A 72,089-nucleotide genomic window follows, 5' to 3' on the forward strand; every position below is an offset into this window, starting at 1 on the left:
ACACTCGAGTTAAAAAAAGTCAATATTAATTATATAACACAAGCTAATTTTTTTAATAACAACTAAACATATCATAGAAAATAGCCAAAATATTTAGCTAAAAATCACTGTATAAATAGGTGATATTGTGTGTAATTATACAAAGAGAGATCTTTTAAGTCAATGGAAAATACTTGCAAGAAACGTAAAGGATCACATGAAACCTCTCTTCGTCTTGCACACTATAAATATCCTAAATATACAATATTATTAGTGAGTGAAATAGAGATAAGTAGTGGCTAATTAATAAATGTTAAATAAGACAATAATATTATTCGTTGCAATAATTAATGAATACTAAATAAGACAAGTTATGATTGTTTTTGGCTAATTTTTTTTGTTACCAAATATTTTCGATATACGTATATTGTGTAGTGTGTAGTCACAAAAAAAAATTAAAATGTTTAATAACTAAAGAAAATTAGTCAAAAACAGTCATAACTTGCCTTATTGCGATAATTAATGAATGTTACATAAAGTAAGTTTTGGCGGTTTCTTTTGTTTCCTTTACATTATCACAAAAAAAAATATATGTGTAGTATATAGTGTGAGAACACGATTATTTCTGATTAAGGGTGTTAATGAGCCAACATATTTTATGATTTGTTTTTGTTTTAATTAAAAGTGAGATTCAAATTCGAAACTTCTATGTGAGGACGAAAAAATTATACCATTGAAACTATAATTCGTTAGCATATTTTATGATTTATAATAATTAATTAGTCATTATTAATATTTTTAATGATATAAAATTATATTTAAATAATATAAAATTATACACTTTTTTATTTATTAATTAAATACGGATTAAATTTTAATAAAACTGCTAGAAGTCAGAATTTCTCTTTTACATACAGCAAATCAGCGAGGGTCACCATGCAAGATCAATGCTAAATCTCTCTTAATAGTTATTTTGAGTAAATTATATAAAGCAATTAGCCTTGCTTTTTTCCCCAATGAATGGCCAAATAAACAAATCAAATAAATAATTTTTTTTATCTCGGCTTTATATAAAAGAATTTTATATTATTATTCAATAAAACATTATGAAAGGTTCAATAATTCACTTTTACTAATATGTTAACATTATTAAAAATTTATGTAATTTTTTTGTACAATGAAATAAGACCCTGAATAAAATAAAAAAGAAATTGAAGGGACATGAATCTTGAGAAAAAAAAAATTAAAGTTGGATATGCTGGTGCTGGTTGCTTGATAAGAGAGAACTAAATGTTAGTTACTAGAGAAGATTGATATGTGAGCATATCATTGCTCAGCACACTTCCACTCTCTAGGAAAAAATTGACTGATGTTAGCAATGATAAATCATCAATGATATCAAGTGAGCATGAAGATTAAAAAAGGTTCAAGGTATCATGATTTTAAAGGCCCTACACAATTCATGATAGCAAAGCACTTAACTTTTTTTAACCAAAATACAGCCTCTTTTATTTTGACTTAGAAAATATAGAAGTAGAATTAATGATTATATGCGTGAATTCACGCCAAATTCTATCTCTCTTTTGCTTTCCGCTAATGAATTATTGTGGAAGATTTCTGATGATTATTATTGCTTGGCGTGCCTAAAGTGTGTCACATTTGTTATATGTTAATAACTTAATATGGTCTTTTGCAGTTTAATTAAAAAATAGAATGCTAAGAACAAGTACATTCATAAAAGAAAAATTATATTTTTAAAATGATTTGAGAAAGAGTATAATTTTGATATTATAAATAATTTTACACGTTTATCCAATTAAATTATATTTTTAATTTTTAGTATACATAATAAAAGAAAGAAAAAAAAACTTAGAAGATCATAAAGTAAAAAATAAATTCTTAAGCTATGTTTTTTTTGAAGACATTGCAGTCTGCAGAGTTGTTAGAGAATAAATCTAATCTATTGTATCAGCATTGTCGCAGATTTCATCTAATCAAAATATATATTTAGATAATAACTCCCAAAATAATAACATCTAAATAATTCATTTTACAGTGAGTATAATTCGATATCTGTATAAAATTCTTTTATATTTACATAAAAATTAAATTCTAATGATTTCTAAATGTTCATTTTAAATAATGAAAAAGATAAGTTACAAGATGAATGCTGTATTGCGTAAAAAGTGGTGTTTAATTACTAAAAATATTAAAAATCAATATTAATTTAAAAGATATAAAAATAAATAATTTTTAAAAAATCAAAATTTAGGCACCATATAATTGGTGAAATTACAGAGACAAGTGGAACTCATATTAGCATCATCCAATCACTTTGACTTGTTCATGTAGCCAAGTCTCAAATGAAAATGAATAAGGAAACTGTTCGTCATTTTTGTTTCTTCATTTTCCTACACAATCTCTTCTCTAACACCCTTGTAAAGAACCACATTGAGAAAGAAGAAAAATGAAGGGTTAAAAAAAAAAGGAGAAGAAAGCCTCTCTTTTACAAGGAAAAATGGGATTGGTAATTTGCTTTGTCTTCCACTGACACAAGAGATCAATGATCATTGCAACAAATCTGAACTAAAACAAAATTTTTCCAAAGATCATGCGCCTACAAAGGCAAAAACAATGCACATTATTCTTTGCAATGTGACTAGTCCCCCACTTTGTAGTTTTCAACTTTTCTTTAGACAAAAGTTCACATTCAAAATAGCAAATCTAATCCCCACCCTTTTACCAATTCTAAGAGAATCTTAAACTTACACAACACTTTATACTGCAGACAATAAATGTGTAATTAAGGTCAATAACATTTCTTATTTTTTTAGTTAAATATTTGGTCATATAGGAATTTCCTTTGGATAATTCAAAAATGCTTGTTTATAATGCATGCCTTTATTTTTTTAAATCACGCTAATCTAGTGGTGATCAAAGTAATCAAATATATTTCTCAATTGAAAGATTGCTCTCTCAATTGGCTTGATCCTTCAAAAGAATTTTCACATTGGAAATGAATCATACAATATAATTGCAATACTATGATGATGATGATGATAGGTAGTAGTGATTATAGAGTCCATGTCATGATCATGAATATCCCAGTGCGTGTTGTTATATTAATCATAAGAGAGCATGTGGCCATATGGTAAAAGAACAATTGTTGGATGTAAAAGAATACTCACATCAACATCACCGAAAGCCAGGTATCACATCAGGGAATGTGGCTCATCACTGCCCTTATTCATACACTGCTATATACAAATTGGAAAATGGGAAATATATTTATATAATAATAAAAGAATTTAATTTTGATACATTGCATTCAATTATATAATGTCATATCAATGAAAATAACTACTTTTCACATTGACCGCGTGAATGATCATAAAAAAAGATATATTTGTACGACATAGTAAAACATTATACACTATTAATACATTAAAATTACACTCATAATGAAATTATTAATTCAGTATTGTTTAAACTATTTTTATTTTTATTTTCTTAAAAGGGAGATAAATGTTCTAATTCCCATTAAAATAAGCTACAACATTTTATATGAGTGAAAAGTAAATTTAGAATAAACTGGTCCATATAGACTGGAACTTCATATTGAGCAATGAGGCCACTTAGCAACATCTTTGACTGAGTTTTTCTAATATTTTACTCCGCATATTTTGGGGGGGATTTAGAGATTTAAGTTTTGTCCAACAAAGTAACAGTAAGAAAGGAAATCATTACAAGAAAATGACTTTGGCTTCAGCTTCAACAATTCAACCTTGGCTGTAGCAATTCGTTTGACAATGAATTCAAGCTCCACCGAAAGGTTCAATGTGATAGTACCATACTTTGGGGGCATTATCCAAAAGGACTAAGTGCTTCATCCAATTTTTAATTAGTTTTTTTGTTAATTTTCTTATTAAAAGATTACAAAATACTTTTTAAAAATATTTGTTTTGTGTTTAAAATAGTAGAATGAATCGTAGAATGTTCTAAAAACATATATTAAAAAATTGTTGTATTTTCTAAAAAAAATTATTATAAATGATCTAATTAATATTTTTACCTATTATAAAGACTCAATTATATATTTAATATTTTTAAACAGTAAGAATTTAATTATAAATTTAGCAAATTTATAACACGAAAATAAACCTATCTAAGATAGGGCATGTCATGCGTTCATAACATCTCAAAAATTCCAACTCTGCTGGAAAAAAGTAATTTAGATAAGAAGCATTAAAAGAAATTGCCCAAATTAAATTTAATCCTAACTTCTTTTTTGAAGAAAAATTTAGTAATTTACTTAATAGAAGTATTTACAGCTGCGTGAAATCATTAGTAGAATTTTGAGTGGGCCAATCAAGAATTTCACTTTCCCTCATCACACTTACTTTCAACCTACACTCTCACACTCCTTAGTCCACATATTTTCTCTTTGCTTTTCCACTGAGATCACAGTATAAATAGGGTGTGAAACTGAATCCAAAATGCATCAAAACAGAAAGCATTCAGTTCACATACCCTCTCATTCTCACACACTCCCTCACCCTTTTACACAAGGAAGAAAAATGAAGGCATCGCACATTGCCTTGTGCACCATGATGGTGTTGCTTCTTGCTGAAGTTCAAGTTTCAATGGCAGTAACATGCAGCCCTGTACAACTGAGTCCTTGTGTGAGTGCAATCACCACTTCAAACCCTCCATCAAGTCTATGCTGCTCTAAGATCAGGGAACAGAAGCCCTGCCTCTGCCAATATGTTAGGAACCCTAATCTCAAGAAGTTTGTTGACTCTCCTAATGCAAGGAGAGTTGCCAGCACTTGTGGAACTCCATTCCCAAGGTGCTGAAGTGTTTAGACCTTGAAAGAGGTTCATATTTCTCTGCCTGCATGCAGTGTGCATCTTTGATGCTTCATGTTTGTGGTTAGAGAGTTAAGGGGTAAAATACAAGTAGTGTGTTATTTGGTGTGATTGGTCTATCATCATCTATGTATGGTTTTATTAGTAGAGAGTGAAAGCACTAGTAGTAATGGATGTGATGCTGTGGTTTCATGTCATGTTCCTTTGGTGTGTTCTTATCTTTACATTAGTGGTTTCAAAAAAGATATGTATTTATATTTTGAAGCAGTCTCAGATCATGTTTACTTTGTGACACAAACTCTTTCTCTCACTCACTCTCTTGCAGCTTATAGTCCCTCTGGTGAACTTTTGATTTGGTTTCTTTTGGTTAGGCAAAGGATGTTACTTGTGAATACTAGAAATAAATAAATACAAGCCATGTTTGCATGATAACAAATGGATAATTGCTCACCGTTCAGTTTGCCTTATGAGTTGCCACGTCTGTAAAATGACATACTTTGCTGGCTTCTGTTGGGCACTACCACCAAAATCAACAGAGGAAATCAACGCATAAAGTTCAAGTGAAAGTGGTTCGTCTTATACTACGGAAAATTTGAAACAACATCACAATTACTCTGTCATGAAATTCTGCTAATTGAAGATAAGCTGAATTAGTTTCATGGGCCAAAAATAAATCATTAAAACCAAATCATTCATATAGTATGTACAGAACAGATAAAAGGTTTCATATTCAGACGAATTGGATGGTCCTTACAGTTTTTGTGAGAAGTCTCAACGTGTTGGATAAATATAAACACAGAACACATGATACAAATAAAATCAGAACTACTAATATGACATAAATCTCACCAAAGCTGCGATATTCATATCGAAGACATTCTTTATGTAAATAGGAAATCCAGTGGAATTGGATTGGTTTATTGCAGAAAAAATGTCCAAAATAATCAATTGTGATTGAGTAAGGGTACCAAAAATTAATGTCATGTACATTTACAAACTTAGAATATGTTACAGGTTAAGGAGATTTGTTATTTGATTCCAGCCCATCATCCATGGCCTCTTATCAGATGGAAGGACAAAGTTCAGCTCAAACATCTCCTTTGACAAGTTTCCCCCTGTAGAGAAACCCACAAGCTTTGCAACTATCTCAGCACTCTCTTGTACATGCACTTGATCATGAGGATCTGTCCAAAGCTTGCTGACAAATTGCATCTTCCTCTGCTTCCCATCAACTGGGACATCCCATTTAATATACAATGCTTCCCTCTCCTCCAGCGTTAAACGAGTCGTCAATCTCTTGGCGAGGAATTCTCTTTCTCGTCGCAAGGCTCTCATACTGCACATTGTAAAATTATATTAAATATAAAATTCTTATCCATAAGTCATTTGAAAACAGGTTAAATACACAGAGAGAAAGAGGACCTTGATGACAATGAGATTATAGGTTCATCTCCAGCACGAGGAGCTGGGCTTGCATTCCCAAGTTCTGCTAAATGTTGTTGCAACCATGTCAGTCTCCTGAGCTCAACTTCAATGTATATTTGATCAGCTGGGTCTCCTTTGAATAATAAATAAAACTGGGTCCTATGAATAATGGAGACATGACATAAATGCCACAAGTCAAGAATCTGCTGCCGCTGCTCCCTAAAAGTAATTTGCCAGGGAACGTGCGGTTCCTCTGTTTCACATGTGTACTCTTCATTTTCTATGTTGTGGCCATTTGCTTCATTTGCCTCAAGCTCAAGCACCTAAAGAAAATGGATGCAAAGATATGACATGAGTGAAAAAGCTAATAACGTTTTAGCATGTGTATAATGCATGTGTAGATACATACCTGGCAAACAAGTAACTGCTTTTGGTACTGCAGTTTGGCTACACGTTCTTTCAATTCTGTAACATATGCTCTGATACTTCTTACATTCTCCTCTGCTGCATTCTGAAACATTTTCTGCATTTTCTTCATGTTTACTGAACTCGAGCGCCTATAACCCGGAGCATTTTCCTTTGACTCAATACATCCACTTTCTCCACTTTTTGATGGAGTCTCCTTTTCGGACTCTGGCAGAGTCTCAATAGAAACAATATCATCATTCTCAGGGGCTTTATTTTCAATATCAGATTCCAATACTTGCTCAGTAGTTGATAACGGTGAACATGGAGATCTTATGAAGTTTTGGCGATTGGCAGCACTACTTGAAGTCAAAGGAAGCAACTTTTTCTTTTTGTGTTCCTTTTTGTGCTTTGGGGAAGCCTCACTGGTTAACTGTTGAAAATTGTTTGGGAGAGACATCACAAGTTTGTCTATGGACCTTTGAACATTTTCAAGCTGTTGTTCAAGATTTGCAATGGTGCTGCCCTGTGAATGAAGTCGGGTGATCTCTTCCTTGAGATTAGCACTTACACTCTTGTTTACAGAAACCATGTTTCCAACTTCAACCTCCTTGGGTGCAGACCTAACAGCACGCATCTCCCTTATTTCTGCTTGAAGCTTGGCAATTGTCTCAGCTGCATCTTGGTTACCTAGTCTATGGCATGCAACTTCCTTTTGTAATACTTCCAAAGCTCTATTGGCTTCTTCACCAAGCTGCTCCTGAAGGTGCTCAAGTTTTCGAATTTCATGCATAAGGGTAAAAGGAGCAGTAGATGATTGCCTCATGGACTGTCTTAGTGTTGTGCTTCTTCGCTCTGGTTTTGGAGATGATAGTGCTCCAGCGAATGAGAGACACTTCTTGACTGGTAAATGTGGTGATTCAGGTGGGATTGAGACCTGGGATGCAAAAGATGTTAACTCAATTGAAATGAATTAATTGGGGGGGGTGTTTGTGTGTTGTTACATGAGCTGAAGTCTAATTGGGTGTTGTACTGTTGTTACATGTGTGTGTGTGTGTAATTATAGGAATTACCTAACTAATACAGTTACAGCTACAATTAACTAACTATATTTTGCTATTAGACTTCAGCTCATATAACATGTGTGAGGGATAGAGACCTACCTGCTGGTCATCCTGAAGCTTTTTGCGTAACTCTGCAACCTGAGATTGAGCTAGATCTCTCTGGCGCCTCAGCTCTTCGATTTCCATTTCCATCTGGGACATTATTAGCCAACAAGATTCAGTACTACGGTAACACGGTATCTATTTGTTCCTAACATCTTATTTTTTCTCAACTTACCTGTTGAATTTTCCAATCCTTTTCTTTAGCGGGATCAGGAGTGCGCAGCTCTGCCTCCAGCCTTGCCACTTCCTTTTGCAAATGTTTAACAAGTTGTTTGTCTGAAACAACCTAGGTAGAGCATTTGAAAAGAATGACGTCAATCCTTGTTTCACAAAGCTGAAAATTAGATAAAGTAAAAAACCATCAAGGTGATCAAGAATCAGTACTTACCATGTTAACTTGAGCATTGTTTGTTACTTCCTTTGCTCTAGTAGCAAAGTAGAGAGTGTTCCGAGATTGCTCTACGTGGCTTAGTGCTGGACTCAAAGTACATATAATGGCAGTGCGTGCATTCCCACCAAGTGAGTGTTGCAATATACGTGTGAGCTTTGAATCTCTATAAGGTATATGACCACTTCTTTTCCCAACACTGCACACAATCATATGAAATCAGTTTATCATAAGAAGGTGAAATCTGACATTAACATGTTTAATTGTAATTGATCACTTTTCCTACTATCTTATAACAGCCCAATAACATTCCTGTTGATATTGTTCTTACTCCTCACCACTAGAATAATATATATTCCATCATTAAAACAAGAGATAGATTCTGACCTTAGCTTTCTGATTACAGTTGTAAGAGTCATCAAGCTGAGGTTAATATGGCAACCTTCTCTGAGCCTTGTGCCATCAGCATGAGTTTGTGCAGCCCTCTCACTTCCAGCCAGATCAACAAAGTTCTGCACTCATTCACATAAGTTCTAGTCAGTCAATATACGCTTTGACTTTCTCTCGACAATCCGAAAGAAGATATGTGGGAAGTTATGATTACCAGAGTTGCAACAAAGGATCTCACACAATCTGCATTTTCTCGAAGAGTACTTTGAATTGTCTGTAGTGTACAGTAAAATAAAAACATAAATGAGCTAAGCCAAATTAAAGAGGAAAAAAAAATGGTTCTGTGTGTTCAGCAAGTAATTGTGTGACTTACCAGTCTTATTATCTGGTGACTCCGCGAACTGGTATCATTTAGAGCAGTTTCACCAACTTGCCTTTGAGCTGCCAAACAACAGATGTTAATTTATTTGAATAAGAATAAGGAAACAGAGGGCCAAGTTTACCTACGAGAGTCTCCTACCTTCACAAATAGAGATCAAATGTCTCAAATGCTTATCGTCTTTTGCTGTTTCTTCAACTAATTTCTCAACAACAGTACCTTTCTACATCATGTGACGCACATCAAGATGTTATTCAAAATTCTTAAAACAGAAGCTACTGAACTTGCTTATTAAATTAAATAATATTAAAATATGAAACTCCAAATTCAGGAAGAGAAGCTACTGCATTAAATGCTTAAAATAAAAAACTTAGAGGTTACCTCAGGATCATCTAGAAGCTTCAGATTGCGACCAGATTCTGAATTTAACAAGTCCCTAACATTCTCATTGTAAATTTCTAGTCCAGATATTTTTATGGTGAAATCTCTTTCTGTGGTCTGTAATGATGCAGATTGAAAAGATTAGTAATAAATTAGAAATAGACACAAAATGTTTCGCTGAAATAATAAAAAAGCAAATCTACAGACCAATGTATATGGATTAAGTACCAGATTGAATCTTTGGAGAAACTTACACTCATTATGTGCTTATAAATATCATTGACAGCCTTCTCTGTTATTCCTCTCATTGTATACGTCTTTCCACTGCTAGTTTGTCCATAAGCAAAAATAGTTGCTGCAACAAATATGCATGCAATCTATTTGGTCATTCACAGGTCACTAGCAGAGGCACAAGTTACCAGGGTGATCAGGGCATAAAGCTACAAAAATTAAATACATTACCATTAATGCCCATCAATGCAGATAAAGCCACATTCTTTACCCCTTCTTCGTACACTGCCTCGGTTAAACAAGCAGGACCAAAAACTTTGTCTACAAGAACACATTGACGAAAATAAATAATACTAATAAATAAATAAAGTGAAGACATTAAATTATGAAGGAAAGTTTGAATTTGTCTAATACCAAAGGTAAACGATGCTGGTTGAGCAGCACGTTCATTTGCGGGCGGTTTATACACAATCGTAAAATCATCAATGCAATCCCATGCCACCTGATCCTTAGCCAATTGTTCTTTTCTGTTTAAAGGCCTTAGCCTTACAGTAACTACAATCTTCTCCTCTCTGGCTCTAGGCCCTCCTGGGGTTGATACCGGTGTCCTATCTATCTTTGAAGCTGGTGTTCCAGGTGCTTTGATAGTCATCTTCTAGATAAATCATAGTTATGAAATTATCAGAAATATGGACACGATTATTTTGGGCTAAAGTGACCATGATGCACTTTACACTAAAAATCATGAGTAGATAATTTATACACTCTTAGTTGATAACTTTATACACAAGTTCAAGCAATCTTGTCCTATAAATTGTGTCCATATTATAAAACTGTAAGCATAAAATTTCAACTCTACTAAAATTAAAAAACTATTTTACTGAAGTAAAAAACAAACTGAAATCGACAGAACCTAAAATTTCAAATTAAAATATATGATATATGACAATAATATAGGACTGGTTCACTGAAGCATGCTCAAAACTCAAATGCAAATGAGTTTTTAAGCCCTTTTCTAAAAAGATAACTCCATCAACAAGTCGCATAAATTTACTTTTAAAAGAAATTATCTAAAAAAACTTTAAATAAGTAAATAAAAGACAGAAACAAGTAGGAAAATTTCATACTAAGGACTAAACTCGGAAAAGGGAAGATTCTATGATCAGAGTGTTAATTCAACTTTTACATTAATTTAAGCATAAACCAAGCAAAATAGGAAAGTAAAATTATGGAAACAACTCCATCAACAAATAATAAAATCCAGTAATTCAGCAAATAAATAAGGAAACGCGAGCACAACACTCACATCAACCTCTGTTGGATCACAAGTTGAGTAATTTTCTTCAATCGAAAGAGTGCAAAGCCTCGTAGCAGCCAATTAGGGCAAGAATCTAGGTAGAGAAATGGGGAGAATCTTCGAAGAAGAAGAGTGAAAGGGAAATAATTTAGGGGTTTTGAAGCGCAATCGCTGTTTGTGTGGTGAAGATGAGAATGAAAATGATGTGAATGGAAATGGCATTGGAGTGTGTGTTCGACGCGACTACTTCATTTCAATTTGGCGATAACTCTAACGGCTAGTTTCTCACTATATTTGGTTTATTTAAGTATATATTTAATGTTATCAGATTAAAGAATTTAATGTCACCAAAAAAAAGATTAAAGAATTTAATTATTAATTAGTGTTAATTATGCTTTCGTCTAACCTCTAACGTTTTCATTCGCCAGGTAATCAATCAATGACGGTCAGACACAGATGGAGTGGGACCCTGCGGTTTCAAATACTAACGTTTTCGTGTTTCTTTTAGCTCTTACATGATAATTAAATAATTTTTTTATTTCTTTCTCAGATTTAGACAACTTAACTTCTTCCGTGGAAAAATAGGACAAAAAGGAAAGGGAGAGTGTTTGCCACTTTTAATTTTAATATTGGACAAATAATTCTATTTTTCAACGATATTGAGATTTAATATATTATTAATAAATCAGATGGTCAAATTTAACAAAGAGCAGACATGTTTACTACTTTATTAGGGGATAGTGGTTTGTTTGATTTGAAGACTATTGGGAGGCGATTTTCTTGATACGGGAGGGTGAAAAATTATGTTGACGTGGCAAAAAAACTTGATCGAGTCTGTATAAATAGTAGTTGGTTATCTGTCTTTCCAGAGGCTTATGCAGAAGTTTTAAATAGGCTTCAGTCTGATCATTGCCTTATTCTGGTGCGTTGTAAATGTCGTCCTCAGCCTAAAGGGAATCGACCTTTCCGATTTGTTGCTGCTTGGGTTACTCATCCTGGGTATAGGGATATTGTGAACCAGTCATGGTGGTCTAGTAATAGAGGGATTCATGGCAAGCTTTCGGAAGAACAGAAGAATTCACTAGAGTTTAACTCGAAGGTATTTAGTAATATTTTTGTTAAGAAATGTGAATTAGAGCAGCAGATTAATTATTTACAAAAGCGTTTGGAAGTGGTGAATAGTATTTATTTGCGTCAGAAAGAGCAACAGTTGCTTGATGATTATAATAATACTCTAGTGCAAGAAGAGCTTATGTGGTTCCAAAAGTCCAGAGAGCAGTGGGTAAGGTTCGGGGATAGAAATACAAGATTCTTTCATATTCAAACTCTTGCGCGAAGGAAGCATAATAAGATTCATGGCCTTTTTCTCAAGGATGGAGTGTGGGAAACTGATCCAGAGGTTCTGAGTCAAGAAGCAGAGTCTTTCTATAAAAGCTTATTCTGTCATTTGGATGATGTTGATTTGGGTTGCCTTGGTGATGTGCCTCTTCCTTCTCTGAATGAGGAAGCTTGCAATAATCTTACGGCACTAGTTACTATGGAGGGAGTCAGAACAGCTATTTTTCACATGAACTCTTTTAAAGCTCCGGGTCCTGATGGGTTTCAAGCTTTCTTCTTCAAAGAATATTGGGAGATTATTGGTCTTGATGTTTGGAAGATGGTTAAGCAGGCATTCTCCGGTGTTACTCTTAATCCGAGAATGTTGGAGACTTTACTGGTTCTTATTCCAAAGGTTGAATCATCGGTATCTATGAAAGATTTCAGACCGATTAGTCTCTGCAATGTAGTTTACAAGATCATCACGAAAGTCCTTGTTAATAGGTTTCGTCCTTATCTTGCGGAGATTGTTGGCCCGCTTCAAGGAGGATTTATTCCGGGACGAGAAACTCCAGACAACATCATTATTGCTAAAGAAGTCCTCCACTTTATGAAGAAGAATAAATCAAAGAAAGGTATATTGGCCTTTAAGATTGATCTGGAGAAAGCTTATGACAAAGTTGACTGGAGGTTTTTAGCTCATACCCTTAAGAGCTTTGGTTTTTCTATTCCTACACTTAATTTGATTATGAATTATGTCACTGCTTCTTCCTTATCTATTCTTTGGAATGGGAATCGTCTGAATGGCTTTACTCCTAGCCGAGGCCTTAGACAAGGAGACCCTATGTCATCCTATCTTTTTGTGTTGTGTATGGAGCGATTGGCATGCTTTATTAGTCACCAGGTTGATTTGGGCTTGTGGGAGCCGGTTGCTATTTCTAGAGGAGGACCAAGAATATCCAACTTAATGTTTGCGGATGACTTGCTTCTATTCTGTAAAGCTACAAAGAGACAAGTGCAAAATATGATGTTGGTTTTAGAGACTTTTTGCAAAGCATCTGGGATGAAGATTAATGTGGAGAAGTCTAAAGCTCTTTGTTCCAAGAATGTCTCTGCAACAAGGAAAGAGGTTTTCACTGGGGTATCCTCTATCAGATTTGTCCAGAACTTGGGCAAGTATCTTGGAGTTACCCTTAGCCATTCTAGGGTGACTCGTTCAGCTTTCGATGGTGTCCTGGATAAGATTCGGAATAGGCTAGCAAGCTGGAAAGGGAGTTTACTCAATCAGACTGGTAGACTCTGCTTGGTTAATTCTATTGCCGCCGCTATTCCCACGTACCAGATGCAGGTCTCTATTTTTCCCAAAGGAATCATTAGTAAATTGGAGTCTATGATGAGGAATTTTCTTTGGAAAGGACAAGTTGATGGAAGAGGATTGAATCTTGTTAGTTGGAAGGTACTGGTTACTCCAAAAAAATATGGAGGTTTGGGGATTAGAGATACTTATTGTGTAAATATTGCTCTTCTTGGGAAGCTAGTTTGGACTTTTTTCCAACAGCCAAACAAGCTATGGGTCCAATTGTTGGATGCCAAATACCGATCATCTCTATATGACTGTTTTAGTTATCCTAAGAACAAGGACTCTCCCATTTGGAGGTGTCTTTGCAAGGCTTGGGAAGTGTTGAAGGATGGGTTTGCTTGGTGTATTGGAGATTTGAACCAGAATTTTTGGTTTTCTAGCTGGAAGAGAGAAGAACGGTTATCTAATGAGATGAATTATGTTCACATTTCTGATTCGAATCTCCGGATACAGGATATTTGGTCGGTTGGTAGGTGGCATTTGGATACTCTTTATTCTCCTTTATCTCAAAATCTGAAAAGTAATATTCTCTCTTACAATCCAGATGAACAAGCAGGTCCGGAAGTGGGTTGGTATTGGAGTGGGTCTGCTGCCAAAGTCTATGACTCACGCAATGGTTACTTGTGGTTGTGTAAGCAGCTGTTTGGTTGGAAGGAGCGGGAGAATTGGCTTTGGCTTTGGCCTCAGCTTGTTCCAGAAAAGCATAAGTTTTTGGCTTGGTTGTGTCTTAAGGAGGCTCTTCCTACTTCAAGTTTTCGCTTTAGAAGAGGGATGTCATCATCGGATAGGTGTCCAAGATGTAGCCAGGAATCGGTTTTACATTGTATTCGGGATTGTCTAAAAGCTCAGGTTGTCTGGCATAGGTTGGATATTTCTTGTCATCCTTTGGATTTGAAGAGCTGGTTCTTGTATCATAACAGAGAGCATCCGTTCAAGTTCTTTTCGGGATTTTGGTGGATATGGCGAGCAAGGAATAATGACATCTTTAATCCCCATGAAACTTGGCCTTCGAAAAAAGTAATTTGTCTGACATTAACTTCAGAAAAGGAGCTTAGGAATATTTTTGAATTACAACGTATGTCCATTCCCTCTACTCAAAATGGTTTTTGGTGTAATATCCGGTCTAACCGAAATTAGTTAAATAATAAGTTAAATAGGAGCGAATATGGTTGGAAGATTTGGCAATTTGAATTTGATGATTTCAATATGATATTTGGATTCAGTGAATTTTTCCGAGTCGGAAGACATAGTTTTCTGCGTAAAAGCGCGCAGTGGAATTTTGATCGGCAGTACCGGCTGAGACCTGTCTGGTACTGCAGCTGAGAAAATTGATTATGAGTAAATAAGATTAAGAAATGAGGAATTATAATTAGGGGAGGTAGAAATATTTGAAGTGCGATTTAAAGCGCTAATCTTAAATGTTTTGGTCCAAAATTGGGCCAACAGACAAAAATAAGTGAACTGGGCCTAAGTGGGCCCAAGACCCAACATATATAAACATTAGTTATGAGCATTTCAGCTCATTTTACCCTAAAAGAGAGGTTGGGGCGCTGAAATAGAGAAGAGAGAAGAGAAGAGAGAAAACCTAACTCTCTTTGATCTTCAAACCACCATAACTTGAGCTACGGAGCTCCGATTGACGAGCCGTTTATGGCCACGCGTCGCTCTTCTCATCCTCTACATTTCTATCTGAGTTTTGTGGTGAGTATTCCATTCATCTCTACCCAGTTTTTGAAATTCCCCACTGTTACACGTTTTTGAGAATTGAAATCTTGTAATTTTGGGTGTTTAGGGATACTCCAACATGGATTCTAAGTGAGTTCTATCCCTACTTCACATGGGCTGAGGTAAGAAGTGCTCAAACCCTTGTGATTTGTCATTCTTATGAGCCCTAGGTTGATATATGTATGTAATATTGGTTATGTTAGTGCATTTGATAGTTTTGGTGCACAGTTGGGAGATTGGTGTTGCTTGAGTAGCTTTAGTGAGGCTTGGGGCTAAGGTTGGTGGAGACTTCCAAAGAAGAGGCTCAATTGATTTGGCTACAAGAGGTACGGTTTAAGTTTCATTTAAGTACCGTGTGGTGTGATGAGAATTCCTAGGCTAGATGCCCCTAGGATTAAGTTTGGATTGTGTAAATGGTTGATGCTAATATGCATAGTTGGTATGTAATGTGAGTTGATGATTGGATTGAGAATTGTGTGGCCTTGTATGCTTGGTGTATTGAAAATTTGATGTATTGGGTAATGTGTATTAATTTGTGGTTTATGCATTTAAATTGTGAAATTGGGCCGGAGGCCGTAAATTTTGGGCCGGAGGCCGGAAAGAGGTAAGGGAGGTAAGTTGATGTGTGCATTGTAGGATGACACAAGTGATTGGATGAATTTCATATAATGAATATGCGAATGATTGGGTTGATTGTTGGATAATAAGGTTTGAGGAGTTGAAGGGTGAAATTATGTAGATGAGGTATGTTTGGTTTTGGGTTGAGAAATATTATGTGGTCATATATGTGATTATGATTATTGATGTCTTGATGGTATGATGATGCATGAGAGGTATATATATTGTGATATATGCTTAAGGAATGATTAAGGTTGATTTGTGGGTGAAACCACGTGATAGTGATTATGATATTGATTATGTATAATGATGGTTGATTGAAAATAGTATTATTGGAAATTGAGATGAGGAAGGATGTATGACATGTTGATATGTTTGTAATTTAGCCATTTGCTTGAAATGGGTAAAGATGGTTATATGGCGGTTTTGTGAATCGTGGTAAAGTGTTATTGTATGAGTTGAGGAGGCTTGATGTTGATTTTGGTATATTTTGATTGGTTTCAAAAATGGTTGAAATTGGCATGTTTTGGTTGATTTTGAAAAGAGTTTAAAATGGCTTGTTTGGAAATGGCACTTTGTGGTTTTATATGAAAAATATAGTTTTTGGGCATACTTTGACGGGACATAACTTGGACTACGGATCTCTGTTTTGTGCCAAATCTGTTTAGAAATGAGATTGGATCCGGGATGTCCATGCCGTTCGAAGAACGGGTGAAAAACGATTTAAAATGAGAAAGTTATGTCCGTCGGAAGATTGGGGGTTGAATCTGTGATTTCTGCAACTTTTAACTTAGAAATTTTTAGCAGAATGACCCTCCACGCGTAGGCGCACTTGGCGCGTACGCGTCATTCTTCGAGAAGGCACCATCCACGCGTGCGCGTGGGGTGCGCGTGCGCGTCGATGCGCTGCACCCAATGCCCAGCCATTTTCCCGAGAGTTGTGCCAGAGTTGTGCCAGTCTTGTGCCTGGGGCGCAAGTGTACCCACGCGTACGCGTGGCTGACGCGTACGCGTCGTTGTCTATTTTTCAATCTGCGCGTCCGCGTGAATGGCGCGTATGCGCCGATGAGTTTTGTGGCCATCCACGCGTGCGCGTGGAGTACGCGTACGCGTGGCCCTGTTTTCATCCCAAAGTTGATTTTTGAGTATTAAAAGCCAAATCTCATACTTCTAAGCCTCCGATCTCACCCCTTATGTATTAAATCATTATGATATGCCTAGCAATGAGAAAGGAGCTAGGGGATGTGGTAACTTGCGAGTGAAGCAAGGGGAAAAGTTATGATCAATGATGATCAACGATGATTATATGAGATATGGAGGATGACGGTGGGAGTACCGTGTATGCCATGAGCCGAAAGGCTATATTTATTGATAAATGGCTGGTTCTTGATTGGACCATGAGCCGGATGGCTGAGTTATTGCCGGGTCACGGCAAAGCCATTATTGATTATGGCTGAGAATAATTGCATATATGATTAATGAATGAATGTGTTAAATGGATAATAATGGAAGATGTTGAAATGTGATGTGTAACCCCGGGTAGTAGGCAGTGGCGTTGTCCACTTGCTCCAGGTTAATGTTTGAGATTTGATAACAATGAGGATTGATAATATGAATGGAGATTGAATGAATATATGTTTGAGATACCTGGGCAGTAGCAAGGGTTGTGGTTCGTCCCGCTTGCTCCGGGTTAATGTTTAAGATACCTGGGCAGTAGCAAGGGTTGTGGTTCGTCCCACTTGCTCCGGATTAATGCTTAAGATACTTGGGCAGTAGCAAGGGTTGTGGTTCGTCCCACTTGCTCCAGGTCAGAGATTGTGATGCCTGGGTAGTAACCGCAGTAGTGGTTGTTCCACTGGCTCCAGGTTGAGCTTTTAAACACCCGCCTGGGTAGTAGCCGCAGTAGTGGTTGTTCCACTGGCTCTGGGTTGAGCGGGTAGTAGCAAGGGGGTTGTAGCTCAAACCAACTTGCTCCACAAGGGGTGTTTCTGTCCAATGGTTAGCTACCAGGACATGTCGGGTTGGCTATATAACCGACAGATGATATCATTAGCCATAGGACAGGCATACATCATTTGCATATGTTTGAATTGTTTGGGTTTGCCTATTTGTTTTGGATTTCTATATCATATATGCTATGTTACCTGATTACGTGCTACTTGTTCTACTTGTACCTTATTTGTGTATTACTTGTCTGTATTGCTTGTGTTTGTACAACTGAGAGATCCCTCATGTTGGTGTCGGTGGATGTTGGGGGCTATTTTTGATGAGATGAATTGATAATGCGATTGCATGATGATGATAATTTTTGAATGAGATAATTTAAGCCCCCTGGGTAGATGCAGTGATGTGATTTCACTAGCTCCAGGCGAGGGTATGATGTATTGATATAGAGTTGCTGAGGCAGAACAACTGGTGATGGTTTTGCTTATGATTCTGAGTCTGATTTGTGGAAGAATCAGCGAGTTGGGAAACATGTGTAACATGAACTAGATTTAGTATCCCCTTACGACAGATGCCTATTTATGGATTAGTGAGAATCTAGGCTGGATACTTGGTGAAAAGGAGTTTAGGATGCTTAGTGAGTTTTTATTGCAGTGCATTGTATTTATTTGGCACTTTTACCGTACTGGGAACCCATGGGCCCGGGGTTCTCATTCCGTATATATCTCTTGTTTTTCAGATACAGGTCCAGGTACTCAAAAGTGAACTGTGGTTCGTCTGAGAGACGGCGAAGATCTTTATTTTTTCTACTTTGTGTTTTGCTTAGAATCTCTCCATCCTTGTTTTGAAAAGATTATATTATGTATTGAACTCTTTTGAACTTGCCTATAGAGGCTCTTGTGTTTCCTTTGGAAGAGATTAGGACATACTGTTGTCAACTACTTTCATACTGTACCCTAGCCGGCCTAAACTTCGCGGGTCGCGACTAGTGGCTATTACTTATGTTATATATATCTATCTGTTATCTATCTCTTAATCTCCTTTATGCCTTGTCCGTATATCACTTTCGACTTCACAGTTTAACTTTTCGTTGTCGAAATGTGAGTGATACGTCTTCGCGATTTTATTTCTACTCTTTTCAGGCTTCTCGATTAATACTCCTTTCGAAATTACCTATATTTATATATTAAAAATCCACCTGGGAGTCGTACCACCGTAATATCATTGACTTATGACTCGAGCATAAGGATTTGAATATTAGGGTGTTACATTTGGAATCCCCCATGCATTGGTACTTTTAAGATTAATTGTGATGCTAGTTATTTTGGTTCGGATGAGAGTGTTGGTTTTGCTTGTGTTATTAAAGATTGTAAGGGGAGCTGGCAAAGGGGTGTTTGGGAATGATTGAGAGTAATAGTATTCTTCAAGGAGAATTGTTTGCTATTTGGAGAGGATATCTCTTAACTTGGGATGTGGGTCAACGAGATGTTATTTGTGAGACGGATTGTGTGGAAGCATTTAATCTTGTTACTCAAGATGGTTTTGGGTTTATTGATCCATTGGTGCTCAAAATAAGAGATATCATGCGTTGAAATTGGCGTGTTGACTTTCGTTTGATTATGAGAGATGCAAATACGGTGGCAGATACTATGGCAAAGATGGCGATGAAGTTACAACTTTCGCATGTGGAACTTCTTTCACCTTGGGAGGAGTTTAAGAGTAGTCTTAAATGTGACTGTCCCTATATTTAAGCAGTTCCTTATTTTGTTTATTTTGTTTTTCTTTGTTTAATTTATTTCAGTCACCAAAAAAGATAGTCAAATTTAAAGTATACAAACCTAATTTTTAGATTGATGGTTTTTATTTTTATTTTTTTTAAATATGCAAATCTAACCTCAAATTTGTATTCTACTATTCAATTTGTGTTTTATTAAATTTTAAAATTTCAAAATTTATAAAATCTAAGGGTCAGGTTTTTCTAATAATTTTATTATTCTTTAAATTTCATCTTTAGATTTGTTAACATTCATAATTAAATAGCACACCTACGGAAGCTAGCCCTAAAATAGAGAATAAGTCTAAGGTACAATTACAGCATGGTACGACGAGCTCCAGACAAGGAGACCTCGTCTTACGAAAAAATGACATCAGTTCCCCCACTCCCGGAGAAGGGAAGCTCATGCCTGACTGGGAGGTTCCCTCCTGAATCAAGATGGTAATCGAATAAGGATCCTACAAGCTCGAAAGACTAGATGTGACCGAGCTCCTAAAATCCTAGAATGCCACCTTCTTACGGCGCTACTATACGTAGAAACATCCTTCCAAAGCAACAAGATCGAGGTCGTTTAGGACTATTTCTTTACCTTTTATTTTTTGCTTTTTTCTCTTTCATTTATTGTTTAAGTTGTTTAATCACATATTTTCTTATCAGGCACTCTTTCCTACCCACATCGGGAGGTTTTAACGAGGCCCAAATCTAAAATAAAATTTAGTTTTTCAAAAGCATTGCCCCATCTAATGGCACAAACTAAACGCGGCTACCTCCGTGGATTGATCATCCCGAGGCCAACAAAACGGATATCCAAATAAGTAAACGACTACCCGAGAATCGATCACCCCGAGGCCAAGGAAACAGATATCCAAATAACAAAACAGATATCCAAATAAGTAAATAGCTACTCGGAAATTGATCACCCTGAGGCTAACGAAACGAATATCCAAATAAAAAAAACGGAGACCTGGGAATCAATCACCTCGAGGCCAACAAAATTGATATCCAAATAACAAAGCGGATATCCAAGTAAGTAAACGGCTACCTAGGGATCGATCACCTCGAGGCCAACAAAACGAATATCCAAAAAACAAAGCAGATATCCAAATAAGTAAACGACTACCTAGGGATCGATCACACCATGGCTAACAAAACGGATATCCATATAAGTAAACGGCTACCTGAAAATCGATCACTCTGAGGCCAACGAATTGGATATCAAAAAAACAAAACAGATATCCAAATAACAAAAACCGACGACCCGAGGATCAATCACCCCGAGGCCAATAAAATGGATATCCAAATAACAAAGCAGATATCCAAATAAGTAAACTGCTAACCAGGGATCGATCAATCCGAGGCCAACAAAATGGATATCCAAATAACAAAGCGGATATCCAAATATATAATCGGCCACCCGAGAATCAATCACCCCGAGGCCAACAAAACAGATATTCAAATAATAAAAAATGGTGACCCGGGAATTGATCGTCCCGAGGCCAACAAAACGGATATCCAAATAAGTAAACGGCTACTCGGTGATCGATTACCCCGAGGCCAACAATACAGATATCCAAATAACAAAGCAGATATCCAAATAATTAAACGGCTACCCAGGGTCGATCACCCCTAGGCCAACAAAACAAATATCCAAATAATAAAACAGATATCCAAATAACAAAAAAGGCAGCCCAGGGATTAATCACTGTGACGCTAACAAAACGAATATTCAAATAACAAAATAGATATCCAAATAAGTAAAACGGCCACCCGGGAATCAATCACCCCAAGGCCAACAAAACGGATATCCAAATAAGTAAACGGCTACCTAGGGATTGATCACTCAGAGGCCAACAAAACAGATATCCAAATAACAAAACGGATATCCAAATAACAAAAAACGGCGGCTCAGGGATCGATCACCCTGAGGCCAACAGAACAGATATCTAAATAATAAAATGGATATCCAAATAACAAAAAACGACGGACTGGGAATTGATCACCCCGAGGCCAATAAAACAGATATCTAAATAACATAACGGATATCCAAATAACAAAAAGCGGCGGATCGGTGATCGATCGCCCTGAGGCCAACAGAACGGATATCCAAATAATAAAAATGGTGACCTAAAAATCGATCACCTGCGAAGCCAACAAAAAGGATATTTAAATAAGTTAAACGGCTACCCCCAGAAACTGATCACCTCCGAGGCCAACAAAACAGATATTCAAATAAGCTAAATAAGTAATGTATTGAAATCGGCCTACCAAGAGGCCCAAAATAAATTCAGAATAACAGCCCAAAAAGGCCATACAAAATAAGCATGAGCTGACAGTCTTCCAACTCGCGAAAAGCCGAACTCACCAACATCCCACCAATTAGTGCAGAATGATGTCACTCCATTTCTAGGCCCCTCACGGCATCCCAATAATATAAAACCAAACAACGAGCTCCTTGTCAAGCCACAACAGTAAGAAAAAGGTTCCTCCAGCGATGAGACTGAACACACTTACTCTCTCACTCTAGTGACAACTATTATGGATCTGGTTCTCGGGTCCCACACCGGAATGGCTTTCGACCCGGTTATCCGGGGTTTGGTCTCCTTTTAACGGTCCAAACTGGTCCTACAATCTCTAACCAATATTCGAATTCAAATACCTCTCTTAACTTAGCCAAATAAGATAAGATGAGATAACTACCACCAAACATTTAAATTCAAATACCTTTCTTATCTTAGCCAGATAAGATAAGATAACTACCACCAGCTATATAAAGGGGAGTCAGAGGCCCCTCAGGTACTCACACATTCCTCACACACACACCTCTTAGATCCATTTTAATTTGAGCGTTGGAGTGTCTTTGCAGGTACCACCTCCTGTCGCTCCAAGAAGATGATCCGACAACTGCCTTGAGTTGCAAGTCTCCGATCCACCTCATAACCCGTACCAGAGATTTCAAGTACATTAATAATATTAAATCATATATAAATTGCTAAATAAATGTAACAATATTTTTTACAAATTAGCTTTCAAATTTAATATTAACTTACATAGTATCTAAACTAATTCTACACAATATAGCATTTTAAATATATACTATATAATATAATTAATTTAGCTATTCGCGCAACACGCGTCTCAATCTTGTTGATTCCTACGGTAAGCAAATTTCTCCAAACAATCTGCAGCAAATGGACAGATTTTGGAAGGCTTAAAATTCAATTTCTAAAAGTTTGGCCTCTACTATATAGGTAGTACTCATCCAAAATTTGGATCATGGAAAAAAGAGCATTCATAATACCCTAACTAATTTTTGTTTTCATTTTTTCTTTCGTAGAGCTTACTTGGAATATTCTTGTTTTATCTTTTTTTTTTTTTTTAAAGAAGTATATAGAAGTTACTCGTTATGTATATGGTTACAAAAACTAAGCCGATCAATAAATTGGTGAGATGACTGGTTCACTGATTTAATAATTTGACCGGAGTTCAAACGGAGTTTGACCGATTTAATTTAATATTAAATAAAATTATTAAAAAGTTAATATATAATTTTAAATATTTAAACTCAATAATTTCTAACCTAAAAAAATAAAAAAATTTAAAATTTTTATATAATAAATTGTCCATAATTTATCAGTAAAAATTAATAAACAACTTTAAACATGAAAATTTATAACTAAAATACATCAAAATACATGTAAATAATAAATACATAATATTCTACCACCAAAATAAACAACATTGACAAACAAGTTTTCAACTAAATAAAAATACTAATCATAAAAAATCATAATCATAATTAAGTGCTTCAAGATCTTTAATATACAGTCAACAAAAATTATTCCATCAATAAAATTAACTCAATCAAAAAATTAAAAAACCAGCAACAGCATTATGGTAAAAAATAACAACTCAAAATAATAAAAATTAACAAAAGCAGTAGTTCAATATTATTAACTTATTAGCAATAACATTGACAGAAAATAGTAACTCAGAATAATTAAAAATTCAATTAGTATCAAATCTCTCATAAAAATCTCTTAGAAAATTCAACACTTTCATATTGTTATACATCTTAAACCCATCTTGTTTCACTTTAATTCACCAATTAATTAGAATCTATAATCTAATAATCAAAACTAATAACCAACAAATTAGTAATAACCACTGACGATTGAATTTACAAATAGAATCATAATTTGAAATAAACAAAAGAATTACAAAAACATATGAAATCAAATAAATAGACTATGAAATCAAACTGTAGTAACAAATTAAAAACAAAACAAAAATATAATTTAAAATTTACAAAAATAGAATTACAAAAATTGATTAATTCATTTAATTTAACAAAATAAAAAAAAGCTAAAAAATAAAAGACAGCAATCAACAGAAATTAAATCCAGAAGACAGCAATAAAAAAATAACAATTAACCCAGAAAAACATACAACAATCAACATAATTAAATCTAAAAAAATAGCAATTAACTTCCAAAAATAAAACTAAAGCAGTGGACGGATGGAGGCTTACAAATTCAGAAATTTAGTAACTCAAAATAAGCAGAAATGAGCAAACTCAGAATCAGAAATAAAAAAACCAAATAAAAGTACAAAACAAGCAAAATTAAATTGAAGACCGGTGGTGAAGGAGGAAGCCAAGTGACGGCGACGGAAGAGGGAAAGTGAGCTCGGGCACAGAGGCAATCGAAGACAGAGGCTTGACGCACGAGAGAGATAGAGGGATCGACGATGCGGATAGAGACACGATTTTAGGGCGGCCGACGATGACGAGGACAAAGGCGGTGACGCCAACAGCAGCTTCGAGCATACTTGGCAATGTGAGGTGAAGGGATCCAGGAAAAGAGGATCGTGGCGGCCGGGCTCGACGTTGGCTTAGGAGAAGAGTTCGTCGGCAACGGCAGCACTGGCCGCTACCTGCTGCTGCTGGCTGTCTTGGAGAAAGAGGCTGCTAGGGTTTCGTGTGGAGCTTAGAGAGAGAGGGGGGCTAGGTGGTGTGTGTGTGTGTGTGAGAGAGAGAGAGAGAGAGAGAGAGAGAGAGAGAGAGAGAGAGAGAGAGAGAGAGAGAGAGAGAGAGAGAGAGAGAGAGAGAGAGAGAGAGGGGGGAAGGGTTTATGTATTTTTTTTCTTTTAAATTGAAAATCGAAAAAAATCGTCCAATTCAAGCGGTTCACTGATTAATCGCTGGTTTGACCAATTTTTTGTCAGACGATTTTTCACTTCAACCGAATCGGCTAGGGGACCAGTTCCCGGTTGAACTGGTTAGTCCGGCTTGATTTTCAGAACATTAGTTATGTTACTTATACTGCCTAACCGCCTTCCACATTTAAAGTGATGAGTTGTCAATTCTATTACACTTGCAATTGTGTATATATAACTTCTATACTCTATCGTTCAACTTGTAATGAATGTTCAGAAACTCAGATGCAGATGCTAACTATAGGCTCTGCTATCTTTTCTCTCAACTCTCTTTTTCTCTGCTCCCTTTACTAGTTCTAGTTTTCAACTATCTTCTAATACCTTTCATGGTATCAGAGCCCACATGTTTGATGGATCCAAGTTCAATACTTTCTGTAGATACGATGAACTCTTGAGGCTTAGTTCCAACGAGAAGCTTTCCAAGTTTCACCGCAACTTCGATCTATATGAAACTTGATAACAACAATTTCTTGCAATGGAAATACCAAGCAGAAGCGATGATTGAAGGTAACGATTTATTAAGTCATGTATCTGGAAATGAAATAATACAGCAAAGATTGGTGAATGGTGAGATTAATCCAAAATTTCAAAGATAAAAAAGGCAAGATGCTCTATTGAAATCGTGATTACTGGATTCAATGTCAACAAAATTTACTACAAGAATAGTTGGATGCACCTACACATTTCAAATCTGGAATAGGTTAGAAAATTTTTTTCCACAAACTAAGGCTAAGGTGATGCAATTGAAGAACAGGTTGAGCAATACTTGAATAAGAGTCTCAGTAAATGAATATTTGCTTTCTATCAAAGGAACAATTGATGCTCTAGTGTTAGTTGGTGAGATAGTGAGTGAAAGTGATCATATGAATGCGCTACTTCACGGTTTGACTGAAAATTATGCTCCATTACTTACTTCATTGCTGACAAGACCACAAGGTATCACTGTTGGTGAGTTAGAGGCTATGTTGCTAGCTCATGAAAACATGTTAGAAAGGTTTAGAAATCTTGATCTAGAGTTTGTTCAAGCAAATATGGCTCACTCTAGGTTCAACAATCAATTCGCTACTCAAGAAAGTGATCAAGAATAGTTTCAAGCAAACATGGTTCAATGAGGGAATTTTAGAGGATGTCTTAGAGGAAGAGGTATATTTTTTAGAGGCGGTAAACAAGACATGAAGTATGAAAGAGGCCAGTAGTCATAATTTGCTTCTAATGCGAATTTTGAGAGAAATCAGTAGTCACAGCTTAGTAGTGATAGAAGAAGATCCCAAGGTTATGGACAAGGCTATGGAAGGTCACATAATTATGGCCAGAACTGTGGTAGAGCAAGCTTTGGCAGAGGTGAATTACAAGAGAGACCACAATGCCAACTCTACAACAAAATTAGGCATACAACAAGAAGTTGCTAGTTCGGATATAAGAAAGATCAGCAAGAAGTTGCTAAAGGAGCAGGGAATAGTTCACATGTTTTCTTGTCCACATGTTGATCAGCATAATGGTACAGTTAGAAGAAAGCATCGACATGTAATGGAGATGGGACTAACCATGTTGGCACCAACATCTTTACCAATCAAGTTTTTGGGAGAAGCCATTACAACAGCTGTTCAACTAATCAACATACCGCTTACACCAATCTTGGATGGAGTGTCACCAAGTCACCAACTGAGAAACTACTTGGGAAAAGCCCATCTTATGAGAGTCTGAGGGTTTTGGGTGCTTATGCTTCCCTCACTTAAGACCTTATAACAGAAATAAATTAAACTTTAGGTCCTCTCCTAGTGTCTTTCTTGGGTATGAAACCAATCACAAAGGCTACAAGTGCTTGAAAACTTCTGGTAAGGTGATTATCACCCAAGAATATGGTGTTTGAAGAAAGTAGATTTCCTTTAAAAGAGGTAAGTTTTGGTTTTGGTACTAATTCTGAAGAAAGAATGCAAAGTGAGCAAGTCATCTACATGCCAAGAATTCCCATTATTTCCTCCTCCACAACACAGTTTTAGCTGACTCAGAGACCCCTAATATTTCTGCAAGCTCAATTTCCCACACCATAAGCCAGCCAATTTCAAATCCTCTTAAGCCACACCAGCCAATTCTTGCACAACCTCCCTTAGTCTCTAGGCCAATTATAGCACCAATCACTTAATTAATGCAATTTATAACCACTCAACAGCAAACCTCTATAGCCAGCCCTATTACTTTACACCCAACAATTACTTCACACCCAACACACATTGCTCCTTCAGATATTCCAATTGCAGTTCTAATCTTAGACTTGGAGATTGTTCTTTCTTGTACTAATACTAGTGAACCTCAGCCTTTATTCACCAACAACCACCCAATGGTTACTTGAAGAAAAGATGGAATCTACAAGCTCAAGGTATTTCAAGCATGTGTTGAGCCTCGAACAGTGCATCACGCTTTAGCAAATCCCAAATGGAAGCAAGCTACGGATGCTAAATTTGCAGCATTATAAAAGAACAATACCTAAAAACTTGTCTTTACCCAATTGGCAAAGAAACAATAGACAGTAAATGGGTGTTCCAATTGAAGTATAATACATATGGTAGCTTGCAAAAACACAAAGCCAGACTTGTAGCTCAGGACTTCTCACAAAGACCAAGTTTTGATTTCATTAAAACCTATAGCCCAATTGTTAAACCAACCTCAATTAGAATTGTTCAATCCTTGGCTCTAGCTAAATCGTGATTTATAAGACAATTCGATGTCAATAATGTATTCTTGCATGGTGAATTAACTAAAAATATTTATATGAAGTAGCCACGAGGCTACACGATTGGAAATGATACTCTAGTGTGCAAGCTTACTAAGGCACTGTATGGATTGAAATAAGCTTCGAAGGCATGATATTTCAAACTCTCAATGGTTCTGAGAAACCTAGGATTTACTGCTACAAAATTGGATGTATCAGTTTTTGTATAACAAGTTTCAATTACTTATGGCCTTATCTATGTTGATGATATACTCATCACAAGAAGCTTGCAAGAGGTCATTATTGAAGTAACACAATAGTTAAACTCAGCCTTTGTTCTAAAGAATATAAGGGATCTGGACTATTTCCTTAGTATACAAGTCACTAGGACAAGGAATAGAGGGATGTTGATGTCCCAAACCAAATATGTTCAGGCATGATTGGCTGTAAGTGTAAAATCCAATAAATTAATAAATAATTAACTAATAAATTAATTATAAACCAAAAAAATTAAAAAATTAAATTTTATAATTTGAAAAATAAAAATATTAACATACCGAGAGAGAGAGAGAGAGAGAGAGAGAGAGAGAGAGAGAGAGAGAGAGAGAGAGAGAGAGAGAGAGAGAGAGAGAGAGAGAGAGAGAGAGAGAGAGAGAGAGAGAGAGAGAGAGAGAGAGAGAGAGAGAGAGAGAGAGAGAGAGAGAGAACCCTAAACCCTTATCACATCAAACTTCAATTCCTCCTAACTTTCAATCCGAAGATCTGCCGCATCGTTTGTGGCCACACGTTTATCTCGCCGAGCTCTTCAATTCTATCTGAATAAAGTAGTAAGGATCTCTGAATTTCATATCCAATTCTCCATTCCCTTCATTTATATGAATTTGGTTTGGGTATTGAAAGATTTTCATAATTTTGGTAGTTTAGGTGCAATCTAGCATTGGGTAATTGTTGGGTTTCGTCCCAATCATCAGTGGGTAGGGTAAGAAACCACTAAACCCTTGTGAATTGATGAATTCGTAAATTCTAGTGTTTGATTTTGGTACATTGTATAAAATTAGATTGAATACATGTGAATTGGAGTCAAATTAGTGAATTGGAGTACTTGGAATAAAACTTTGGTGGCTGAAACTTATTGGATTTGATTCGGAGTCTTGAAAGTTTGAATTGTGGTGTTTTGAGTTTAAAAAAAATCTGTCAATGTATAATTCGGTTTCTTCTAGTTAATAATATATAATGCTGTGTAAAATTTAAACTAATAACTCTTAAGATATGTTTAAATTATAAAAATTGGTTAATTAATAAATAAAAATTATTGAATTTGGTGTTAAATGTGTAAATTGTGAAATTAGTAATTTTATGAATGAAATTGTTAAATGAGATTGATGTTGAAGATTAAAGTTAATAAAGTGAAATTGGATGTGATAATAATAATTGTGATGTTGCTGGTAATTGTTGGTGCTATAAATAGTGATCACTAGTATATATAAAATATTTCTTCTCCACTACCTCAATATATCAAATCTATTAAAAAAATTTCTTACGTCATCTTTTAAACATTTATCTATCTCATTTTTATTGAATTCACTTGGCTTTATTTTCTGTATTTGCTTTTACTTTCTCAAAGAATCTTTATTCATAATGCTATCATTGTCACTTATCTCTAAACTAGAATTTCGTTCAATATCTAAAGAAAAGTTAGCATTTTGAGAGTTCGCTAATTTTGCCTCCAAATACTAATTTTTTCTACACATATTCTTTCAATTCCTAATTTTTTATCATCATCATTCAATCATAATTTTTCTGTACAAATTAAATTGGAATTGAGAAGCTCAAGTTATCGCCACTTGATATAGACTAATAGTTATTATCAAACAATTAGAAAAAGTTTAAATGGTTAATATGTACAAGTTGAAGAAAGTTCCTTGAAGCAAGAATGTTACTGCCAGTTGGTGAAGTAATGCACTGCTTATGTCATTTTTAATAATTAAGAATGATTATTTTATTATTTGTATTAGCATGTTATCTTATCTATAAAATGGCATGAAAGATTTTATACTTTGAGATTTTTTCATATGAATGAAAATGTATTAAGTTGTTTAAATTTTTTTTAATGTATTATTGGTGAGTTAGAGAGCCAAAAATATAGTAGTGTTATTTATATGAGTAAATAATTTTGAGGTAAATTAATAATGGATTTTATACTTATATTTGGTATCAGAGTTAGTTAATCTAGTATTAATTGAGAGTTTGTGAAGTGTGAAAGAGTTTTCACATAGTTCTTTGTTATGTGTTTCGATTCCAAATTAGATGAAAAATTTGATTATAGTTATTGAAAGACTTTAATGTCTACCTATTTAAAAACTCAAAACCTGTGAAAACTCTTATTAAATATGTTGCTATTTGAGATTATTTTACATGGAAATGGATCCTCTCAATTTTTTTAACACTTAAAGAAAATAAAGTGTGATCTCTTACCATTAATTTTATGAGTGGGACCAAAAATAAATATGAGAGAGAGAGAGTAATGAAGGGTGAAATTAAACAATTGACACCATCCAGTCACAAAAAAAAACAATTGACACCATTCGATTTTTTTTACTGGAGAGGATTTACTCCCATTTTACATTTGTTCAACTTATTTGTGTTAGGACTTGTAAACCTTCTCCATTTTAATTATAACAGTAACTGTCAGTCTATGTAAATCCTAGAATATAACTAGAAATTGTTACAGAGATAATATTTATCAGGTATTTTATCCGTATTCCGCATATGATACGTATATACCAGAATTTGAAATAAGATTCTTGAGTTTCCATAATTGAAAGAAGTTTTCTTTAAAAAAATAAATTCAATAGAAATTGAAAAATTGACTACGACATGTTCTATACTGAATAAATAGGACTACTACAAAAAGGAAAAAACATGTATCTAATTTAAATATTAGATATATGGCTAACTATAGCAACGGAAGTTAGATTTGTGTAGGTTTAATAAATATACTAATTTTATTACGTAATGCAAAATTTAAAATCAGAGAATTTTGCACATAAGTGATTTACAATGGATGCCATAAAGGCTACTTACGGGGAATCAATCAAACTAGTTAACTCTCAAGAGTTTTGGGAGGGAACTAATTTGCTGCGTCCTGAGACACACAAAATTAGGAAACCTTCTAGAAGACCAACTAAGAAGAGGAGTATTGATGTGGTGGCTGAGTCTCGGATAAAAAGAACAAGGTCACAAAATCAAGAAAGCCTTATAGGTGATATACAGTAAATGCGAACAGAAGAGCCACTATCATAGGACATGTAAAGGTGCACCAACAAATTCAAATTGACAAAAAATAAAAAAGAAACCAAAGCAATAACCAAGTGAAAATCAATCAGAACAAACCCCTGCAAATCAGAACTCAGAACAGGTACTAAAAATTGTGTTGTTTTGGTTAGCATACTCTATGTGAAGTCTTTTGTGCCTAAGCGAACATAAGTGATATGTTAACCTTTTTCATTGCACAGAATTCAGATGGAGTTCAATCAAATGGAAGCAACAATCTGGCTGGGGAACCTCTGGACCCACTGGTATACCCACCTCCTCATTTTTGTATTGGGTATTTTGATCCATTTGAAACTGATATGGACTAAAACCAACTATTGTGTTGTACTTTATAGACTAAAGCAAAAAACAAAAGAAAAAGGTGCCCAAGCTCAGGAGTACACCTGCTGTAATCCAAGAACCAAGAGTGAAGATCAAACTCTTACAGTTTGCACCACCACAGATAGACGTAATTGTCATATTGTTTATACACTCCAAAAAATTATAGCCCAATCTATCAAAATAAAAATTATTGTTCAGTTTTGCTTTTGGGTTTGGATGTCAATGCTGACCCCTCAGTGTATACTAGCCCAAATACTCCACTTCAGGGATCACAATTTAGAGTCAAGCAATCAATAACTAGGCCACTAGCACCTCCAATTCAACACAATCCAGTCACCCGTCCATTAATGAATCATACCCTCCAACAGACCAAACCCTTGTCCACAAGACCACTTACTCAGGAGTAACAACACACTAATGAATCAAGTAGTAAGGAACGGCAACAACTACCTTCAAATTTTTTCCATACCAAACCTAAATGTACCCCCGAGATTCAAGCCAAAACATATGGCTTTAGGCCACCAAAGCAGAAATGATGAACTGATGTCCATGGTTACAAAGGATCTGTGGTTTTTTTTTTTTTTTTGGTTATGCATCTTGGATGTCTGCTAGTCTGAGACCTTTTGTTTAATATTATGGAATATGTAACAGACCTGGTTATTGATTTTTGGGTGTATCCATTTAGATGCAACATGTTTTCTTGTTTCGTGCTGAGCTATCAGCGGACTAAACTATGCCTATGTGCATAGAATTATGAATGTAATTACTATGTCTTTGGAAAGCTATCAGCAGACTAAATTATGCCTATGTGCATAGAATTATGAATGTAATTACTATGTTTTTGGAAATATATCATTCTCCAGGATTTCATAGTTCCAAATCTCTTGCACAAAATTATATTATCATTAATGCAACAAAGTCACAATCTATTCACATAGAATATGCAATTATAGGGGCATAACAATCCATTTATCAACCCTAACCATACATCAATGATTGCAATACAATATCTATATCCCAAACTACAAGATACTTCACTGTTGCTAATGAAATTAACATGGCTAGCATAACAGAGACTATGAACTGATTACTCCATTTCTTTGATTTTCCTTCAATTCCCAAATCAACCTTCTATATGCCAGTTGCTCCAATCTGTTTTCTAGCATCATCATTCTTCTTTCAACATCACTATCTTTCTCATGCCCAACATGACAAGAAATCAACTCGTCCAGACACACGAAATAGTTGCAGTGAGGTCATTCTGTCTGTAATTGCATTTATTATGAACATAATTTGTTAAAGAACACAAGCAAACTTAAATCTAAGAATCAAACATGGAGGAACACTTACATGTTCATAGCAACAACCAAGAAAAATTCTGTCTGGGTTCTTGACAGTTCCAGATCCTAGGATGATCGCATAAGTTCCACACTTGCATTTAGGGTGCTGAAACTTCACCTTCTTCCCCCTACTTGCATTATTACTCGAATCCATCCTACTATTCTGCACAATGCCCGAAGGGGGAGTGTCTCCTGATATTTGGAGTTACAATATCATGATCCACGGCTTGTGCAAAAGTAAAATGGTCAATCAGGCCTTCGAACTCTTCGACATAATGTGTTCTAAGAACTTGGTTCCCGACGAGGTAACTTTCAGTATGCTAACTGATGGCTTGGGAAAATCAAGGAGAATCGATGATGCTTTTGAGCTTCTTCAAAAAATGCAAGATGGAGGTCATCCAGCTGATGTAGTCACTTTCAACATTCTTATAGATGGCCTGTGAAAAAATGGAAGAAATAAGGATGCAAAAGAGATTTTTGAACATCTTTCCACTAAAGGCTATAATCCAGACACTTGGACATACAATATTTTTGATCGATGGATTTTACATGACTAAATCAGCTGGGTGACCTCCATCTTGCATCTTTTGAAGAAGCTCAAAAGCTTCATCAATTCTCCTTGATTTTCCCAAGCCATCAATTAGGATACTGAAAGTTACCTCGTCAGGAACCAAGTTCTTCGAACACATTATGTCGAAGAGTTCGAATGCCTGATTGACCATTTCACTTTTGCACAAGCCGTGGATCATGATATTGTAACTCCAAATATCAGGAGACACTCCCCCTTGGGTCATTGTACAGAATATATACTTTACCTTATTTACCTCATTAAGCAAAAAATATCCATCCATTAAGCTGTTATAAGTAAGGTTCTGAAAATCGGACCGATCATCGAACCGCTCTAGTCACTAGTTCACTGGTCCAATCGCTCTAACAATGGTTCAACCAAAAAAACCGTTCTATAATAAAATAATAAATAAATTATAAATAATCATTCGAAAATATCTTTCAAATTTAAAATCCTACATATAATATCACCAACAAAATGTAATTAATCATCAAAATATGCAAAAACTTGCTATAAATTTGTTGACAAATAACATAATCATACTTCCATTAAAAATAACTGGATTGAATTGCAGTACAGAAGGTAAAGATAGAAAATATTGTCTTAATGTAGTTGAGCCAAAAAGTAAAACAAAACAGGCCCTTTTAGTAATAAAAAAGAAGCAAAATGTTTCGCTGAAGGAATAAAAAAGCAAATCTACAGACCAATATATACGGATTAAGTACCAGATTGAATCTTTGGAGAAACTTACATTCATTATGTGCTTATAAATATCATTGACAGCCTTCTCTGTTATTCCTCTCATTGTATACGTCTTTCCACTGCTAGTTTGTCCATAAGCAAAAATAGTTGCTGCAACAAATATGCATGCAATCATTTGGTCATTCATAGGTCACTAGCAGAGGCACAAGTTACCAGGGTGATCAGGGCATAAAGCTACAAAAAATAAATACATTACCATTAATGCCCATCAATGCAGATAAAGCCACATTCTTTACCCCTTCTTCGTACACTGCCTCGGTTAAACAAGCAGGACCAAAAACTTTGTCTACAAGAACACATTGACAAAAATAAATAATACTAATAAATAAATAAAGCGAGGACATCAAATTATGAAGGAAAGTATGAATTTATCTGATACCAACGGTAAACGCTGCTGGTTGAGCAGCACGTTCGTTTGCGGGCGGTTTATACACAATCGTAAAATCATCAATGCAATCCCATGCCACCTGATCCTTACTCCTTAGCCAAATGTTCTTTTCTGTTTAAAGAACTTAGCCTTACAGTAACTATAATCTTCTCCTCTCTGTCTCTAGGCCCTCCTGGGTTGATACTGGTGTCCTATCTATCTTTGAAGCTGGTGTTCCAGGTGCTCTGATAATCATCATCTAGATAAATCATAGTTATGAAATTATCAGAAATATGGACCCGATTGTTTTGGGCTAAAGTGACCATGATGCACTTTACACTAAAAATCAAGAGTAGATAATTATACACTCTTAGTTGATAACTTTATACACAAGTTCAAGCAACTTTATAACTGTAAGCATAAAATTTCAACTCTACTGAAATTAAAAAACTCTATTCTACTGAAGTAAAAAACAAACTGAAACTGACAGAACCAAAAATTTCAAATTATAATATGATATATGACAATAATATAGGACTGATTCACTGCAGCATGCTCAAAACTCAAATGCTAATGAGTTTTTAAATCCTTTTCTAAAAAGATAACTCCATCAACAAGTTGCATAAATTTACTTTTAAAAGAAATTATCTAAAAAAATTAAATTAAATAAGTAAATAAAAGACAGAAGCAAGTAGGAAAAATTTCATACTAAGGACTAAACTCGGAAAAGGAAAGATCCAATGATCACAGTGTTAATTCAATTTTTACATTAATTTAAGCATAAACCAAGCAAAATAGGAAAGTAAAATTATGGAAACAACTCCATCAACAAATAATAAACTCCAGTAATTCAGCAAATAAAGAAACACGAGCACAGCACTCACATCAACCTCTGTTGGATCACAAGTTGAGTAATTTTCTTCAATGGAAAGAGTGCAAAGCCTTGTAGCAGCCAATTAGGGCAAGAATCTGTAGCGAGTAAAATATAGGCCAAGGCCCAATTAGGATAGTTTAATTACTAATTGATTTACTATAAATAGAGAGAGTAAAAATGTAACAGGGAAGGAATTAAGTAATTTGTATCTTTTTCCTTTTCTGGAATTCCATCAATGGAATTATCTCTCTCCCTCTTAATTCTCTCTAAATTCCCTCTGTTTGATTAATTCTTTCTCTATTCAATTTTTTTCTCCAACAATGGTGCTTTCATTGGCCACTCTATCTAATTTTTGGAATGGTTTGACGGACTCAAACATCATCCAAACTATCACAGCTTATGCAAATTTTGTTCATATGCATGATCATGAAATTTTGCTGCATTGCTTCATCAATGGGCTACAGATCCAGATTCATAGAGAAGTTGTCACTGAAAATCCAAAATCTCTTCTCTGTGCTTTATCTTTGGCAAAATTTTATGAAAAACAATTTGCAAATCAAGGTTCAAATTCATCAGGGACTTCAACAACAACCACTTTTGATTTTCTTGTTCAGCCACAGCAACAACAAGAAGACTCAACAGAATCTACAGAGCAAGCAGAATTTCAAATCTCAGATCTAGAAATCCAATCAAATTTACCACTGATCCAACCAATCACAGCCTCTGGCCCATACGAATCGACTCAACCTCCGGCCTGATTCAAAATAAATCATCGCTATTATCAATCCACCATCAAATACTCAAGATAGAAATCATTCACAAGCACAAACAAATACAAGGCAAGCACATTTAAAGAACAGTTACAGCAAGTATCACTATTACCAGTTAAACAGAATTCATCAGATAGGCAAACCAAAACACTTAAGCACACCCAAACAAAGCAAACAAATGCAACATGCATGCCTGTCCTATTAGCCGTGAGCTCACATGTTAGTTACTTTGCCGTGAGCTCTTGAAAACCAGTGGTTGGTACACCACCTCGATCCCCACCTGGTGAGCGGTACACCACCTCGATCCCTACCTGGTGACCGATACACCACCACGATCCCCACCTGGTGAGTGGTACACCACCATGATCCCCACCTTGTGACCGGTACACCACCACGATCCTCGCAAGACTTTCAATTGAAAAACACACCCGTGAGCGGCACGATAAATAACAACGATCCCCACAAACATTTTCACAACCCGTGGCGGTAAACAACCATGATCCGCACGTCCATCGCGACACTGGACAAGCGGTACACCACCACGATCCTTGCCAGGTCAAAGCTCACATTCAAAACCACAATCTTCTAAAATATTGACCCAAAGCAAGTGGGACTAAGCCACAACCCTTGCGTACTGCCCAGGTGTTTTAAATATCAAAATCTCTCTTTAATAACAATTCAAATCCATTTTCCTTTCATAAAACTCCTTTTCACCAAAACAAAAGTCTCAAATCAACTTTATTTTCAAGTTGAATACTTTTCCAAAGAAACAAAATCATCTTGCCATACTAAATCGAAATCAAATAATACGATTCTTAAACCAAATTTTCTTTTAAATAACGCCTCAAACAAAATCTCAAGGTTTTATAAAAATTCCAGCACCATCTCCCCTTAAACTTAGACTTTGCCATCTTTCTCAGGTCCCAACCGAACTATTTATCAAACTCTTCTCAACCATTTCCAGTATTAAATCATTCTAAAATCAAATTATTTTCATATCTCAAATCATTTCCAATTTTCAAAATCATTTCCGATAAATCAACAAAACTAATTCTAATATCAAAATATTTACAAGTATCAAATTATTTCAGCAACTACCAATTTAACCAAATAAATCAATAAAAATCAAAATTCTCAATGACTCTAACCCAATCAAGAAACCAATATAACTATCAAGCGACCACTTCAACAACAATCAACCAGGTAAGCAATTACATTTATTCAAAGCAACTCAGTTCAGTCCAGTCCATAAGACTTACGAAATCATAAAAATATATTTTTATTAATATCAACTCGTAACAATTCTTAAAAGTAAAATAAGTTTAAGAAAAGCGCCCCTACCTTGATTGCGACTCGACTACGCGACAAAACCCTTAAAACTCTGATTTCGCAGCTACGACGTCAAATCCGACCATCCCACAGTCAGCAACAGTCATCAAACGCGCCATGCAAGACCCGAAACTCAATCCTATGACATCAACATTGCAAAATCCTTAATAACTTACAACAGAACGACAACGGTAAGGGTTTTTGAAGCAGAGACACTTACTGTTCCAAAAAAAAAAACCAAGAACAGAGCAGCGGCAGCTCCGGTGACGACTCTCAGAGAGCAGAACGATGACAGAGCTGCGACGAACTCCATCAGTGGTGGCTTTGACCACCGCGACCCCAAACAGCGGTGACAGCGACCTCTGGCAGCGACGGTTCCCCCTCCTTCGCGACGGCGAGTTTGGCGGCGACCAGGAACGTGAAAACAACCACGGCAGTAGCTCCTTCCTTCCTCTCCTCGGCGACGGCGGCACAAGCGACGGCGATCCTCCTCCTCCGCGACTTCGTGCGACACTCTTCCTCAAAGCCCGTTTCGATCTCCCTTTTCTCATCTCAGTTCGGCAGCTTCGTGGTGGCAGTGGTGGCAGTGGTGGCAGGACACGACGACTCGACGATTTGGCGGCAGCGGTGACCTCTCTTTCTGCCGGCGACGCTCCTCCGTTTCTCTCTCTCTCTCTCTCTGCGTGGGTGGCTGGCGCGACAACAAGGGAGGGTGAGGGAGGTGTGTGAGGCTAAGTGTGGGTGTCGTGAGGGGGAGTCCGTGCGTCTGTGTGCTGCGGTGTGGAGTCTTTGGGAAGGGGGTGGCGGCTGAAGGAGTGAATAGTGGATAGTGAGAGAGTGTTAGAGTAACATAAGGGTCAGGGTTTGTCAATTAAAAAGGAGCAAACGTAATTTTTAATTTTTAATAAAATTAGGGATAATAAAGTAATTAAAAATTAGGGTAAAAAACCATATTAAGCCAAATGAGTCAAAAAATAACGTAAATACGCCAAAGTAAAAATCGTTTCAGCAATAAGCCAGAAGCTATTTTTATATAATTCGAACCAGCTTGGTTCGAACCTATTTCTACATAATTCGAACCAGCTTGGTTCGAATTATATACAAACACATACGCACACACTAATTCGAACCAGCTTGGTTCGAATTACACACAGTAATTCATGGTATAATTCGAATTATGCTGTTAAAAAATTAATAATTTATTAAAAAAATTTATTAAAAAAATTAATAATTAAAAAATTAAAAAATATATATTTTTATTTCATACGTTAAAAAAAAGTTAACAAAATATTTAATTACGAGACTTCTTTAAAATATTAATGAGCTATCAATTTGAATTCCATACAATACTTTTCTGTCCATTTTTAATAGTTCATGAATATTTTTTAATAAATTTTTTTAAATTATACTACAAAAAATATTTTATCCTATGCAAAACAATTTAAAAAAAAATGGCTTAAAAATGTTAGGAGTACTATAAAAATTTGTAATGTTATAATAACTTAGGTAAATACATGCATGTACTCAAATTTTAAATAAAATACTCTACATAGTCAATAATAATTTAAAAATGAAAGAAAATATTTTATTCCATACAAAATAATTAAAAAATATATTTTATTCTATACAAAATAATTTTAAAAAATGGCTTAAAAGATGTTATGAGTACTATAAAAGTTTGTAATATTCTAGTGATTTAGGTAAATACATGATAAAAATATTTTTTCTTTAATTTCTAAATTATTAGTGACTATGTGGAGTATTTCTTTAATGTCCTAAGTCATTAGGACATTACAAATTTTTATAGTACTTCTAACAGCTTTTAAGCCATTTTTTAAATTATTTTGCATAGAATAAAATATTTTTTTGTGGTATAATTTAAATAAATTTATTAAAAAATATTTATGAACTATCAAGAATGGGCAGAAGAGTATTGTATAGAATTCGAATTGGTCACCATATAATTTGAATCAGAGTAATTCGAACTTCCCTATGCGTAATTCGAATCATGTAATATCTCACCATATAATTTAAATAATTTTATTAAAAATTATCATGAATATTTTTTAATAAATTTATTTAAATTATACCACAAAAAATATTTTATTTTATGCAAAATAATTTAAAAATGGCTTAAAAGCTGTTAGAAGTACTATAAAAATTTGTAATGTCCTAATGACTTAGGACATTAAAGAAATACTCCACATAGTCACTAATAATTTAGAAATTAAAGAAAAATATTTTTATCATGTATTTACCTAAATCACTAGAATATTACAAACTTTTATAGTACTCATAACATCTTTTAAGCCATTTTTTAAAATTATTTTGTATAGAATAAAATATATTTTTTAATTATTTTGTATGGAATAAAATATTTTCTTTCATTTTTAAATTATTATTGACTATGTAGAGTATTTTATTTAAAATTTGAGTACATGCATGTATTTACCTAAGTTATTATAACATTACAAATTTTTATAGTACTCCTAACATTTTTAAGCCATTTTTTTTTAAATTGTTTTGCATAGGATAAAATATTTTTTGTAGTATAATTTAAAAAAATTTATTAAAAATATTCATGAACTATTAAAAATGGACAGAAAAGTATTGTATGGAATTCAAATTGATAGCTCATTAATATTTTAAAGAAGTCTCGTAATTAAATATTTTGTTAACTTTTTTTTAACGTATGAAATAAAAATATATATTTTTAATTTTTTAATTATTAATTTTTTTAATAAATTTTTTAATAAATTTTTTTAATAAATTATTAATTTTTTAACAGCATAATTCGAATTATACCATGAATTACTGTGTGTAATTCGAACCAAGCTGGTTCGAATTAGTGTGTGCGTGTGTTTGTGTGTAATTCGAACCAAGCTGGTTCGAATTATGTGTAATTCGAACCAAGCTGGTTCGAATTATGTGTGTGTATGTGTTTGTATATAATTCGAACCAAGCTGGTTCGAATTATGTAGAAATGGAGTTCGAACCAAGCTGGTTCGAATTATATAAAAATAGCTTCTGGCTTATTGCTGAAACGATTTTTGCTTTGGCGTATTTACTTTATTTTTTGACTCATTTGGCTTAATATGGTTTTTTACCCTAAAAATTAATTTTAATCTAACAATTATTATATATATAAAAATATTATTTGTTTATTAATTTATAAATTATTTTTTAATAAATATTATAATTCAAGAATTAAAGATAATATAACTATATTTTTTTATTTATAAAAATTAAATTATTAAATTATTAAATATCACTTATTTAAATTAAATCTTATAAAATTGTTATTATTTTATAATTATTAAATTTTATAATTTAAATATAGAAATTATCTAATAATTATAAAAGTAGATACAAATTCTAATTTAATCATCAAATTTTGATTTAATTACCTTTAATAAAATTACTTCTAAAATTAAGGTCTTTAATAAATAAATTAATTAAAATTAACTCATAATAAAAATTTTTAAAAATTTTGGGTCTTACACTTTCAATGTTAATATTAACTCGTTTTAATAGGTATAAATTTAGTTAAAATTCTTTCTCTTCTTTTATACTCATCTCTCCTTATACTTATTATATAAATCAATATTTTACTTCACACATATTTTTTATCTCCTCTCACATAATCTCATGCTTCTCTTCTTTCTCCTTCTTTACTCTTGCTAATTTTTTAAACAACTCGAATTTGGTTGATGACTATAATTTTTATTTTTATTATTTTTTAATTTGTTAAATATGTACTAGGTAATTGTGTGAATGTATTATTATATAGTGTCTTTATCGTCTATATATCACTTTTTTTTCAACCATTTATATTTTTTTTAATATCACTTAGATATAATAATATTGTTCAAAATATATATTGTCACGATTCATGGAAAATAATGCACTTTTTTTTGTTGATTAATAATATTAAATCATATATAAATTGCTAAATAAATGTATTGTACAATATTTTTTACAAATTAACTTTCAAGTTTAATATTAACTTATATATTATCCGATCTAATCCTAAACAATATAGCACTTTAAATATATATATTATATGGTATAATTAATTTAGCTATTTGCACATCACGCATCTCAATCTTGTTAATTCCTGCAGTGGGCAATTTTTTTTCAAATAATATGCAGCATATGGACAAATTTTGAAAGGGTTAAAATTCAATTTCTAACAGCTTAGCCTCTACTATATAGGTAGTACTCATCTAAAAATTGGATCATGCAAAACAGAGCATTCATAATACACTAACTAATCTTTGTTTTCATCTTTTCTTTCGTTGAGCTTACTTGGAATATTCTTGTTTTTTTTTTTTTTTTGAACAAAAAGTATATAGAAGTTACTCTAACATGTTAATTAGTTACGTTGGTTATACTACCTAACCACCTTCTACATTTAGAGTGTTGAGTTGTCAATTCTGTCACACTTGTAACTGTGTATATATAATTTCTATACGCTATCATTCAACTTGTAATAAATGTTTTTAGCAACTCAGATGCAGATGCTAACTCTGGGCTCTGCTATCTTTTTTCTGAACCCTCTATTTCTCTGTTCCCTTTACTAGTTCTAGTTTTCAACTATCCTCTGATACGTTTCATGGTATCAGAGCTCACAAGTTCGATGGATCCAAGTTGAACACTTTCTGTAGATATGATAAACTCTTGAGGCTCAGTTCCAACAATGATCTTTTCTGGCTTTATTATAACTCTGATCTATATGAAACTTGATAACAACAATTTCTTGCAATGTAAATACCAAACAAAAGCGATGATTGAAGGTAACGATTTATTAAGTCATGTCTTTGGAAATGAAATACCATAACAAATATTGGTGAACGGTGAGATTAATCCAGAATTTCAAAGATGAAAAAGGCAAGATGCTCTATGAAAATCATGGTTACTGGCTTCAGTATCACAGAATTTACTACAAGAATGGTTGGATATACTTGCACATTTCATATCTGAAACAGGTTAAGAAATTATTTTTCTTTGCAAATTAAGGCTAGAGTGATGCAATTGAAGAACAAATTGAGCAATACTCGAAGAAGAGTCTCGGTAAATGAATATGTGCTTTCTATCAAAGGAACAATTGATGCTCTAGTGAATGTTGCTGAGATAGTGAATGAAAGTAATCATATGTATGCGTGGTTTGACTGAAGATTATACTCTATTACTTGCTTCGTTGCTGACAAGACCATAAGGTATCACTGTTTGTGAGTTAGAGACTGTGTTGCTAGCTCAGAAAAACATGTTAGAAAGGTTTAGAAAGCTTGATCTAAAGTTTATTCAAGCAAATATGGCTCACTCTAGGTTCAACAATCAATTTTCTACTCAACAAAGTGATCAAGAACAGTTTAAAGCAAACATGGTTCAATGAGGGAATTTTAGAGGATGTTTTAGAGGAAGAGGTAAATTTTTTAGAGGCGGTAGACAAGACATGAACTATGGAAGAGACCAGCAGTCACAGTTCAGCAGTGACAGAGGAAGATCCCAAGGTTATGGACAAGGCTATGGAAGGTCATAGAATTATGAACAGAGCTATGGTAGAGCAAGCTTTGGCAGAGGTGAATCACAAGAGAGACCACAATGTCAACTCTGCAACAAAATTGGGCATACAACAAGAAGTTACTGGTTTAAATATGAAAAAGATTAGCAATACTCACATGGTTATGTAGAGAAATCGATGAACCAACCAAGGGCTAATTTTACAAGTTTTTTAGCAAAACCGTCTACAATTCATGATACAGCCTGGTACCCAAACTCTAAGACCACACATCATATAAATACTGATCCACAAAATCTTGCTAAGAAAGAAAGCTATGAAGAAAATGATTAAGTAGTGGTTAGTGATGGAATAAGTTTGAGTATTAATTGTGTTGGAAAAACCTCGTTTGAAACTTATTTGAGCTCTAAAAAGTTTCTAATGTGAAAATTACTGCTAGTGCCTGATATAACCAAAAACTTGCTTAGTGTGTATAAGCTTTGTTGTGACAATGATGTCTTCTTTGAGTTTTATTTTCATGGTTGTTACATTAAATCACAAGACTCTAAGAAATCGATTCTAAAAGAAAATGCGGTACAAGACATGTATAGGTTGTTCAATGTTCAACCAATTCACTCTTCTTCTGCACTAATTTGTGAAGTCAAGTAGCTTTCAGCCTTGGCATACTCGATTGGGGCATGCATCACAGAATGTTATCAATAAAGTGCTGCTACAGTGTAATGTTACAGTGCCTTCTTTTAGTAAGTCTGTTTGTGAACCTTGTTGTATTAGAATGTTTCATCAATTGCCTTTTCTAGTGTCTCAAACCAGATACAGTGCTCCCTTAGAGTTAGTCTACTCTGACATTTGGGGCCTAGCTCCTATTAGTGATACTAATGGAAACTACTACTTTGTTAATTTTATTGATTCCTATTCTAGATTCACTTGGTTGTATTTAATTTGAAATAGAGCTTAACTTAAATAATTTCTTATTCATTTTCAACACTTGACTGAATTACAACTTAATGCCAAACTAAAAATATTTTAAAGTGACAATGCTGCAGAATATGTTAGCCTATCTAAATTGCTAAAGGAGCAGGAAATAGTTCACATGTTTTCAAGTCCGCACGTTCATCAACATAATGGTACAACTGAAAAAAAGCATTGACATGTAGTGGACATGGGAGTAACCATGTTGGGACCAGCATCTCTACCAATTAAGTTTTTGGGAGAAGCCTTTACAATAGCTATTCATCTAATCAACATACTGCCTATACCAACTAAGAAACTACTTGGGAAAAGCCCATCTTATGAGAATCTGAGGATTTTTGGGTGCTTATGCTTCCCTCACCTAAGACCTTATAACAGAAACAGATTGAACTTTAGGTCCGCTCCCAGTGTCTTTCTTGGGTATGGAACCAATCATAAAGGCTATAAGTTCTTTACAACTTCTGTAAGGTGATTATCACCCAAGAATGTGGTATTTGAAGAAAGTAGTTTTCCTTTCAAAAAGGCAAGTTCTAGTTTTGTTACTAATTCTAAAGTAAGAATGCAAAGTGAACAAATCACCTACATGCCAAGAATTTTCGATATTTCCTCTTCTATAACACAGTCTCAGCTAACTCAGGAACCACCTAATATTTTTTCAAGCTCAATTTTCCACATCATAAGCCAGCCAATTTCAATTCCTCTTAACCTACACCATCCAATTCCTGCACAACCTCCTTTAGTCTCTAGGCCAATTATAGCACCGGTCACTCAATTAATGCAATTTACAACCACTCAACAGCAAACCTCTATAGCCAGCCTTATAATTTTACACCCAATAATTAATTCACACCCAACACATATTGTCCCTTCAGATATTCCAATTCCAATTCCAATCTTAAACTTGGAAATTGTTCTTCTTTGTACTAATACTAGTGAACTTTAGCCTCTTCACCAACAACCACCCAATGGTTACTTGAAGCAAAGTTGGAATCTACAAGCCCAAGATATTTCAAGCATGTGTTGAGCCTCAGACAGTGCATCAAGCTTTAGCAGATCCTAAATGGAAGTAAGCTATGGATGCTGAATTTGTAACATTACAAAAGAACAATACCTGAAAACTTGTCCTCTCCCAATCGGCAGAGAAACAATAGCCAGTAAATGGGTATTCTGATTGAAGTATAATACAGATGGTAGCTTGCAAAAACACAAAGCTAGGCTTCTAGCTCAGGACTTCTCACGAAGACCAGGTTTTGATTTCACTGAAACCTATAGTCCGGTTGTTAAACCAACCTCAATTAGAATTGTTCACTCCTTGGCTCTAGCTAAATCGTTGTCTATAAGGCAATTGGATGTCAATAATGCATTTTTGCATGGTGAATTAACTGAAAATATTTATATAAAGCAGCCACAAGACTACACGATTGGAGATGGTACTTTAGTGTGTAAGCTCACTAAGGCACTGTATGGGTTGAAACAAGTTCCGACGGCATGGTATTTCAAACTCTCAACAGCTCTGAGAAACCTAGGATTTGCTATTACAAAATCGGATGTATCAATTTTTGTTAAAAAGGAACAAGCTTCAATTAATTATGTCTTCGTCTATGTTGATGATATACTGATGCGTGAGCATCTTTTCTATCTTTTCCTAGTAAATTTGCATCTAAATTGATAAGTTTAATTAATAATTAATTATATTTTAGCCACTATGGATGCTATTTTGAGTTTTGGGCAATTTTATTTATTTTAGATAGCATTCGGCAGAATTTGACGGAGTTTTTGCAGCACAAGAATCAAAAGAGATGACTGCGTAGAGCGACGCGCACGCGTGCCTGACGTGTGCGCGTGAATTGGAAGTATCCATGGCGACGCGTACGCGTGACTGACGCGTACGCATGATTTGAAGATTTGCTTAGCGATGCGTCCGCGTGACTCGCAGAAAAGACCATCGACGCGTATGCGTGACTGACGCGTACGCGTGACATGCGCCACGTGCAGAAAAACGCAAAAAACGCTGGGGAGCGATTTTTGGGCTGTTTTGACCCAGTTTCCAGTCCAGAAAACACAGATTAGAAGCTGCAGAATGAACAAATTAAGTAGTCCCCACCCATCAGCTGAAGACTTGTTAATTAATTCGAATTTAAATTCAAATCTTATCTTGAGAAAAAGATATTATTTTTAGATAATTAGATTTTAAATTTATTAGGATTAGTTATAAATAGGAATTTAGATGCCATCAGAAGAAGGAGGCTGTACATTTTAGACACGGTACATTTTTACCAGAATCCTTATTTTCACTGAGTCATGAGCAACTAATCCTGCATTGTTAAGGTTAGGAGCTCTGTCTATTTGTATGGATTGATTCGTTTGATCTTTCTAATTTAATCCATGTTTTGATTTATATTTCAATAATAGTTTTCGCTCTTTATTTTATGAATATGGGTGGAACGGAAGTATGACCCATGTTCTAATTGAGTTCTTGTGAAACTTGGAAAAGCTCTTTACTTGAACAACAGCTTGAAAACATATTATACTGAATTTCTAATTGTTTTTATTTAACAGGATACGTGACATATAATCCCCTTATTTTTAGATAATTAGGATTCTTTTGGCATATAAACTAGAAATTGATCATCACCCTCTAATTGGAATTTATTGACCAAAAAATTGGCAGTTAATAAATTTTAGAGGAGACTAGGAAGGTCTAAGGAATTAGGGTCTAGTCACATATAGTTTGCCATGAATTAAATCTTGCTTGATTAAAATAGTTAGTAAGAAAAATCAATTCAGAAGAATAGATAACTCTGAAGCCTTAACTATCTTCTCCATATGTTATTTCTAATATATTCACTTATTCACCTGTCTCTTCAAACTCTTCTTTACTCTTTAATGCTTTTTTAACATCTAAACACTATTTTCTGTTTGTCTAACTAAGCCTATCAAACACTATTGTTGCCTAGTCCATCAATCCTCGTGGGATCGACCCTTACTCACGTAAGGTATTACTTGGTACAACCCGGTGCACTTGTCGGTAAGTTGTGGGTTATAAAATACCGCACCATATACTCATCATAAGAAGCTCACAAGAGGTCATCACTGAAGTAACACAACAGTTAAACTCAGCCTTTGTTCTAAAGGATATGAGGATCTATACTATTTTCTTGGTATACAAGTCACCAGGACAAGTAATGGAGGGATGTTGATGTCCCAAACCAAATATGTTCAGGATTTGCTAGCCAAGGCAGGCATGACTGGCTGTAAATGTAAAATCTGGTAAATGAATAAATAATTAACTTGTAAATTAATTATTGAGCCAAAGAAATTAGGAAATTAAATTTTATAATTTGAAGAAGCAAAAATATTAAAATAAGAATTAAAACATTAATTTTAAAAGTTTTGGTTCAAAATTAAGCCAACGGGACGAACCGATTTTACTGAACCCATATTGGGCCCAAGACCCAACATATATAACCCAAACACAGCCACTTTTCCCCTTTCATTTCTACAACAGGACGAACCCTAAACCCTTATCACATCAAACTTCAATTCCTCCTAACTTTCAATCCAGAGTTCCGATCACTGTACCATTTGCGGACATGCGTTCACCTCGCCGAGCTCTTCAATTCTATCAGAACAAAGTAGTAAGGATCTCTAAATTTTGTGCCCAGTTCTCCATTCTCTTCATTTGTATAAATTTGATTTGTGTATTGAAAGATTGTCATGATTTTGGTGGCTTAGGGGTAACCTAACATTGAGTGATTATTGAATTTAGCCCCAATCATTGGTGGGTAAGGTAAGGATCCACTAAACTCTTGTGAATTGATGAATTAGTAAATTCTAGTGTTTGATTTTGGTATATTGTATGAAATTAGATTGAATACATATGAATTGGAGTACTTGGAATAAAGCTTTGGTTGCTGGAACTTATTGGATTTGATTCAGAGTCTTGGAAGCTTGAATTATGGTGTTTTGACATTGGGAAAAATTGGTCAAGATATGATTTTGGTTTCTTGTAGTTAATATATAATGCTGTGTGAAACTTAGGCTAGTAGCCCTTAAGATAGGTTTGAATTACATGAATTAGTTAATTGATGAATGAAAATTGTTGAATTTTGTGTTGAATGTGTAAATTGTGAAGTTGGTGGTTTTGTGAGTGAAATTGTTGAATGAGGCTGATGTTGAAGATTGAAGTTGATAAAGTAAAATTGAATGTGATGAATAATGATTATGATGTTATTGAATGATGATGATTTTGATTTTTAATGATGATTGATGGAAAATTTGGTTGGAATTTGAATGGTCGATTGAATTGGTTTGAAAGTGAGTGTTTAAGTTTGGCTTGAATGGGCTGATAATTTGAAAATAATACTTATTAGGTGTTGGAGGGTTGAATTTGGTATAGTTGATATTGATTTGGGTGTAGTTCGGTTGATTTTAAATTGAGAGTTTTGAAAACTAGAGGATTTGGCAATTTTTGGTAAAATCCTATTTTTAACTAACTTCGACAGATCATAACTTGGTTTTCGGACCCTCCAAATCTTGTAAAACTTATCTTGAATAAAAATTAGGTCCATGAGTTTATAACGTTCGAAGAACGGATTGAAAATGATTTTTAACAGAAAAGTTATGCGCATTTGAAGTTTGGTGTAAAATATTGAATTTTGTAACAAAACAGCTTTTTAGGAAAACTAGTGTATTGCGTACGCGAATATGTCACACGACGCAAGTATTGGGTTCCACCCAGAAATCTCACGTACGCAGACAGGGTCTTGCATACACGACACTGTCTTTTTCAAAATCTCGTATACACGGACAGGGTCTCACGTACGCGACACTGTTTTTTTTTAATCTCGCGTATGCGGCAAGTGGCTCACATACACATGATTTCTGTTTTGCTGAAATTACAATTTTGAGCTTTCAATCTTTCTTCTAGCTTTCTAAATATCCGTTAATATTGTTTAAGATTCTCTATCTAGTGCTTAGGTTTTAGGACGAGCGAGAGAGTATTAGGTGAAATAAAAGGGGTTTTTCGGCTATGAATTTAGAGCCGGTGACTTAGGATTATAGAGTATTGTAGGTGGATTTGCTAGAATGTTTTGTGGAGTGTACTGAGTGGATTAAAGAAGACATATCAAAGTATAGTGGAGATAAGTTTAAAGAAGCATATTTTGATACTGAAACTATATTTTGATTATAAAACTGAATTGGAAATAATTGTTTTATCTTGAACACTCTTTCTCGAAAGTCCAACCCCAGTGAGATGGTGGAAGATGAGAATCCCCTTCTTTGTTCCTCCTAGTATTGTAAAATTGCCTCCAACGAGATGGTAGGAGATTAGGATCTCCTCCTTTGTTCGTCCTGTATATATGAGAATGTACCTCTTGGGTAGATGCAATGGTGTGGTTCGTCCCACTTGTTCCGGGTTGGTTGTTGAGACTCCCCGGGTAGATGCAAGAGTGTGGTTCGCCCCACTTGCTCCAGATTAAGATGATTTGAGCTTCTTGGGTAGATACAAGGGTTGTGATTTTGTCCCACTTGCTCCAGGTTGGTAATTGATTTTTATCTAGGTCATGAGTCTCCCTGGGTAAACGTAGTGGCATGCTCCCGCTTGCTTCAGGTTAAGATTTGAGATTCTGTTGACTCTCCATCGCAAGATGTGGCCGAACACTTATACCTTTACGAATGAATCTCCCAATAAGATGATAAATGAATGATTATATATATGCATAGACTCTTGGAGATGCACGCACGTAGGGACTTTCCAGGTTCGCTACCGGGCACGTCGGTTTTGGCTGTATAACCGACAGATGAGATTTATCAGCCATAGGGCAGACATGCATCATGTGCATTTTATGATTTGGTTGAGTATGCACATTGTGTTTGAGTTTGCCTAATTGTTTATCTATATTTATATGCTACGGGACTTAAATGTTGTATCTGCTTTCTTAACTGTATATTATTTGTATGCCTTGTATGTGTTTACTTTGAGAGATCTTTCATTTTGGTGGAGGTGAAGTTGAGAGTTATTCCAAACTCGCGATTGGGAGGTTTGTAGTGTAACATCCCACATTTTTGAAAATTTCAGTATGAATAAATTGTGATTTTATCTTATTATGTTTAGACTTTATAATTTTAGAAATTATTTTATTAGAAGTAATTAAATAGACTCGGAGATGATTTCATTTTAAATCAATTAAGATTCTTAGGTAATTTTATTATAATTGATTATTTTGCATAATTTTAGTAATTGAAAAATAAGAAAAGAATTGTACCATTTAATTTAAGTAACTTTTATTATGAAAAAGTTATTACTTATTTTATTAATTTAGACTCTTAAAGATTAATTTATTAGGAATGATTAAATTGATCTTCATAAATACTTTAAGTTTAAGTCAATTAATATATATGTTCAGTTTTTGTTAATGTTCTGGTGATAGAAAGATAATGAAAAGTTATATGATTTAATTTAGATAATTGATATTTAGATTTAAATTGTATCTTATAAAATGTGATTAATATATTCATTTTATAATTTAAATTAAAAACAATTATTTGAATTCATTGATAAATTAATAAATAAAATTATGTATTTCGAAATTTATTTTTACAATATCATATTTAAATCATAAATTGTTATTTTATCTTGAATATTTTGTAGAATTTCTAAGCTACTGGAATATATTTTACTTTAATCCTAGTCCTACATTTCTTATTTTATACATAACGTTATTATCTAATACGTATACTCCCTGACCAATTAATCACACACACGCATACACTCATCTCTTACTTATCCACACACGCGTAAACCACCCCCACACGTTTCTCTTCCTTTCTCAATACGTTCATGACAAAATTTTTGAAATAAAAAGGGAGGATTTGAGAAAGCAGAAACAGAAAGAAAAATGGGGAAGAAAAATAGAGAAAGAGGGGAAGAGGGAGCAAGAGAGCACGAGATACAGAGAGAAGGGGGAGTAGCGCCGGTGGGTGTCACTGCCACTGTTATTGCTGTTGTTATTGGATAGAAAGGACAGAGAGGCCGTCGCACTTCTAGCCACCACCGAAGCTCCCCTCACCAAGAGAAGAGGAATAATGATGGAGAAGAAAGGTTGATGGGGGTGGGTAACGCCGCTGCTGTCGCTAGGGCTAGCCACCGGAGCCCCTATCGTCACCGTTGCATGTGGGAAGGGGAGATGACGTTGCCGATTTTGATTCTACCCAAATCCCAATTTATTCAAAATTCCTAATTTCACTTTTGCCCAAAATTAAACCCTAATTCCCAAATTAAACCCGACAAACCTTAACCTCCACCGCCTTTCACCGCCATACTTTCCTTTTTCTCCCTCAGCAGCCGCCAAACCCCCTATTACTCACCACCATCACCCTCATCTCTCTCACACCCTCACCTTCAATTTTCATTCATCAACCCACATAATAAACAAACATACACACGCATGGCAGAGAGGAGACCTGGGAAGAGAGGGAGTTGCGCCGCGAGAGAGAAGAAGGGAGGAGGAAGGAGGAAGCCGCGTATCGTCCCACCCCAGCTCCCCGCCGCCGCGTCGTGTTGTTGTCGCCGTCACGAATCAGATCTGAGGCAAGAGAGAGAGAGAGAGAGACGTGAATGAGGAGAGAAGTCGCGCGTTGCCGCCGTACCCAGTCGCATCCTCACCACGAAGCCATCATCGCCGTTGAGGAGCAGAGCCATAAAGAGAGCGAAGGTTGTGGGCCTAGGACCGCCGCAACGTCGACAAAGTCACTGCGTTGTTGCCGCAATTGAGGTTGCCATCACCTCTGACGGGTTCTGCCACGGGGAGAAGCTCAAGTGGGAGTGAGGGAGACGCAACCAGATGTGAATGGAGGGAGAAGGTAGACTCGCCGGACATAGAGGAGGCCTTGTGGCTGTGCCTGGTCATCGAGAAACTTCATGTGGCCGTCGAAACCACCACAGTGACTGCCGCTATTTGGTTCAGTCATTATTCCTTAATACGGTAAGCATTTTCATTCCGAAAATTCTTTTAGTCGTTGTTCTGTTATTTTACGCTGAGGTTTTATTGTATTAATTTCTATAAGATTGAGTTTCAGTTATCATATGTTGCGATTAGAGTTGTTGTGGTTGTTGTGAAAGTGGTTCGAAGCTGTGATTACAGCTACCGCCGTTACGGGACGAGAGAAAATGAGCTTGTGACGCGTTTTAGTGTTTTGAGTTTCGACAATTGATATTGATTCAAAATATATTTTTGGTGATTACACGAGTTTTATGGACTGAATTAAATTGCTTTGAATAAATGAAATTGTCTGCTTGATTGGATTATTGATTTTCTTGAGTTTGCGTGCAGTTATTGAAAATTTATACTGAAAAGTGATTTTATTTTGGAATATGATATATATATATATATATATATATATATATATATATATATATATATTAAATTAAGGAATGACTTGGATTTGAAACTGTTGAAAAGAGTTTGAGAAACTATTGGTTTAATTTATTGGTAATGACTTGAGAGTTGGAAATGATCGAATATTGAATCTGGTTCGATTTTGAAAATGAGTTGACATTGGAGTTGTTTGATATTGAAGTTGGATGAGAATGGGTTGGAAAATATGGTTTTGATGGGACCTGTAAGGGTGGTAGAGTCTGAATTTTATAGGAGATGTTGTCGAAATTTTATAAAAATTGGAAGTTTCGGTTGAATTAATCTTTTAAAAAGATTTGATTTTAAAGATTATATATTTTAAGTTTGATTTATTTAGAAAACAATGAATTATGTTTTGAATTGGGATTGTTGGTGAACAGAATAGGAGCATGGATGATGATGATTGAATTTGAATGAAAGATGATGATGATTGATTTTAAAGTGTGATTTTCGAATGAATTTGGAAAAGAGATATGAATTGATGAATGATGATGATATTGAGAATGATGTATTTATTGATGAATGTTGATTGAATTATTCATATGGCTTATGATTTTAAATTATTTGAGACACGAGTTTTTTCGGGTAGACGCAGTGACTTGCCACTACTTGCTCCAGGTTGAGACTCGATACTCTGTTGACCCTCTATCACAAGATGTGACCGGGCACTTTAACTCCCCGGATTCCCCAAGGGCATGCATATATATATGAATTTTGAATATTTTATTATTGAGCTTGGAGTTTGAATCTATGGAATATTATTGAGCTTGGAGTTTGACTCCATGGAATATTATATTTGAGTTTGGACTTTGACTCCATGGAATATTATTGAGTTTGGAGTTTAATTCCATGGAATATTATTGAGTTTGGAGTTTGACTCCATGGAACATCATATTTGAGCTTGGGAATGTGCGAACAGAGGGACTGTCCAATGGTTAGCTACCAGGATATGTCGGGTTGGCTGTATAACTGACAGATGAGCTCATTAGCCATATGGCAAGCATTCATCATATGCATCTATGTGACATTATTTGGGTGTGCATATTGTAATTGGTTTACCTATGTGAATAATTCTGTTTAATTGCTAAATGCTGTACTTGACGTAACTGCTCTTGATTGTGTTTGAACCTCATTACTGTATTTGTGACTGAAATTAGTTGGGTTGTGGTGAATTGGACGTTGATTGAGTTGTTTGGGCCTGAAGTCGTGATTGATTATGTAATGGGCCAGAGGCCGTGATTGGTTAGAGTTGTGGTTTAGTAAAGTATAAAATATCAAGTTGATTTAGCATAGACTTAATGAACCTATGTTTGGAACAAGTTGGTCATTCATACTGTTAGGAAACTTTTAAGATTTTTTTATTTTATCTGAAAAGGGAGTTTGGATTTCTGGTTAATTAACTGATTTCTTTTAAAAAGGTTTTGAATTTTTTATGGTTAAACCATTGGTTTTCAAAAGATTCATAAGACAACGATAATCACTGAGATTGAAAATGATTTTCTTATTAAATATCTTCTTATGACAATTCTGAAACTTCTTGGTGAGACCGTGTGGTTAGGTTCTCACTCCCTACAACTTTATCTTTTCAGGAGACGGATGACGAGGCTCATGAAGAGTTTTATTTCATTTTGCTTATTCGATGTTGTTGTTTTAGTTATTATTTATTTTTTTTCCTCGCCATCAATATTATAATTTGTAAGAGGAACAGAAATTGTAATGATTTATGTATATTATATTCCTTAGCTACTTATGTAAGATCTTTTGTATATATGTATATGCTTGTCTGTTTTCAAGATAAAGTATTTTTCTGTTTTTTTCAAAGAAAATAGCGATACAATTTCGAGTCAAAGGCTCATATTTTATTATTAAGTATATGAAGTCGTCATAATACTTCTTGATATTAGAGTGGCGTAGTCGAAAGCGTGACATTCTGATAGTGAGAGTGTTACATGTAGAGAACTAGAATTGAAGAGACAGATTAGAATCCCTAGGTAGAATTATCATATTCCTGGTTAGTGAGAACTCTGGGCTTTGAGCTGGGTTGTAGAAGTTTAGGATTGCCTTTGACTTTTTAGAGCCTTATATTTTTTTTATTGGGCACTGTTATCATATTGAGAATTTCCGGTTCTCATTCCATATGTATTTGTTGTTTTTCAGATGCAGGACGTGAGGCACCTCACTGAGCGTGCTGGAGACTCCTTCAGAAGTAAAGATATACTTTTGGGACTTTCATTTTATGTACTTAGCTTATATATATGTGTATATTTTCCACTGTTATATTAAAACTTGTATTGTCTTCCTAGAGGTTGATTTAGAGATTCAGGATTGGTATTTTATCCTTTGGTTTATTTTTGGGTTGTATATATTTTTTTTTCTAGCCGAACTTTGCTTCGTAAGTCGAGTTTAGGACTTGATTATGTATCTCTGTATTGGAATTCTCTCTCTCTATATATACATATGTCTCTTCGATTTTTTTGTATAAGCCTTCTATTTTAACGCCTTTTGTTTTGTTCATTTTTTTTCTTTCAATGCTCCTACAGTAAGTCTTGCCATATGCGCTTACCCTCCATTGTGAAATTGCAAGCTACAGGTCAGTTGTGGGAAGTTTGCAATACTTAACAGTTACAAGGCTAGAATTGTCGTATAGTGTACATAGAGTAGCGTAGTTTATGCAAGCACCACTGGAGGCATGCATTGGAAGTTAGTAAAGAAAATCTTACGATATGTGAGTGGTACTGCTTCTCATGGCTTGAAGCTGAGCAAAAACTCTTCCATGACAATAATAGCATATTGTGACTCAGACTGAGTTGGAGATCCTGATGATAGGAAATCAGTTAGAGAATTTTGTATTTTTCTTGGCAAGAACTTAGTATCCTGGTCTTCTAAAAAACAAGGTGCAGTAGCTCGTTCAAGCATAGAGGCTGAGTATAGAGCCTTGACTGACTTAGTTGCAGAGTTGATTTGGATCAAAGGATTGCTTAGTGAACTGCAATTTCCTATAATGATTTCACCTATTGCCTACTGTGATAATCAAAGTGTTGTGTTACTAACAGCAAATCTTATCCTGCATTCTAAAACTAAACACTTTGAAATTGATCTTCACTTTGTGAGAGACTATGTCACAAGTAAAGTGGTTCAAGTAATGCATGTTCTTAGTTCTGTCCAAATTGCAGATACCTTTACCAAGGCTCTTTTTTAGACTTCTTTTCTCAATATCAGAGACAAGCTTATGGTGCAGTGTTCCAATAATTTGTCATCATCATCTGAAGCAAAGGAGAGTTTTAAATGTAGAAAATAAAAGAGATGGGGTCATGAAGGAAGTATGTAGAAGTTACTCTAATCTGTTAATTAGTTAGTTAGTTAGTTACGTTAGTTGTACTGCCTAACCACCTTCCACATTTAAAACTCTGAGTTATATCAATTCTGTTATACTTGCAACTGTGTATATATAATTTCTATATTTTATGTCTCTATCATTCAGCTTTTAATAAATGTTAAAAAACTCATATGCAGATGCTAACTCTAACTCTGTTATTTTTTCTTTCAATCATAGTTATCAGAACCGAACCGGTGATCGACCCGGTCAGGTTACTGGGTCACTGGGTCACTGGTTCAACCGGTGGGTCACTGGTCGAACCGGTCAACCCGGTATAATTAAATAATTGTATCAAATTTAATTATTTTTTTATTATAAATAATTTTATTTTATTTTTATAAAAATAATTATTATTTTCAAATTTTAATACTTTATTAATTAGTTTATATTTATTTTATTATTATGTTATTATAGGTAAAAACTCACATACAATTGTTTTCATGTGAAGTTGATATTTAAGAATCATCAGATGATTTGACAAGTTTGACTAAATATCATCTAACAATTTTCAACTATCAACTTTATATAAAAATAATTGCATGTGAGTCTTTATCTATTATTATATAATTTATTAAAAAAGTCACAAAAGAAATATAATTTATTAAAAAAATAATATTAATAGATATCATATAATCATGAGAAAAATAAATTGTGATTAATAAAATTTTTTTATTTATCTTTTTAATTTGTATATATTTAATAAAATTTATAGTTAAATAAAATATAATTGATTTAAAATTAAGTGATTTTATAATTAAAATAAATTGAATATAAATAAAATAAAAGATTGCTATAATTTATTATAATTTGTCCATAAATTTACCAAAGACATTGCAGCTGGGTGTTGGAATCATTCTCGTTGCATTCTAAAATCCAGGGTTCGAAACCCATGGTGGCCATTTTGGAAAAATTTTCAAAATTCATAAGCCATGACACTTGGCAAGACATGGAGCATATGGAGTACGGTGAAACGCAGGTGCGCCGATGCGTCATAAGTTTCCCTTCAACTGCCACCCACACGGTCCGGTCCGGTTTTCTCCGGATTTGACCGGTTCATATCGATTCTTTGCTTTAAACGGTCCTAAACTTAGACCGGACCGACATGAGATTCGATTTACTGATTTTTCGGTCGAACTGACCGATTTGGTCCGGTTTTGACAACTATGCTTTCAATTCTCTCTTTCTCAATTTCTTTTATTAGTTTTAGTTTTCAACTACCCTATAATATTTTTCACTATTTTTTTAATCTAAAAACAAAAGGCCAATTTTAATTATGCCAGAAATAATAGAAAAAGTTAAGAGAAAAAAGACTCGAAAAATAATTAAAAAGCTACAATTTTAATTTCATTATAATGATGTTTCTACAGCATGAATTAAGTATTAATTTTTCACTTTTTAAGTTAGATTAGTCCTTAGAAATTGATTAAATTTAATAGAAGTTTAATAATTTTGAGTTTGGTGCATGCAAGTTTTAGAATATTTAATAAGTTAGATGTGTAATTCATTAGTATTAGTGACCATAATTGATTCCAAGATGCCAAGAGAATAGACAAATCAACCTCAACTATTTTTGCTCTGTTGGTCATAGTCTTTGGCTAAGGTTACAATTTGGCAGAACAAAACATTGGGATCCATAAGTGTATTATGAAAAATTGTTCTGTTTTTACTGTCTCATATCTACAAGCAATAATGAAAACTGAAAAGTAGAAGTCACCAAGGAAAGAATATGTTGACTCTCTAATATCATTCAGTAACCAAAATATATCAAAAATGTTACGTGCAAGTTAAAAATTAACCGTGAAATCAATTATTATATATTTATATATGTTTTTGTGATTACATATTTATTTATAAATATATATTATTTAATTATTTTTAATATATATTTTATATTTTAATATATATACTAATAAAATAATAATTAATTTAGTAATTAATTTTTAATATATACTTACTATAGTGGTAAAAAATTATTAGAGAAAACTATCATTGAAAAACCAAATGACAATCCATAATTACATATTAACATACTCTTCGCAATAAAACAATCATGAGTTCAATTGATTTAAGCAGTTCCACAAAATCTTCTGGCAATTCGTTAGTAAACTTAGGCCACCCAAACCTTCCATGCATTAGATGAAACTTGTCTATGATATTACATTTTTTAAACTATAATATGATGTCGGATAAAAGAAATTCTTAAAAATCAACAATTTTTAGTATTTTTAGTCATTATTTAACTAACATAAATATTAAATTTTATTAGTTTATATATATAAATTTTAAAAAATATGAGTACAAACTGTATTGATTTATATGTGTAAATTTTGATACATATAGATGCAAACTATATACTTCTTGTGTGCAAAACTCCTGTAAATATGAGTAAAAATTATGTTGGCCAAATGCTGATAAAAAATGATAATATTTGCTGGCCATGTAGCATTGTCGTCAGATAATATCAAATGAATCTTTGTAAATTTGAAGAATAATTCTCCACATACAAGCGTTTTTTTATACAAGTAGTTTATATTAACGCATTTCGAACAGTTACTGCAGGTCTGCACGTTCTTCTTCTTGCTACACGTTCTTCTTCTTCCTCTTCTTATTCTTTTCTTTCGTTTCTTGCATTCTCTTTCTCCTTCTTCATTTACATGCTTTTCTCTCTATTTTCTTTCTTCGTTATTCTCGATTTCCATTGTTTTTTGACATCAAGCTCTGAGGAGGAGAAAGAGAAAGAGTTCTGAATTATGCATAAGGTGTACTTCAACGAATTTTGGGTGTATTTCTTAAATCCTTTGGATGTAGTTTTGTAATCCTTTGATGTATTTCTATAATCGTTTGGGTGAATTCCTGTAACCGTTTGGGTGTATTTCTGTAATTCTTTGGGTGTATTTCTGTAATAGTTTGGGTGTATTTCTGAAGTTCCATTATCTTCAAATTTGGCAAGAAACTCGTTTTCATGAAAGAAGAAGAAGAGTCGTTCATAATGCATGGTGAGTAGCGCGCTTTGGAAACAAGAAGTGGTTGAATAACGTGCGTTTATTTACTCTTGAAATGTGGGAGTGTAATGCGTATGTTTTGTTGGGCTTGTGCCAACTTGTAAGATTTGTAAGCTAAAAAACTTGTATGTGTAGTAGGCCTCAAATTTGAATAATTAACTCTCAGTGATTATCTTAAACTCTATCAAATATGTTTTTCTAACAATTTGTTTCTACTTTTACTGAAAATTTATTTACAGTGAATAAAAATATAAAATAAAACAAGAGTGAAAAAAAGGGTAATAATTAAGGAGATATTTATTTTTTTATATATAAACAAATTTAATTTGATGATTTTTAAAAGATTTAGATTTGAGACGATAAACTTTTTCTTTTGTTTAATCGTATAAAAAAATATAATTCGCTTATTCATCAAAAGATTAAAAATAATAATAATAATAATAATAATAATAATAATAATAATATAGAAAAATTATCAGAACATACTTTTCTTAATAACTACTTTTCCAATGACCTTTTTTGGTAGCGTTTGTTTTGATGTATTGGGACAGAGAATAGGAAATTGAAACACAGTATCATGTTTGTTGACTCAGAGACTGCTTCTAAAATTTTTGTCTCTGTCTCTGAAATTTCAGTATTTCAGTATTTCCAAAAAGTAGAGACACAGGAAACTGAAATTTTTAAAGACGGAGACTGAAATTTTAATAATATTTTATACCAAAAATATCTTCATTTCAATTAATTAATTCCAATTGTATTCTTTGTACAAATTAAATTAGAGTTTTATTCTTGTTTCAATTTCTATCTCTCACTTTGCACCAAACAGGATACTAAAATTTATTTTGATCTGACTCTTAGTCTCTGTCTCTCAGTCTCATTCTTTTAGTCTCTGTCTCTCTACCAAACGCTACTTTTGAGTGCATACAGGTGACATTCCTCATATAATAATAATATACCAAGAATACAACCAAAAAAAAAAAGAAAAAGAAATTATCTCACAATCAACACAATATGCATTTGCATTAAGTTGCATACTAATTTCTAAGCACATATCTATATTCATCAACATGAAAATTCAACCGCGACAACAATTTGATTTCTATGAAAAGGAAGGAAACGTTGGGTTTCAAGGAATACATCCCTTTCTTCAGGTTAAAGAATTTGATTCCCTCTAATGATTAAACTTTTGTATCTGAATCATTGTAGAAAAAATCACTAGTTTCAAATTCTATAATTAGCAATAGATTAATAGGTTTCCATCAACGGCTTAAAAAAAATAAAAAATTGCACTTTACTGTCTGATTTGCAAGGCGCATTTAGATGAACCATATAACATCAATGTTGAGATAGTAAAATAATGTAATAATACCAACTAATTTTCTATTTTGCCTCATCATAGTAACAAGATGTTCATTATCATAGAGCCAAAACCTTAGCTCAATATACATACAAAGCTACATGTTTTACCCATTCTCTTCAGATTTACAGCTATAAGTGCATAATAAAGTTTAGAAATTCAGCCATTATTGAACCCAAAAAGGCTTGCAGTATATTCTAACATTATCTCCTTTTCCATTAGGGCCTTCCAGTTATGTGACAATTTCTTTTGCTGTTTTCTTCCCAAAACAAAATGAACCCTTTTTTCTTCTGTCCTTTTATGCTTTCACTCTAGAAATCTCTACTTCATTCTTTCTGGGAGATTATCTCATCTTTTGTGCTACTTTATGCATGTGACAAACAAGAATCCACAATATAGATGCATGGACTATACCAGATTTGCACCAAGCAATGAACAGAAAATTTTGTGCAACTTTTAAGCCTTAGCCATCAGCTCATGAGAACAGAATGAACATGTCGTCTTGCTCGGTTCACCTGCGGTATGTACCATGCGATACAAAGAACTGATAATCAGGGTGATTCACCTGAAGCAGCCTTAGCCAATTACCTGCAGCCTGCAAGAGAGAATTTGCTATTTGACTCTCGCTATCCCTATTCTGCATCCAAATGGATCCCTTTAGCTTATAGGATGCCATTGCAAATGTCGGTAAAGAAATCTTCGGTACACCATCTTCCATCTCATTGGGGTAAACCAATATTGGAGCTTGAGTACCTCCGTTTCCTGAAAATTGCATCAAAAAGAAACTTCAGGGAAAGAAAAATTCTTTACATTGTATGCAGATTTATACTAGCTTTCAACTTTTATTTTATTTTATTTTTTGCAAGAAAGGATTACTACATGATATCCGATATAACATCCACAAGAAGTAATCTATAGAGAGTGTCAGCTTGTTTTTGTCTCATACTTGAAAATATGATCAGATGGCATCAAATAAAGAGAATAGCCAAAGCCAACAACTAAAAATATGATTCAAAATGAATGTTGAATATTAACTAGCAAGAACTATGCTGTCGACGCCACCAAGTCAAAACTAGGCTTAAAGTTCCATGATTACCTGTCAAGGGAGTATGGAGTGAATGGTATGTAAGAAAGCAGGCGTCTAAATCTTTCAATGTTGGTCCTGTTGGTATCCGATATATTGGATACCTAGAAGATGCAGTTAAACAAAAATGTTAATTGCCATAATGATTCATTGCTAAAGCCATAGATCAATTTTCTCTCACCATGCCACAGCCATCCAACTTGCTGGCAGTATATCACAACTTCTCATTGACTTTAGGCTAGGATAGTGGCGTGCAAGATCTAGTATCTGTCGAAATGACGGAAATGTTATAGAAATGTAAGATGGATTGTTAAAATCAGCTGCAAAATAAGAGACAGATTAGTTAAATTAAGATTGGTAACAACCTTGTCAGCCAACGGTTCGCGACTATATGGTGGATCTTGATCGAAATACTCGAAGAGGAGGTCCTGAGTGTTTCCACCTTCGCTGTCATCACTCGAAAATCCCTCTTGCATTGCATTGAGTTTATCATTGACAGATAAGCCACTCATTTGATTAGAAACATTGCCTCCCCTATGTTGACTACTTCTTTGTGCCGGGAAAGGTTCAGTCCTTTTTCCGAAATCAGAATCACTGCTTCCATCGCTACTTGAATCTTTGTAGTAATCACCATCACTATCTTCACCACTGTACCTAATGACATAAAGAAAACTAGAACTGGTTACAAACTGAAGCATGGCAGCACATTCTTCAGAGATAAAATTCATTTCATTGAACTTCTGGTTTGACTTATATCCACAAAGCCTACTACAATTAAGAAACTTAGATATTAAGCAGATAGAAATCCTTTATCCAAAGGATGAAAATAGAATTGCAAATCAATCAAACCGAATCTAAGGAACTACATGTTGAAAAAACAAATAGCAGTAGCCATGAAACAGTACAATTACATTTCCGGTATCTCTTACAATATCAACCATTACCGAATTTCAAACATAAATGTTCATCTCTTTTACTTTATATATGTTGAGCATATTTTTGTGAAAACTAGAGCTACAAAAGCATTACTTTATAATTTATAGACAATATCTCATAAAATCAATACAATCACATTACAAAACACATAAATCACACATATAGACAGAGAAAGTTAGGCATCTATCTAAACATGAAATTTTTTCCAGTACCTTGACTTGGGACTTGATTTCTTAGCTGATCGACCATACAGCTGAATAGCTGACAAATAAGGAACATAATATTGTATAACAGAATCTCTTTGATCAAGCACCAAGGGTACTCCTGCACCATATGCGCTCCACTCCTTAAACGATTCCCAGAGATCGTTCAAGGCGAAGTATGATTGATACTCAACATCACAAGTCTTCCAACCTCTCATTGTTGTCTGCACCTCAAAGCACCAAGAAACAAGTCAAAATCACAAAGTCGTTCAGAATTCTAATTTCTAAACATGAGTGGATTCTGAAGCTAGTATCTGTTTCTATGAGAGTTCATATTCCACACACCAATAGTTAGATATTGAAAACAAGATCAAACACAGTAAATTGAGGTTGTTGTACCCTCCAAGTCCATTAAAGTAAACCATAATTAATTGATTAATTAATAGTGAAAAAAACAACACTATAAGGATAATTGAATAAAAAATCTGCATAATTGCATAAAGGAACGGGCGAGATCAAACCTTAGAGAAATACTGAGCTGGTACTAAAGGTGTTGTTGACTCAATAAACCTATCAATATTACTACCATGATCAACAGAAGAAGAAGAGGAAGAAGAGGAAGAAGGTGGTGGCATGTTCAAAGGGTATAAAGATTCTTCACTGAATTTGCTATTCTCAAAAGCAACAAGTTTGGCTTTTGAAGCTGAATCTCCACTCTCAACTTCACCACCATCACCACCTTTGGTTCTCTGAGCTTGTTTCCGATGATTCAGGTTCTTCCTTGCCTTCACTGGAATGTAAAACCGATCATCGCCACCAACACCCCCAAACTGAAGCGCAGTTCCAAGCATGTTCTCAAACCCCGTTTGCTCACAGGAGAAAAAAAAAAGCAGCAGCAAGAAGCACCCAAATTCAAAAATATTATCTTTTCAAGTTTTTAGTTCTAAGAACTGAAAAATTCAGAACTGGGTCGACTTGTATAAGACTCAAAACTCAGAAGTAAATGTTCTCGGAAAACAGAGGATCAGAAAGCGATGCACTGGACCACTCTGATTTTAATTTTTTCAATTTTTTTTTTTTGTCTCAGCAACCAAACACTAATTCAACATAAGAATACAATCACAGTGCGTAAGACTGATGATGAGATGAAAAGAAAAAAGAGACCCAGGAAACTTGGAAGAGAGATCAAAGAAACAGAGTGTGGTACAGAGAATGTGTGAAAGCAAAGATAAGAAGAACAGAGTGTGTGTGCGTTGTTGATGATTGAGTGAGAGAAAAAGAAAGAAAGCAAACGAATTTGAAGGAATATATGCGTGAAGGATAGAACAGAGAGAGAGAAGGGGGAAATGAAAAAGAAAACTTCAATTTTTATTTTCAAGCAGTGTGTGTTGTGTTTGTCAATTGCTACACAGAACAAAAGAGGAATGAATGAAATGACTCAAATGAGGGCATAGAAATTTGGTGCCACCTTTGGGGAACTAGCATTTGTTTTTTTATTTTATTTTTATTTTGCTAATAAGTATGCTAAATATACAAAAAAATTATTAAATTAATTATTAATATAAAATATACACTTTAAAAATAAATTAAATAACATGTATTTATAAATCAAAGTAAAATATATTTTTTATTTTAAAGTTTATTAAAAATTTTAAAAAGTTAAAATATATTTTTTGTCTTTAAAGTTTGACAAAAATTTTAAAAATATTTATTTTGTTTTAATTTTATCTCAAATTTTTTTTTTTTTGCATCACATATTCTTGGTAACTAATTTTTCAAAAAATTTAAAACTAATTCAATAACAATCTCATGAGAACAACCTTCAACACAAGCAAATTAAATATATTTTTCATGTATTATTATTAGATTGATTTTAATTTTTTTTAAAATTTAGCTGTTGGGGGTATATTTGATGTAAATAAAAAACTTTTAGGATAAAATTGAAATAAAATAAAATTTAGAGGTATTTTTGAAACTTTTGACAAATTTCAAGAATAAAAAATATATTTTATCCATTTTAAAAATACCTCTAAGTTTTACTTTGTTTTAATTTTATTCTAAAAATTTTTAATTTGTATCAAATATATTATTGACAACTAATTTTTTAAATAATTTATGATCAATTCAATAATAATTTTACAAGAATAATTTTTAATACAAACAAATAAAAATATAATTATCATACATTATTGTTGGATTACTCTAAAAAATTTAACTAGTAGAGATATATTTGATACAAATAAAAATTTTATAAGATAAAATTAAAATAAAATAATTTTAAAAATATTTTTATAATTTTTAATAAATTTTAAAAATAAAAAATATATTTTATTCTATATATAAATACACAGTAATTTAGTGACAGATTTTTTTTACGTACATATACTAATTTTTTTTAGTGATTCATTAATTTGGCTTTGCCTGCGGTGGGGTTAAGGAATGTGATTTTAGTGGATATTAATTTATTACATATATTTTTTGGGGGTAAGTTTCTTGCATTAGTTGGAGCCTTGGAGGATTGGTAATTTGCCTTTAACTCATGCACAGCATGACAGCACATTTTATTTGAGGTTCTAGTGTGTTACATATGGCATATTCCTTTTTTTTTTAAACAATTATCGCAATTTGTGCTTCTATCCAGTACGGTGTTTATAAAGTTTATAAATACGAGACATTTTTATTTTTTAATTAATTTTTAGATTTTTTTTTGGTGACTAATTAATTTTTAGATTGAACTAGACTATAAATCAATTATAATAATAAATTAATAATGAACTCCAAAAATTAGTCTTTAGTCCCAAATATGTTTTAGTCAATCTATTTAGTATTTAAAAAACAAATGTTATTTACTAAATTAGTTTTTAATCTTTTTATTGTATTACACCATAAATTATATGTTAGATTCTATTAAAAAAATTTAGATAAATCAATTTTTATTATTATTTTATAAATACATAAAAGTCTTTAAAATTTTTTAAAATTCTTATATCATTATATCTACATACTTATATGGGAATTTGAAAATAAATTTGGTAAAGTAAAATGTGTTGGAAACTGAATTTAAAAACTGAAATTTGGATATGTTCATCATTTAATATTTTGACTATGATTCATAAAAAAAATTAATATTTTGACTATGTCATTATGTAACATTAAATTTGAGGTCAAATAATGACCACTTTACATTAATTAACATTTTTTTTATGGATATTGACAACATTTATTTTAAATATATTGGGTAAGATTATCATAAAAGAAATAATAAAGTTATTGAAAGGATAATTTTTTTTCCTTACTATTGAATATACTATATGTATAAAAAATTCAGAAAGTTTTTATCATCTGTTCACATTTTAACTAAATCGTCAATTTTTTTTTTATTAATGTAGCAATCAATCTTATTGAATGATAAAAAACTTGTTACCTATTAAAAAACAATCATTCAAATCATATACTAGTTACTAGTATTGAATAAAAGAATCATTCAATGGATAATGAGAAGATACTTATTTTGGGATTAAAGGAGTAAATTCAATTTATGATTTTTTTTCCCTTTAAAATGATCAATTAAGGCTTTTATTTTTTAAAAATGTGATTCTTATTAATTAAGGAAGAATTAATTTGATTACTAACTTTTTAAATGACAAATTAAATCATCTATTTCCAAGATTGTGGGTTGTGGCTCTTAAGCCTCTTATTAGTTTCTAGTCAAACTTTAGTCTCACATCTGTTTGTGTAATACGGATAAGGACGATGAAATACTACTCCATCGGCATTGGTTTATAAATTTAATTAAACCAAAATTCTCCATGTCAATTAATTGTTATCTATAATGCAAGAATATTGATACAGAGATAAGATATAATACAATATAAAATATGTTGGTATATAAATTTTAAAATTTTATAACACACAAAGATATATATATAAAATATAAAATATTTTTTAAATAAATTATAATAATATAAATTAATATTTTATTAATATTAAAATATAAATTAATTTTTTAATTATTTTTAATATTTTATTTTATTTATATAAAATATTTAAAATATTTTTATTTTAATAAATATATATTAAGAATAAAATTGAATAATATACTAATACGTAATGATATTTAAATGTGTCTAAATATATTAAAAAAATTATATTTTTATTAAAATGCGATTGAATATAACAAATATTTATGTCAGATAAATATCGATAAATATTATGTCTAAATAAATAAATATAATATTTTTGCAAAATGGCTGTATTTCGTAGAATGTAACCGTACTAAATTACTAATTTAGCATTTAACTGTCCATAAGTACAATATAAATACTTGTGAGATAAAAGTTTATCCAAAAGGTCACATTTCTAAACATGCATGATTTATTTAGTTATTTAGAAAATTAAGAATAAATTAATTGTGCTATCATGTTTTTCTCTATTATGTATGTTTTGATTTCCACTTTTCATAAATTAATTGTTCTAAAAAGGATATAACTAATAAATAAACAATCAATTATTATAACTATTGGTAGAGAATAACCTCACCAAAGAAAGAGAGATCAACATGAGAGATCCTTATGAGTTCTTGAAAGATCTTAATAAATTCTTCTGCAACAACAACATATTCTGTGTGTACTCAAATCATTTGATACGTGTGATATGACAAGGTTTCAACTCAATGGTAATAACTAATAATAGTAATTAAGGTTGAATGGGATCAGATTCAATGGGATATAGTTAAAATATCTATTTGATTTGTATTAAAATTATTGGATCGAATCAAATCTAATATCCATAATTTTTAAGTTTGGATCCGATCTAATCCACATATTTGCGGATCGAATTAGATATCGAATATACTCGCAAAACGCAAAAATATTTTTAAAAGATTATTTTTATTAAAAAATATTAATAAAATTTATTTTTCTATTCTTTTGAATATGTTTATTTTTAAAATAATATTAAACATATTTTTTTTAAATAATAAATTAAAATAATACAACATATAAAATAATTATTAGTTGAAATAAAACATAAAAAAATATTTATTTTTTTTTAGAATACGCGAATATGCAGATACCTACACAAAATCCGCAATCCGATTCTAATAGTGTGCGAATTAGATCCGATCTTATCTGATAGCCTTGCAAATCGGATCCATATCCGCAATTTTTGGATCGATTTGGATAAACACCGCGAATATGCTAATCGAAAGATCTGGAAAAAAAAAATTATATATTTATGTATATTTATTATATATTATTTTATATCTATTTTAATAAAATAATCAATTTTTAAAATAATCAAATGCATGGCAGTGGCGTAAATACATATATTTTTATACGATTGCTATGGGTGATATCCATATAACAACTAGTGAAAATAGGAGATATTAGGTATAATGAATATTTTAAAAGTTTAAAATTGATGGAAAGGAAATATGAGAAAAAGCGAAAAATTTAATGCCAAATATTTTTTTTCTCTATTTTTAACTTTAGATACTAAGGAGTCAAATTTTAATTGTAAAATCAAAATTATGATTTAATATATATTTTTTTTTTTGTTGAATCGAAGACACTTGAATCAATCATATCCTGCCAAATTCGATAAAAAGATTTATATAAATCTTTCCTTAATTTTACAGGAGATATATATAAATATTAGATAAAATACCTATTTTGTAATATATTATTTTATTCTAATTCTTATACCTCTTTTAGATTTTGATTACCTTATTCGTTGAAATTCCTTGCAAGTATTATTCTCATCCAATTTAAGTATCTGCTACTAAACACATCAAATAACACATGATATGTCTCTCGTTAACAAATTATTTTGTGATTATATGTATACCATACTGATAGACTTTATTAATATGTCATGCAGTGTATAGTATATAAGAACACATTATCATTAACATAATGAAATCAAGATAAAAGTTTTATAAGTAACTAATATTAATAAAATCTTAAAATAAACCAAATTAATCATTTTATCCTTTAATAGAAAAAATATTGATTCACATCTAAAATTTCTTGGGATGATAGACGTTGAGCAATTCCTCTATTTGATAAGGTTTTGAATGAAGGAATGGAGTTTGAAAATAATTAGCCGGAGGGAGTAGGTATTTTGGTTAGGAGATGGGAAATGGGAATTGACACGTGCAAAGCACAAGTAGGTGGGACACGTGATATTAAATACTCTGTATCCCAAACAACTCACCACCCATCATTGCCTGCCACTCTCACTTGCTCACTTGTTCTTTTATCCCCAAACGTCCTAATTTCTTGACTATGCCACTTGGTTTCCAAACACACATTATTTCTTGTTCAGAAATACTAGTTTTTTTTTTAATTTAATTTTAATTTTTAGTCAAATTTTTTAAGAATTTATTATTATTTAATTAATTTAAATATTTATTTTCAGGTATTAGTTATTCATAAAATTAAAAGAATTATTTATTTTTTATTTTTATCTTCTGTAAAAATTAAATAAAAAATAATATTTAAAAAATATCTAATTACACTGTTTTTTGTTATATTCATAATAAATAGATTAGAATACACTGGATATATACTGACGGAATTAAGTTGAGTTAATTTATTGGTTAATTATTTTTTTTTTAAATTAGAAATGCTATTCGAACTAAAGATTTTTAGGTGAAAATAAAAAAATTATATTATTTAAACTATAGCTCATTAACAATTTACTAGTTAATTTATTAATTTATTTAAATATAATAATATTTAAAAAATAATAAAAAATTAATTTAAATAATCTAAAATTATATTATTTAAATTTATTAATCAACATTAAAAATAATTTTAGATATAATAAATATATAATTACAAATGTTATACATATGAAATTATAAATACTATGTTATATATAAAGAAACGTTAAATATTATCTTTTTAATATTATCAACTTAAATAAATATTAGGAATTTAAATTTTATTTTATATATGTAATAATTTATTAATTAATATTTTTAATAAAATTCTGATTTAGAACAAATTAATCTTTGATTTTACCGGATTGGGAGATATATATATATATATATATATATATATATATATATATATATATATATATATATATATATTAAGGTTTAGGAAAGAAATTATGACAGCTAGTCGAAGAAGGGGAAAATGGGTTTGGATTTTAATTAAATGGATGAAACTATACTTTCTCTAATAAATTTAATAAATTTGTTTAGTTTTTAGGGACTTGTTAGTAACTTTTATTAATCAATAATTTACTTTTAATTTTTCTTTTAAATTTAACAATTTCAATTAATGATATATGTGATAACTTTTCAGCGACATAGACATTATAATTTTATAGGATACATAAATATAAAGATAATTACCAGTTAAGCACTTATATAGAGATATATTAACTTAAATAATGAAGTTAAATTTTATGACTAATATAATTAATTTAAATTTACAGTTATAATCAAATTCTATCAATAATATAATATTTATAATTATATTTTTATTTCTATTAATAATCAAAATAAGAATAAAAATATAATGATAGTTAATTTTTGTTGTTCATAAAAAGTTTAATTTTGATATTGTGAATAAATTAGATTATTCTTTTAAGAAATACTTATTTTATATGAAATAAAAGTGTAATTATTTTTGTAGTTGATACTTTATCAGAAAAATATATAAAACAATAAATATAAATATATAAATACATAATAATTATTATTTTTGGCTGATTTCTAATGTTTATGGAATATTTTTCATTATCATAATTCCCTTATTTATAACGTTTTATTTATATTTTTGATAACTTTACAAGGTATTTTTTTCCTTTAAAAAAAGTAGGATTGCAATGTTTGAATTTTATCTCAACTCTTATTTTTTATCATTATTTTAAAATATGAGTGTACCTTTATCTAACACTACTCTTATAACTTTTGCTAATTAATAGTAGCTTTTACTTTATTCTATTTACCATTCAATATTATCACAGCAGCATTTGAGAAATAATTTTTGAAGATTCTAAAAAGCCGTTTACTCTGAGTCATAACAATACCAAATTTAGTTTTAGCTAAATTTGGTCATAGCCTACTAATTGGGGGATCCCATTTATCTATAGTGATTGCTTGTATCTATTTTTAATATTATTCATTATTATGTATGATTTCATATTCAAATAAACATAATGAAAAATTAATTTGAAAAGTACTTTATAGTAAGTACACGGGATAATAAGGGAACAATATTTTGATATAGTAAGATGAATTTGATTTATCATATAATAATACAAATTTTTACATAATTTTACACTAGCGAATGGAAGTCCTATAATAGATACAGAGAATGCTTGGCTTTATAGTGAATTACATGAGAAAAATTGTTTGATAAAAAAAATAATAAAAAACAATTAAATTTTTTTATTTAATATTTATTAATTATTATTAAAATTAATAAATATATAGTAAATAAAATACATTTTAACTGTTTATATTAAATAAAGCATATTTTAACTTTTTTTTTTTTTTTATCTTTCTAGTATCATGGTTACATGAGATTTGTTGTCTTGCAATTTGGCATTTAAAGCCAGACAACCAAATCAAGAAATCCTCTTCATTAACAAAAGTTGGACCAAGCAAGTCGTGTTCTTCAAAAGAGAACTAAACTTCAAAATGAAGTATGAATCTCTCATTAGTGGTCATATATATAGCCATTATCGGAATGATCAATATTACAATCATATCTGTATGTAAATAATAATTGAATGAAAATGTTGACCAAGACTTGTTCCTCTTTGTTGCATCACATATATCACTCGACAATATACAATAATGTATGTAGATGAATCTTCTGCAATACTCAACATGCAGAATGGGCCCTTCAAAAAGCATTCATCACATGAAAGTTTGAAACCTACTTAATTATGAGATATCATCAATTATCACCATTCTTGGTGGTCACTTCCTTATCGTGTTTGTGTTTTTTTTTTCCCTCCTTTTGGCAGTGGATACTGTTCGGGACGGAGATACTATGAGTGAGCGTGTGGTTGGAGGGGACCTAGATCTGGGTTGTCGGTGCGTGAGTGGATCTCCCTGGCTGGTGTTGGTGAGTGAGGAACGAGGCTTCACGACTTTTCGGGTTGTTGGAGTGATGAAGGGGGAGCCACCTGCAAAAGGGATTCTGACGCCCAAGTCAAAATCCGTACAAGGTGGCAGGAAAAGTGAGGGTATCGTGACGTACTTGGGGGAGGGGTAGGGCCCTCCTTTTATATAGTCTGCACCTAGGGTGGGTTCCACAGAAGCAGACTCACCTTCCAGGAAGCTTCCCTCCCCAATTGTCATGTGCCTCGCTGGGGGAGTAGTGGTGTCTTGGGTTTCCGCCTGGTTCAGGTGTTGCATACCCGTTGGGTCGGTCAGCCGGGTCGGGGCGCCAGACCATCGGGGTTGGGCCGTCTAGGATTATCCCCGCTCCCCGAACGTTTGGTTGGAAGCTCCGTCCACATGGAGCTTCCACCGCGTGTTTGGTATATCGTGAGGGTCTCCAGCAATTTCAACCAGGAAATCGGCCATGGCCTGAGCTTTGAATGAGTGTCTGGGCTCATAATGTAGCACATATTGAGACAGCTCGATTGCCCAAGTCATCATCCGTCCGGCCAAGTCGGGCTTTTGCAAGACTTGGCGGATCGCCTGATCCGTCCTGACGATTACCCAGTGTCCTTCGAAGTACTTCCGCAACCTTCAGGGCAAGGTCAAGAGCGCATATGCTAGCTTTTCCAATTTACTATACCTTACCTATGCCCCTTGCAGTGCTTTGCTAACAAAGTAGACTGGTTGTTGGATTTTTTTTCTCCTCTCGTACCAAAACGGCCGCCACGACTTCGTCCGTTACTGCCAAATACAAGAATAGAGTCTCACCATCCTTGGGTTTGCCGAGAACTGGGGGTGCCGAGAGTATGCTCTTGAAGTGGTTGAAAGCCTCCTCGCACGTTGGGGTCCACTC

At 33.2% G+C, this 72,089-nt stretch overlaps 3 protein-coding genes across 5 annotated transcripts; 1 reads left to right on the top strand and 2 right to left on the bottom strand.

Annotated features, from left to right (window-relative positions):
• The first annotated feature begins 4,467 nt into the window (after positions 1-4,467).
• Positions 4,468-5,136, top strand: LOC130950809 (non-specific lipid-transfer protein 2-like). The gene has a single exon (XM_057879398.1). It carries the CDS (start codon positions 4,476-4,478, stop codon positions 4,833-4,835), a length of 360 nt encoding a protein of 119 aa, XP_057735381.1. The 5' UTR covers positions 4,468-4,475; the 3' UTR covers positions 4,836-5,136.
• A 466-nt stretch (positions 5,137-5,602) lies between these two features.
• Positions 5,603-38,062, bottom strand: LOC130950441 (kinesin-like protein NACK1). 3 transcript variants are annotated; one of them, XM_057878931.1, is made up of 22 exons: positions 37,456-38,062; positions 37,248-37,374; positions 35,836-35,890; positions 35,147-35,231; positions 34,279-34,521; positions 34,092-34,181; positions 33,885-33,985; positions 10,919-11,003; positions 10,027-10,267; positions 9,844-9,933; positions 9,636-9,736; positions 9,382-9,498; positions 9,142-9,223; positions 8,995-9,062; positions 8,836-8,895; positions 8,619-8,743; positions 8,232-8,430; positions 8,019-8,129; positions 7,841-7,933; positions 6,682-7,614; positions 6,270-6,595; positions 5,603-6,183 (listed from the first exon to the last, which is right to left on the bottom strand). In XM_057878931.1, exons 9-22 carry the CDS (start codon positions 10,262-10,264, stop codon positions 5,856-5,858), a joined length of 2,871 nt encoding a protein of 956 aa, XP_057734914.1. In that variant the 5' UTR covers positions 10,265-10,267; positions 10,919-11,003; positions 33,885-33,985; positions 34,092-34,181; positions 34,279-34,521; positions 35,147-35,231; positions 35,836-35,890; positions 37,248-37,374; positions 37,456-38,062; the 3' UTR covers positions 5,603-5,855. The 3 variants fall into 3 exon arrangements, with proteins under 3 accessions (XP_057734914.1, XP_057734913.1, XP_057734912.1); XM_057878930.1 differs by having other exon boundaries at positions 10,027-10,264; positions 34,275-34,521; XM_057878929.1 differs by having other exon boundaries at positions 34,275-34,521.
• Positions 38,063-59,864: 21,802 nt separating this feature from the next.
• LOC130951581 (uncharacterized) lies at positions 59,865-63,508 on the bottom strand. Its single transcript, XM_057880273.1, has 6 exons — positions 62,625-63,508; positions 62,113-62,327; positions 61,330-61,618; positions 61,146-61,231; positions 60,977-61,068; positions 59,865-60,642 (listed from the first exon to the last, which is right to left on the bottom strand). Exons 1-6 carry the CDS (start codon positions 62,952-62,954, stop codon positions 60,392-60,394), a joined length of 1,263 nt encoding a protein of 420 aa, XP_057736256.1. The 5' UTR covers positions 62,955-63,508; the 3' UTR covers positions 59,865-60,391.
• Positions 63,509-72,089: the final 8,581 nt, after the last annotated feature.

This window comes from Arachis stenosperma, chromosome 9 (genome assembly GCF_014773155.1).
Source record: "Arachis stenosperma cultivar V10309 chromosome 9, arast.V10309.gnm1.PFL2, whole genome shotgun sequence".
In the NCBI taxonomy this organism is placed as follows: Eukaryota; Viridiplantae; Streptophyta; class Magnoliopsida; order Fabales; family Fabaceae; genus Arachis; species Arachis stenosperma.

Coding starts and splice junctions, on each gene's coding strand:
- LOC130950809 (XM_057879398.1), top strand. CDS start 4,476: ATGCATCAAAACAGAAAGCATTCAGTTCACATACCCTCTCATTCTCAC.
- LOC130950441 (XM_057878931.1), bottom strand. CDS start 10,264: ATGACTATCAAAGCACCTGGAACACCAGCTTCAAAGATAGATAGGACA. Junction 9,499..9,635: donor TTTATAAGCACATAATGAGT/GTAAGTTTCTCC, acceptor GCATCATTACAG/ACCACAGAAAGAGATTTCAC. Junction 8,744..8,835: donor GATCCTTTGTTGCAACTCTG/GTAATCATAACT, acceptor GAATGAGTGCAG/AACTTTGTTGATCTGGCTGG.
- LOC130951581 (XM_057880273.1), bottom strand. CDS start 62,954: ATGCTTGGAACTGCGCTTCAGTTTGGGGGTGTTGGTGGCGATGATCGG. Junction 61,069..61,145: donor AGTTGGATGGCTGTGGCATG/GTGAGAGAAAAT, acceptor TGCATCTTCTAG/GTATCCAATATATCGGATAC. Junction 60,643..60,976: donor ACTCCATACTCCCTTGACAG/GTAATCATGGAA, acceptor TGCAATTTTCAG/GAAACGGAGGTACTCAAGCT.